This window comes from Nicotiana tabacum, chromosome 19, assembly GCF_000715075.1.
Source record: "Nicotiana tabacum cultivar K326 chromosome 19, ASM71507v2, whole genome shotgun sequence".
NCBI classification, from domain to species: Eukaryota; Viridiplantae; Streptophyta; class Magnoliopsida; order Solanales; family Solanaceae; genus Nicotiana; species Nicotiana tabacum.
The window spans coordinates 1,248,494-1,320,582 of record NC_134098.1 but is presented as its reverse complement, the minus strand read 5'-3'; the positions used below and the strand labels follow the sequence as shown (position 1 = coordinate 1,320,582).

General features: G+C 37.2%; 3 protein-coding genes across 6 annotated transcripts; all 3 read left to right on the top strand.

The window, feature by feature from the left end:
• The first annotated feature begins 42,342 nt into the window (after window positions 1–42,342).
• Window positions 42,343–49,609, top strand: LOC107821113 (vacuolar protein sorting-associated protein 32 homolog 1). Its single transcript, XM_016647518.2, has 8 exons — window positions 42,343–42,512; window positions 42,686–42,890; window positions 44,781–44,880; window positions 46,768–46,853; window positions 46,958–47,049; window positions 47,595–47,709; window positions 47,790–47,985; window positions 49,320–49,609. The coding sequence occupies exons 2-7, from the start codon at window positions 42,819–42,821 to the stop codon at window positions 47,979–47,981; spliced, it is 657 nt and encodes a 218-aa protein (XP_016503004.1). The 5' UTR covers window positions 42,343–42,512; window positions 42,686–42,818; the 3' UTR covers window positions 47,982–47,985; window positions 49,320–49,609.
• Window positions 49,610–50,837: 1,228 nt separating this feature from the next.
• Window positions 50,838–56,094, top strand: LOC107821114 (profilin). 2 transcript variants are annotated; one of them, XM_016647521.2, is made up of 4 exons: window positions 50,838–51,155; window positions 54,557–54,694; window positions 55,437–55,579; window positions 55,913–56,094. In XM_016647521.2, exons 1-3 carry the CDS (start codon window positions 51,033–51,035, stop codon window positions 55,569–55,571), a joined length of 396 nt encoding a protein of 131 aa, XP_016503007.1. In that variant the 5' UTR covers window positions 50,838–51,032; the 3' UTR covers window positions 55,572–55,579; window positions 55,913–56,094. The 2 variants fall into 2 exon arrangements, with proteins under 2 accessions (XP_016503007.1, XP_016503005.1); XM_016647519.2 differs by having other exon boundaries at window positions 50,875–51,155; window positions 55,437–55,583.
• Window positions 56,095–60,190: 4,096 nt separating this feature from the next.
• Window positions 60,191–63,028, top strand: LOC107821115 (leucine-rich repeat receptor-like serine/threonine-protein kinase BAM1). 3 transcript variants are annotated; one of them, XM_075239478.1, is made up of 3 exons: window positions 60,563–60,683; window positions 60,891–62,489; window positions 62,594–63,028. In XM_075239478.1, the coding sequence occupies exons 2-3, from the start codon at window positions 61,010–61,012 to the stop codon at window positions 62,914–62,916; spliced, it is 1,803 nt and encodes a 600-aa protein (XP_075095579.1). In that variant the 5' UTR covers window positions 60,563–60,683; window positions 60,891–61,009; the 3' UTR covers window positions 62,917–63,028. The 3 variants fall into 3 exon arrangements, with proteins under 3 accessions (XP_016503009.1, XP_016503008.1, XP_075095579.1); XM_016647523.2 differs by having other exon boundaries at window positions 60,191–62,489; window positions 62,609–63,028; XM_016647522.2 differs by having other exon boundaries at window positions 60,194–62,489.
• Window positions 63,029–72,089: the final 9,061 nt, after the last annotated feature.

Below are 72,089 nucleotides of genomic sequence, written 5' to 3'. Positions count from 1 at the left end.
GCCCAACAGCAACACCAACCAATCCACAATACAATCCGCTACAAGTGAATAACTCGAACTCACGGCTTCCGATCACCGTCCCGTGAGTTCTTACAAATATAGAACAACTTACCAAGAATCTACAACTATAAAGAATGGATGAAAGAGAGAATTAAACCTATCTTATTTGTAGGATAACTCAGCTCCTATCTTGGTTCTTCAAACTCTAGGCTTTACCTCCAATTAGAACTTGAAAGGAGAGAAAATCAATTGGGGTTTGTGGGCAATTTTTGGGAGGATTTTTGCAGAGATTAAGTCTGGTTATTTTGCCCTATTATCATCCTAATATATGAAGAGGATAGGCCTTTAAAAAGTCCTCTTTGAACGAGCCGAACTGGCCCATTTTGGACGACCCGAATTGGCCCAGTTTTGGATTCTCGTTTAAACAAGTAGGTGACAGTGCGCAGTCTCACAAAAATGCCCATATCTCTCTACTCAGATATCGTATTGACAAACGGTTTAATGATTTGGAAATCAGACTCATAGTGATTTAATTTGATGTGTGGAACACCCTATAACACTAATTATATTGGGAGAAAATTGCAGTTACATTTGACCCAAAGTTTCAGCAAAACGTATAAACGTAACTTGTGATGACTTTCATCGACTTTTGTTTCACCACTCGCTTGACTTCAAAATATAACACACGACTATCATACGAATAACATAACCTCCTTATCATGTTAAACACCCTGGTCTCACCCCAAAAGTACATGCTATAACATTCCCAACTTGTCGGCTTTCGACGAAACATTATTTTCTTCAATTCCTTTAGCTTCTGAACCTTCCAACCCTCTTTGTACTTGTTGATGATCTTCAATATTTTTAACTTCCAAGGTAACATGATTAACTAGATTTATATATTTTCAAAGATGATCTTTTTTTTTTTGGGTCCTACATTAGTTTGCTCACGACGCAGTTTTGTGTACGAAAATATAGGGTGTAACATCATTCCCCCTTTGAGAACATTCGTCCTCGAATGTTTACTTTTAGAGACTTTGGAAAAACTTTGCCAGAGTTTCCTCCATACACTAGACTATAACCAACCTGCATGTAGCCAGAAAACATACTATGCATGCCACACATGGCCAATGTCTATAAATAATAACACTTTGCCTCAAAGAGTCATAAATCATAAATACTGAAAGTCAGAAAATAAGAGCTTACCTGATGACCTACTAGCCTGAATAGAGTTGTGTTGTAGCATTGTTACAACCCAAATTCGCATATCATAGATCACGCCGTAAGGTAGTCGACGTAAATCCAAGAAGAGATTATCTTTGAGATGATAATAAGTTAATCCTATTGGTCTTAAACGATACAGGGGTGTATAAGAGTGGTTAACAAGTATTTGAAGTTAAGCTAATCAAGGATGTTGTAACCCGTATTTTCGGATAACACTAGAGGTGATTAACTGTCCCAAGAGGTCTTGTTTTAATGTATTTGAATCATATAATATCCGCATCATAAGTCTTGAAGTCAAGCGAGTTATGAAATAAAAGTCGATAAAAGTTGTCGCAACTTAGGTTTATAATTTTACTTAAACTTTAGGTCAAATGTTACTGCATTTTACTCCCAATGTGCTTTGAATTATGGGGTGATCTACCTATCAAATTGAAGATCTATGAGTCTAGTTTCCAACGCATTAAACCGTTCATCGATATGATCTCGGAATAGAGAGATATTCGCGTTTTCGCGAGAGTGCACCAAGCTGCTCTCTATGGGGCCCACAAAGGCGATTTAAGACATTTGGACATATATAAGATAACTCAACCCCGTTTTAAGTCATTATTTTTCAGTATATTCAGACCTTATAACCCTAAAAACATTCTCTCAAGGTTCTCTCATGATCCAAGACCCAAACAAAGGGCAAACAACACAAATCAAATGTCGGAAATCCCGTGGTGCTAGTAAGTTTCTTGTTTTTCTTGTTGTTGCTGATTTTTGTGTTGTTCCAGCTCGTGTGGGAGGTTGTTTTAAGTGCTTTATGTTCTGTAAATACACCTTCAAGTTTTTAATATCAACCCTAGGTGATTTCAAGTCTTCTAAAGTAATTCTAGTGCCGAAAAACCCGAATTAATTGCTAGTTTCGCTTCCTTGTTCTTGTGGCAGAATTGAAGGGATATTTCGAGGAAAATTAAGGTCAAATTGGAGTTGTTCTTTCTGTTTAAAGGTAATGAACCTCTTACTCTATATATATTTAAGATTATCCAAGTTGTGGCTAAGTCGTTGATGCTAGAACTTGTGAAATATATATCGAAAGGCTTGGTAGTAATGTTGTTAGTTGGTGGACTGTTTTGGAGGCTCAATATGATTATTAATGATGTTGTTTGGGCTGTTTGGTGATTGTATTGACTTGTGTGAAGTCATATAAATAGGGGAGGTGCTGTCCGTTTCATCGTAAAATAGGTTGCGGTCGATACATAATAGTTACGACGCTTAAACGATAATGATAGTGTCATTTATCTTATTGTAGACTAAGGAGTCGTGATATTTGCATAGCTTGAGGTTGGGCAGTATATACAAGGTATGCGAGGCTATCCCCTTCATTCTTTTGCACGACTCCAATTGTACATAATGTAATGAACGAGCTCCCAAAGATACTCTACTCTTAGAAGCTAGCAGTACTTACATTGCTGCCCTTCTTATGAAACGATTGATATTGATATTACTTCTCTTATTCTTATATTATCAATGTTGTTGGTAGTTCCTGATTCTTATAAGATTCTTGATGAAGAGTTAATCCTAATAACGTGTACGAAGGATACCGACCTTACGTCACTCCGAAAGGTTCAAATTATGATTCCAATGAGTCCATCATGCATCATATATATGTATCTATTTTACTCTACCGAGCCACGCTATAGTCGGCCGGGTATGGCACCTATTGTGCAACCACTGATCAGTTGGGTTTTACCGAGCTCCACGTGGCCGGGTACGATTCTACCGAGCCCTATGATGGCCGGGTACGTTTTACCGAGCCTATTATGGCCGGGTACGATATGATGATAATGATGCCCACAAAGGCATATGTTTTAAACGTTTATGTATATATATATATATGTATGTATCATGTATTTCATGTCAGTAGCCCTCAGAGGTACCCAGATGTCACAGGTTGTATATTCCCTATCACTGTTTACATTATTGTTCTTACTTATGCTATTCTGCCTTACATACTCAGTACTTTATTCGTACTGACGTCCTTTTTATTTGTGGACGCTGCATGTCGTGCTGCAGGTCCTGATAGATGGGTAGACGCAGCTCCCCCATCACAGTAGGCTATCCGGTTCAGCGTTATTGGCAAGATCCTTTCTTCGGACTTGCCGTGGTCTTGGTATGCATTTTTGTTATAGACCTTATGGGTATGTCGGGGCCCTGTTCCGGCAATGTTGTAGCACTTATGTTCTTTTAGAGGCTCATAGACAGGTGTCAACTCATGGTAGCTCGTACCTTATATATAGTTTCTTGACAGTCTTGTCGTCCCATGTTATGTATGTTCATGACATTATCTTTCATTGTTGGATGTTCATGATCCATGTCTACCATTTATATTGATCTTGTCGGCCCTTAAAGATAATAAGGAAGGTTAGATAAAATGTACGTTGGTGCTCGGCAAGTATGGCCCGGGTGCTAGTCATGACCCTCCAGTTGGGTCGTGACAAACTTGGTATCAGAGCAAGTCTGTCCTAGGGGTTGTCTATGAGCCGTGTCTAGTAGAGTTTTGATTATGGATTTGTAGCGTGCCACATTTATAATCAGGAGGCTACGTGACATCTAGGGTTGTTACCTTCTTCCTAAATCTAGATCGTGCGTAGAGTTGAGTCGTAAGTGTTCATATCTAATATTCACATTGTTTTCTTTCAGCGATGCCTTCGACTAGGAAGCAAGCGATTAGTAAACGGCTTGATACAGCTGTGGGCGAGGGTAACATTCAGGTGCCTCCAGCCAGAGCAGGCCAAAGTGAGGCTCAGAGTGAGATGCCGTCTCATACCTCTCTGTCTCCTCCAGAGGATATTAGGAGGCACCCAGTACATCCAGTTCCTCCGTCTGGCACTACAGACCACGATATATGCACAGTGCAGTGCAATTGTTGAGTAGCTTAGTAGCTGCTCAGGCTCAGAGGCAGAATACCGGTGCTGCTGATAAACCGGTTAGTGCAGGAGTTCGTGATTTTATTAATCTAGACCCTCCAGTGTTTACCGGATCAAGCCCCAAGGAGGACCCGCAAACATTTATTGATCAGGTTCATTGTACATTGCGTGTTATGCATGCTAGTGATACGGAGGCAGTAGAGTTGGCTTCTTATCGGTTACGGGATTTAGCGGTTTTCTGGTATGATAGTTGGGAGAGATCTAGGGGTCCGAACGCTCCTCTAGCCGTGTGGAAGGAATTTTCTGAGGCCTTTCTTCGTCACTACTTGCCAGTTGAGATACGACGAGCAAGAGCTGATAAGTTCTTGAACCTTCGATAGGGTAATATGAGTGTACGAGAGTATAGTATACAATTTGATTCTTTAGCAAGGTATGCTCCCCATATGGTGGCCGAAATGAGTGATAGGGTGCATCTGTTCGTGAACGGGTTGGGACCACATCTGATAAATGAGTGCACAACAGCCTCCTTGGTAGAGGGCATGGATATTTCCCGTATTCAGGCTTATGCCCAGACCCTAGAGGATCGTAAGCGCCAGCAAAGGGCAGATAGGGAGCAGGATAGGGGCCAGCATAAGAGGGCAAGATTTGCAGGGTATTCTGATGAGTTCAGAGGCAGTATCAGGCCCCAATCTTCGAGGAGTTCGGCGCCACCTGTAGCTAGTGCTCCTCCACAGTTTCAGAGGCCTCGGTATGATCGATTTACCTATTCTGGTTCAGGTCAGAGTTCGAGGGCATCAGGCTCACAATTTCATAGAGATACTAGTCAGACGAGACCTCCAACACCTCGTTGTGATCAGTGCGGCAAGGCCCACTTTGGACTGTGCCGTCGAGGTTCCGATGCGTGCTATTCTTGCGGACAGCGTGGCCATATGATGCGGGATTGTCCTAACAGAGGAGGTGGTGGTATGGCTCAACCGACTGGATCTGTGTCTGGTTCTTCCTCATCAGTTCGACCTCCAGCATAAGGTTTTCAGCAGTCGACAGGTCGTGGTAGAGGTAGAGGTTCAGTGCCGAGTTCGAGTGGTGCTCAAAATCGAACCTATGCTCTAGTAGGTCGACAAGATCTCGAATCGTCTCCGGATGTTGGTACAGGTATATTGTCTGTGTTTTCTTATGATGTATATGCGCTAATTGATCCAGGATCTACCTTATCATATGTTACGCCCTTTGTGGCTAATAAGTTTGGCATTGAACCTGAATTGATAAGTAAACCACTTGCGGTATCCACTCCGTTAGGAGATTCTGTGATTGCTAGAAGGGTATATAAAGGTTGCACTGTGATGATTTGTAGTCGTCAAACCTCGGCAAATTTATTTGAGTTAGAAATGGTTGATTTCGATGTGATAATGGGAATGGACTGGTTGGCCTGCTATGCAACTGTTGACTGTCGTACGAAGATGGTTAGGTTTCAGTTTCCGGGTGAACCCACCATTGAATGGAAGGGGAACATTGCTATGCCGAAAGGTAGGTTTATTTCCTATCTTAAGGCAAGGAAGATGATCTCAAAAGGTTACATTTATCATCTTGTTCGTGTTAGGGATGTGGAGGCGAAGCCGCCTACTCTACAATTAATCCCCGTGGTCAATGAATTTCCAGATATTTTCCCAGATGAACTCCCAGGCCTTCCTCCTGAAAGGGAGATTGAGTTTAGCATTGATGCATTGCCTGACACTCAACCGATCTCTATCCCTCCATACAGGATGGCCCCGGCAGAGTTGCGAGAGTTGAAGGCACAGTTGAAGGACTTGCTGGATAAGGGTTTCATTAGGCCTAGCACTTCACCTTGGGGTGCGCCAGTCTTGTTCGTGCGGAAGAAAGATGGGTCGTTAAGGATGTGTATCGATTATCGACAGTTGAATAAGTTTACAATAAAGAACAAGTATCCACTTCCAAGAATTGATGACCTGTTTGACCAACTCCAGGGTGCCAAGTATTTCTCCAAGATTGACTTGCGTTCAGGGTATCATCAGGTGAGGGTTAAGGAGAAGGATATTCCAAAGACGGCCTTCCGGACAAGATATGGGCATTTTGAGTTCTTGGTGATGTCGTTCGGGCTAACAAATGCCCCAGCAGCTTTTATGGATCTCATGAATAGTGTATTCAGGCCCTATCTTGATGTGTTCGTGATCGTATTCATTGATGACATTCTGGTGTATTCTCGTTCGGAGGCGGAACATGCGGGCCACTTGCGGATAGTATTACAGACCCTTCAGGATCATAAGTTATATGCTAAGCTCTCTAAATGTGAATTCTGGCTGAACTCAGTAGCATTCCTTGGCCATGTGATATCTGATGAGGGTATTAGTGTCGACACTCAGAAGATCGATGCAGTGAAGAATTGGCCGAGACCTACAACACCATCAGAAGTCCGCAGCTTCCTGGGGCTAGCAGGGTATTATAGGCGGTTTGTAGAAGGGTTTTCCTCTATATCAGCACCATTGACTAAGTTAACACAGAAAGCTACCAAGTTCCAGTGGTCTGATTCTTGTGAACATAGTTTTCAGGAGCTAAAGAATCGATTGACATCTGCGCCAGTGCTCACTCTCCCAGAAGGAACAGAAGGTTATGTGGTATATTGTGATGCCTCAGGTATAGGTTTGGGGTGTGTATTGATGCAACGTGGGAAGGTGATTGCTTATGCATCAAGACAATTGAAGAAGCATGAAAAGAATTACCCGACTCATGATTTGGAATTGGCTGCAGTAATATATGCTTTGAAGATATGGCGGCACTACTTATACGGCGTCCATGTTGACATCTACACAGATCACAAGAGTTTACAATACATCTTCAAGCAGAAGGAGTTGAATTTGAGGCAGCGTAGGTGTCTTGAATTACTGAAAGACTACGACATCGAGATATTGCACCATCCTGGTAAAGCCAATGTTGTGGCAGACGCTCTCAGCCGTAAGTGAATGGGAAGCTTAATACATATTGAGGCAGGTAGACAAGGGTTGACCAAAGAGCTTCACCTGCTGGCCAATATGAGAATCAGATTGTTGGACTCTGATGACGGAGGTGTTACTGTACAGAATACAGCAGAATCATCTTTGGTAGCCGAGGTAAAAGCACGGCAATATGAAGATCCTACCTTAGTAAGATTGAGAGAGGGAATTCAGCAGTGTAAGATTACAGCTTTCAAGATCGGAGGAGATGGGACACTAAGATATCAGGGCCGATTATGTGTACCTAGTGTGGCAGGGTTGCGAGAGAAGATTATGATTGAGATTCACCAGTCCCGATATTCTATCCATCCTGGCTCGACAAAGATGTATCATGACGTTAAGGAGCAGTATTGGTGGGATAACATGAAGAAGTCTATTGCAGAATTTGTAGCCCAATGTCCTAATTATCAACAAGTAAAGATCGAGCATCAGAAACCCAGTGGATTGATTCAGAATATAGAGATTCCGACCTACAAATGGGAGGTGATTAATATGGACTTCATTATTGGATTACCTCGCTCTTATCATAAGTTTGACTCCATTTGGGTGATAGTTGATCGACTTACAAAATCTGCCCATTTTCTACCAGTTAAGACAACTTACACGGCTGAAGATTATGCGAAGTTGTATATCAAGGAGATTGTTAGGCTTCATGGTGTGCCGGTATCTATTATATCAGACCGAGGAGCTCAATTTACGGCTAACTTTTGGAGGTCTTTTCAGAAGGGTTTAGGCACACAAGTAAATCTCAGCACTGCATTCCATCCGCAGACTGACGGACAGGCTGAACATACCATCCAGACGCTTAAAGATATGCTACGAGCATGTGTACTAGATTTTAAGGGGAATTGGGATGACCATCTGGCACTTATAGAATTTGCCTACAATAATAGCTACCATTCCAGTATTAAAATGGCCCCGTATGAGGCACTGTACGAGAGGAGATGTAGATCACCAGTTGGATGGTTCGAAGTCGGTGAGACAGAATTATATGGGCCAGATTTGATTTACCAAGCCATTGAGAAGGTGAAACTGATAGAAGAGCGGCTGAGGACGGCACAAAGCAGGCAAAAATCTTATTCCGATGTCCGGCGTCGTGATCTGGAATTTGAGGTTGGTGATTGGGTTTTCCTGAAGATCTCACCGATGAAGGGTGTTATGCGTTTTGGGAAGAAGGGTAAGTTGAGTCCACGGTATATTGGGCCGTACAAAATTCTTCGACGAATTGGACAGGTTGCTTACGAGTTAGAATTGCCATCTGAATTGGAATTTGTCCACCTGGTATTCCATGTATCTATGTTGAGGAAATGTATTGGAGACCCTTCTCAGGTCGTCCCTATCAAAGATGTACAAGTTACAAAGGATCTATCATATGATGAACTGCCAGTGGCTATATTAGATCGACAAGTCCGCAAGCTGAGAACAAAGGATGTAGCTTCCGTGAAAGTATTATGGAGGAACAAGAATATAGAAGAAATGACATGGGAAGCAGAAGAGGAGATGAAGTCTAAATACCCTTACCTATTCCAGAGTGAAGATAACGAGGATGCCGGGGGAAAGAAGGACACATTATAAGGTGAAACGGCTCTATGAGGTAAGCAATAGCTTGTGAATACTCTTTTTTTAATACAAAATGGTGATATGCAGATAATGTACATATCCATAATGCTTTGTATAGTCTTGTATGGCCATAGGTTGGGTTTAACTGCTTGCAAGTTTGGCTAGTGTCCATTTTATAAGGGAAACTCAGCCGGAAATCTCCGTCGGAATCCACGATGAGTTAGACACCCCATAAACCCTTACATTCGAGGACGAATGTTCCTAAGGGGGAGAGGATGTTACAACCCAAATTCGCATATCATAGATCACGCCGTAAGGTAGTCGACGTAAATCCAAGAAGAGATTATCTTTGAGATGATAATAAGTTAATCCTATTGGTCTTAAACGATACAAGGGTGTATAAGAGTGGTTAACAAGTATTTGAAGTTAAGCTAATCAAGGATGTTGTAACCCGTATTTTCGGATAACACTAGAGGTGATTAACTGTCCCAAGAGGTCTTGTTTTAATGTATTTGAATCATATAATATCCGCATCATAAGTCTTGAAGTCAAGCGAGTTATGAAATAAAAGTCGATAAAAGTTGTCGCAACTTAGGTTTATAATTTTACTTAAACTTTAGGTCAAATGTTACTGCATTTTACTCCCAATGTGCTTTGAATTATGGGGTGATCTACCTATCAAATTGAAGATCTATGAGTCTAGTTTCCAACGCATTAAACCGTTCGTCGATACGATCTCGGAATAGAGAGATATTCGCGTTTTCGCGAGAGTGCGCCAAGCTGCTCTCTATGGGGCCCACAAAGGCGGTTTAAGACATTTGGACATATATAAGATAACTCAACCCCGTTTTAAGTCATTATTTTTCAGTATATTCAGACCTTATAACCCTAAAAATATTCTCTCAAGGTTCTCTCATGATCCAAGACCCAAACAAAGGGCAAACAACACAAATCAAATGTCGGGAATCCCGTGGTGCTAGTAAGTTTCTTGTTTTTCTTGTTGTTGCTGATTTTTGTGTTGTTCCAGCTCGTGTGGGAGGTTGTTTTAAGTGCTTTATGTTCTGTAAATATACCTTCAAGTTTTTAATATCAACCCTAGGTGATTTCAAGTCTTCTAAAGTAATTCTAGTGCCGAAAAACCCGAATTAATTGCTAGTTTCGCTTCCTTGTTCTTGTGGCAGAATTGAAGGGATATTTCGAGGAAAATTAAGGTCAAATTGGAGTTGTTCTTTCTTTTTAAAGGTAATGAACCTCTTACTCTATATATATTTAAGATTATCCAAGTTGTGGCTAAGTCGTTGATGCTAGAACTTGTGAAATATATATATCGAAAGGCTTGGTAGTAATGTTGTTAGTTGGTGGACTGTTTTGGAGGCTCAATATGATTATTAATGATGTTGTTTGGTCTGTTTGGTGATTGTATTGACTTGTGTGAAGTCATATAAATAGGGGAGGTGCTGTCCGTTTCATCGTAAAATAGGTTGTGGTCGATACATAATAGTTACGACGCTTAAACGATAATGATAGTGTCATTTATCTTATTGTAGACTAAGGAGTCGTGATATTTGCATAGCTTGAGGTTGGGCAGTATATACAAGGTATGTGAGGCTATCCCCTTCATTCTTTTGCACGACTCCAATTGTACATAATGTAATGAACGAGCTCCCAAAGATACTTTACTCTTAGAAGCTAGCAGTACTTACATTGCTGCCCTTCTTATGAAACGATTGATATTGATGTTACTTCTCTTATTCTTATATTATCAATGTTGTTGGTAGTTCCTGATTCTTATAAGATTCTTGATGAAGAGTTAATCCTAATAACGTGTACGAAGGATACCGACCTTACGTCACTCCGAAAGGTTCAAATTATGATTCCAACGAGTCCAGCATGCATCATATATATGTATCTATTTTACTCTACCGAGCCACGCTATAGTCGGCCGGGTATGGCACCTATTGTGCAACCACTGATCAGTTGGGTTTTACCGAGCTCCACGTGGCCGGGTACGATTCTACCGAGCCCTATGATGGCCGGGTACGTTTTACCGAGCCTATTATGGCCGGGTACGATATGATGATGATGATGCCCACAAAGGCATATGTTTTAAACGTTTATGTATATATATATGTATGTATCATGTATTTCATGTCAGTAGCCCTCAGAGGTACCCAGATGTCACAGGTTGTATATTCCCTATCACTGTTTACATTATTGTTCTTACTTATGCTATTCTGCCTTACATACTCAGTACTTTATTCGTACTGACGTCCTTTTTATTTGTGGATGCTGCATGTCGTGCTGCAGGTCCTGATAGACGGGTAGACGCAGCTCCCCCATCACAGTAGGCTATCCGGTTCAGCGTTATTGGCAAGATCCTTTCTCCGGACTTGCCGTGGTCTTGGTATGCATTTTTGTTATAGACCTTATGGGTATGTCGGGGCCCTGTTCCGGCAATGTTGTAGCACTTATGTTCTTTTAGAGGCTCATAGACAGGTGTCGACTCATGGTAGCTCGTACCTTATATATAGTTTCTTGACAGTCTTGTCGTCCCATGTTATGTATGTTCATGACATTATCTTTCATTGTTGGATGTTCATGATCCATGTCTACCATTTATATTGATCTTGTCGGCCCTTAAAGATAATAAGGAAGGTTAGATAAAATGTACGTTGATGCTCGGCAAGTATGGCCCGGGTGCTAGTCATGACCCTCCAGTTGGGTCGTGACAAGTTGTGCTGTAGCATCCCATCTCGAGCCATATCTTCAGTTTGAAATAGGTGGGGGTATTTATACTTTATTTCTTCCTCCGCTTCCCATGTCATCTCTTCCACATTATTGCTTCTCCATAAACCCTTCACAGAGGCTACCTCCTTATTTCGTAGCTTGCGAATTTGTCGGTCTAAAATGGCAACTGAAATTTCCTTGTATGACAAGTCCTCCATAATCTGTACATCATCCGTGGACACCACTCTGGTAGGATTGCCAATGCACTTCCGTAGCATAGATACGTGAAAAACCGGATGACCTGACTCCAATTATGAGGGCAATTCTAACTCATAAGCTATTTGGCCCACTCTCCGAATAATCCTGTAAGGCCCAATATACCGTGGGCTAAGCTTGCCTTTCTTGCCAAACCTTATCACGCCCTTCATAGGGGATACCTTTAAGAATACCCAGTCATTAACCTCGAACTCTAAGTCTCGTCGCCGCACGTCAGAATATGACTTCTGGCGACTCTAAGCTGTCAACAATCGCTCCCGGATAAGCTTTACTTTCTCTACTGCCTGCTGAACTAGGTCTGGCCCATGTAACCCCAGATTCTCCAACATCAAACCACCCTATAGGAGATTTGCACGTATGCCCGTACAAAGCCTCGTACAGAGCCATCTGGATACTGGAGTGGTAACTGTTATTATATGCAAACTCAACAAGAGGTAGATGTTCATCCCAACTTCTTTTAAAATCCAACACACATACTGGTAACATATCCTCAAGCGTCTGAATTGTGTGCTCGGCTTGTCTATCAGTCTGTGGATGAAAAGTTGTGCTGAGATTCACCTGAGTCCCTAGACCTCTCTGAAATGACCTCCAAAAATGTGCTGTAAACTGAGCCCCACTGTCAGATATAATAGATACTGGTACTCCGTGTAGCCGCACTATCTCCTTAATATATAACTTTGCATAATCTTCTGCTGTATATACAGATCTGACCGGTAGAAAATGAGCTGATTTAGTGAGCCTATCAACTATCACCCATATAGAATCGAACTTACGATGAGAACGAGTTAAACCCGTAACAAAGTCCATGTTTATCGCCTCTCATTTCCATGTCGGGATCTCTATAGTCTGCATTAGCCCTCCGGGCTTCTGATGCTCTATTTTCACCTGCTGGCAACTAGGACACTAGGCGACAAACTCAGCAATGTTCTTCTTCATATCGTTCCACCAGTACACATCCTTAATGTCATGATACATCTTCGTCGACCCAGGATGAATGGAGTACCACGAATAATGTGCCTCTGACATAATCCTGTCTCGTAACCCTGCTATATCTGGAACACATAAATGACCCCTGTATATGAGAACCCCATCTCTCTTGAGCTCTAACAATGGATTCTTCTACTGTGGAACTCGCTCTCTCAACTCGACCAACTCTGGGTCCTCGTACTGCCTTTCCTTGACTTCAGCTATGAGAGATGATTTTGCAGTGTTTTGGAGTACAACTCCACCATCGTCAGAATCTACTTACCGAACCCCCAAAGAAGCCAATTGATGAATCTCTCTAGTTAATTGTCTTTTCTCGGCCTTTACATATGCTAAGCTACCCATAGATCGGCGGCTTAAGGCGTCTGCTACAATATTAGCTTTCCCTGGATGGTAGAGAATGTTAACATCATAATCTTTCAATAACTCAAGCCATCGCCTCTGTCGCAAATTCAACTATGTTTGCTTGAATATATATTGTAGATTTTTATGATCTGTAAATACATCAACATGAACACCATATAAATAATGCCGTCATATCTTAAGTGCATGGACAACCGCAGCTAACTCGAGATCGTGGGTTGGATAATTCTTATCGTGCTTCCTTAACTGCCTTGAAGCATACGCAATTACGTTCCCATGTTTCATCAGGACACATCCTAACCCGACACCTGAGGCATCACAATACACGGCATAACCCTCTAGACCCTCTGGAAGTGTTAGAACTGGCCTTGAGGTCAACCTGTTCTTAAGCTCTTAGAAACTCCGCTCGCAAGCCTCCGTCCACTGAAACTTAGTTGATTTCTGCGTCAACTTCGTCAATGGTGCTGAAAGGGAAGAAAAACCCTCTACGAACCTCCGATAGTATCCTGCTAAGCCTAGAAAGTTATGAACCTCTGTCAGAGTGGTAGGTCTAGGCCAAGATTTCACGGCCTCAATCTTTTGAGTGTCTACCTTTATACCTTTATCGGATACAATATGCCCCAATAATGCTATAGACTTCAACCAGAACTCACATTTAGAAAACTTAGCATACAACTTACGATCACGGAGGGTTTGGAGTACCGCTCTCAATTGGTCCACATGCTCATCCTCTGAACTTGAATAGACCAGAATATCATCAATAAATACTATCACGAACATATCTAAAAATGGACAAAATAGGCTATTCATCAAGTCCATAAATACGGTGGGTGCATTCGTCAACCCAAAGTACATGACAAGGAACTCAAAGTGGCCATATCCGGTCCTGAAGGCTGTCTTCAGAATATCTTTTTCCCGAACTCTGACCTGGTGGTACCCCGACCTCAAATCTATCTTTGAAAAGAATCTAGCCCTCTGCAACTGATCAAACAAGTCATCGATCCTTGGAAGTGGATACTTATTCTTAATAGTTACCTTGTTCAGCTGCCTATAATCGATACACATCCTCAACGAGCCGTCTTTCTTTCGCACAAAGAGTACCGGTGCACCCCAAGGTGAGGTACTGGGCCTGATGAAACCTTTCTCCAGCAAATCTTTTAACTGCTCCTTCAACTCCTTTAATTCGGAAGGTGCCATTATATACGGAGGGATGGATATTGGTTGAGTTCCTGGAAGCAAATCAATGCTAAAATCAATCTCTCGCTCTGGAGGAATACTTGGAAGCTCATCTGGAAACACATATGCATACTCTTTGACTATGAGAATAGACTGAAGTGTAGGTATCTCAGTATCTGCATCTCTAACTCGCACAATATGATAAATGCACCCTTTTTGCAATCATTTTCCTTGCCTTCAGATAGGAAATAAACCTACCTCTGGGTGTCACTATATTACCTACCCACAAGGACTGCCTCACCCGAAAAATGAAATCTGGCTGCCTTTGCTCGGCAATCAACTGTGGCATAGCAAGTTGCCAACCAATCCATGCCTATGATAGCATCAAAATCCATCATCTCTAGCTCAACTAGGTCGGCTGAGGTCTGACGACTACAAACTGTCACCGTACAACCTCGGTAAACTCGTCTAGCAATAATCGATTCTCCAACCGGTGTAGATACCGCACAAGGATCACTTAGTATTTCAAATACTATACCAAACTTCCCCGCGACAAATGGGGTAATATATGATAAAGTAGATCCTGGGTCTATCAAGGCATAAGCATCGTGAGAGCATATGGTCAATATACATGTCACAATGTCTGGTGAAGACTCTTGGTCCTGTCGACCCGCTAAAGCATAGATACGGTTCTGATTAACACCTGAACTGGAACCTCTACCTCTGTCTCGACCTCTACCAGCCGAAGATTGAGACTCGCGCCCAGAAGGATGCACAGACATAGATGATCCTGTCGCTGAACTTGTTGGTTGTGCCATACCCCCAGAATCTCTATTTGGGCAATCTCACATCATATGCCCCAGACGCCCACATGTATAACAAACATCAGATCCTGCTCAGCATTGGCCCAAGTGTCCTCTACCACAGATGTCACACCACGACGGAAATGACCATGTCCGCCTTGAACCTTGTTGTCATTGCAAAACCGACGTATGTGAGCTCTCACCTGGTCCTGACTGAGTATAGCGGTCATACCTGTAACTGAGGTGGCAGAGGCCTAAGTGGCCGTATGAAGTACTGGGGCCTATAACTACCCTGAGACTGCTCCTGAGACCTAGGAAATCTCATCCTCTTATGTTGCCCTTGCTCATTCCTCTCTGTACCCTACTGTTGACACCTACCCCTTTCTATATTCTAAGCGAATGCCTGAATCCAGGAGATATCCATATTATCATGCAATGCAGCGGTGGCACATGCCTCGGTCAACTCTGGGGCTAACCCTGCTATAAGCTTGTGGATCCTATCACGCATAGTAGCAACTATGGATGGTGCATATCTAGCTAATGAGTCAAAATGGAGACTATACTCTCGAACACTCATATTGCCCTGCTTAAGGGCTAGAAACTGATCGACTTGAGCCTGTTGGATCTCTCGCGGTAAGTACTGTTCAAGGAAAGCATCTGAAAAATTCTCCCAACTAGCTGGAGGTGCATCACGTGCCCTGGAACTCTCTCATCCCTTGTACCAAAGGGTGGCTATATATCAAAGTCAAAAAGTTGCTAGCTCAACTGCTTCTTTCTCTGTGACATGTATAACCCGAGGGATCCTGTGAAGTTGATCTATGAAATCCTGCGGGTCCTCCCTCTGATTTGACCACGTAAACTCTGGGGACTCAAAGCAATAAACTCTCGGACCCTTGAACTCCCAGACCCCTCAGAAGATCCTCCACTAGCTGATGCCCTAGCTTGTTGCCGGGTAGCTACCAATCGTGTCAACAAATACATCACACTCCTCAAGTCCTGATATGGTGGAAGTGGAGGGGGAACTGGATGTGCGGTATCCCTAGGAATCTCCTCAGGTGGTGGAGGAGCCGGTAATGGCTGAGTAGGGGTCTCGGCATGGGCCTCAGACTGGGACCCATCTACTGGAGGTACCCTGTTGGTCCCCTCACATGTTGTTGTATCTCCCCTATGGCTAGTCCTAGTCTTCCTAGTCACCGTCATCTGTGTATGAAAATACCAACACGTAAGTTTAGCTCAAATTTCCTATAACTCAGTTCTACAGCACGATTTATATTTGAAAGAAGGGTAACCAACTCCTAAATGCCCTGTAGCTCCCTGCTTGTATAATGTGGTGCACAACACATCTATAAACAAGATCCTACTAGACACGACTTATAGACTCCCTAGGATAGAACTGCTCTGATACCAAGTTTGTCACACCCCGAACTTGGAGCGAGACTAGCACCCGGTGCTTCACCTAACCTGGCGTACCAAATTGCGACTAAGGGACTCTGAACATATAATGTCATAATTTGTCCATGGGGCCACCTTGCAAGATAATTTATGAAGCAAACTATAAAACTGAATGGAAACTAGCGTTAACTAAATATCAATATAAAGCTAGGCCGACAAGACCGTCATAACTACTACAGCTGACAAACCACCAAAATATACATACCAGGCCTACAAACCCAACATACTGCACTAACCAACATGAGCCTCTACTGATAGATATATTGTGATCGGAACAGGGCCCCGACCTACCCATAATATATATACATACATACAGAAGATGTACACAAAAACCTAGACCCGATAACTCCGAAGGATGTGGAGCTTACCGATCAGGCTGAACTCTGGAAACACCTACTGAGGAGGTCTACCCATCTGTCTATCTGAACCTGCATGCATGAAATGCAGCGTCCCCAGAAAAAGGGACGTCGGTATGAAATAATGTACCGAGTATGTAAGGCAATAACATAACTGAAACTGAACTGATAATATAATAACTGGAAGTAACTGGGAGTCAAAGATGATATGGAGATATACTTACCTGCTGATAATGACTCAACTCCTTCAATATATTAAGTAAGATAAATGTCCGGCCCTATAAGGCTCGGTACATGTAACTGCTCGGCCGTAGTAGGCTCGCTCATAGGCGCTCGGCCATACTAGGCTCTGTATCTTGACCATCCTGGGCTCACTCATAAGCGCTCGGCCACAGTAGGCTCGGTATATAACTTACCATCTGATCAGAGGTTGCCCAATAGGGGTCTGCCTACTGATTATAGCTCGATGGTGGTGAAAATACTGTAATACTGTATATGTATAGGCCCTCTACTCTCTTGACTAGAAGAAGACAATACTAAATTGAATATAGAGTCTCGATAAGGGAGAATACTGTAACTTATGAGACTAGGATAATGTATATAAATTCATGAATACGAACTTCCCTTTATGTCTCGTTGTCAAACATATGTAGTTACAGGATCATGCCAAAATGAAGGAAAGGTTTAGCCTTAACATATCTTATCACAATCTTTCCAATCACCAAGTTGAACTCGCCTCTTCTCACCTTAATCTACAACAACGATAATAATACTATCATTAAGTTACAAAACGTATAACTATCGCACAACGAACGACATGCTTATTTTGGATTAAAATGGACAACATTTCCCCTATAATCCTTACTTCCTCCAAATTTAAGATAACACCAACAACACCAAAAATAACAATAACAACATATATATATTATTTTCCAACCATATGTACACCACACAATACTACAAAGTAGCCCAGCACACCCCAATCTTTTCATACACAAAACGACCATCGTAGTAGTGTCAACAATCCGAAAATATTACGACAAACGACCAGCCCAACATCCTGCATTTATGTGGTGTTTCTCCACATCCTTCATCCTCTAAAACTCCACAAAACAATAGTAAATCACACAGCCCAACAACAACACCAAACAATCCACAAAATAGTCCGCTACAAATGAATAACTCAAACTCACGGCTGTCGATCACTGTCCCGTGAGTTCTTACAAATATAGAACAACTTACCATGCATCTACAACTGTAAAAAATGGGTGAAAGAGAGCAGTAAAATTACCTTATTTGTGGGATAACTCAGCTCCTATCTTGGTTCTTCAAACTCTAGGCTTTACCTCCAATTAGAACTTGAAAGGGAGAGAAAATCAATTGGGGTTTGTGGGGAATATTTGAGAGGATTTTTGCAGAGATTAAGTCTAGTTATTTTGACCTATTATCATCCTAATATATGAAGGGGATAGGCCTTTAAAAAGGCCTCTTTGAACGACCCTAATTGGCCCAATTTTGGACGACCCGAATTGGCCCAGTTTTGGATTCTCGTTTAAGCAAGTAGGTGACAGTCTGCGCAGTCTCGCACAAATGCCCATATCTCTCTACTCCGATATCGTATTGATAAACGGTTTAATGCGTTGGAAAATAGACTCATAGATCTTTAGTTTTATGTGTGGAACACCCCATAACGCTAAGTATATTGGGATAAAATCACAGTTACATTTGACCTAAAGTTTTAGTAAAACGTATGCACGTAACTTGTGATGACTTTCATCGACTTTTGTTCCACCACTCGCTTGACTTCAAAATATAACACACGACTATCATACGAATAACATAACTCATAACATAACCTCCTTATAATATTAAACACCCTGGTCTCATCCCAAAAGTACATGCTATAACATTTCCAACTTGTCGGCTTTCGACGAAACATTATTTTCTTCAATTCCTTTAGCTTCTGAACCTTCCAACCCTCTTTGTACTTGTTGTTCATGATCTTCAATATTTGTAACTTCCAAGGTAACATGATTAAATTGCTTTATATATTTTCAAAGATGATCTCATTTTTTTGGGTCCTACATTAGTTTGCTGACGACGCAGTTTTATATACGAAAATATAGGGTGTAACATCATTCCCGTCTGACCTCCCCTTCTAGGGCATCCTCTACTTGTCTGACCTCTACCTCTAGCTGGCTATGCAGGTGGGGTGGTAGCTGGTGTTGTAATCATAGCCTGAGGACCCGATGGAACACGCGGTTCCTGAGAGTCTGTGGAGGTGCACCCCTCCTAAGTCTGGGGCAATCCCTCACCAAATGACGAGTGTCACCACACTCAAAACAAGCTCTCAGAGGACGTGGTTGTTGTGACTGGATCGGGCCTGATCGACTGGACTGGTCGCTAGAAGCACCACGTACAAGAGGTACACTAGACACTTGCGGTGCATAATAGGGATCTTGGGGCCTAGGAGTCGCCGGAGTACCGCTGGCAGCTGGAAGTGTTGAATGAACATGGCGACCCTCATAGCCCCTACCCTGACGAGCTGCAACTGGGGCACGAGTACCACTATATGATCCTGACTCTCGAGACCTCTTGGCCTCTCTCTTCTCTCTACCTCAAGTCAGCATACCCTCCAATCTCCTAGCAATCCCTACTACCTGCTGGTATGCGATGTCCATCTCCAACTCTCGGGCCATGCTAAGTTTGATACTAGGGTTGAGTCCCTCAATAAATCGACGAACCCGATCTCGAACAGTAGCAACCAAGGCCAGGGCATGCCTAGCCAAATCACTAAACTGGACCGCATACTCCGACACGATCATAGAACCTTGGTGCAACTGCTCAAACTCGGCGCGCCATGCATCTCTGAAACTCTGAGGAACATATTCCCTAAAGAACATATCTAAAAACTGAGTCCAAGTGAGTGAAGATGCCTAGGCTGGACTACCTAACTCGTATGCTCTCCATCACTGGTAGGTCGCTCCTCTAAGCTGGAACGCGGTGAAAAAAACCCACTAGTCTCTGCAATAACCATAGTACGGAGGATACGGTGGCACTCCTCAAGAAAACCCTAGACATCCTCTAACTCCAAGCCACTGAAAGTAGGAGAGTGGTACTTCTTGTACCTCTCGAGCCTGAGCTGCTCCCCATCTGAAATTGCTGCCCTAACCTCAGGTCGAACTGGAGCTACTGGCTGCATGGGTAGGACCTGTGGAACCTGGTCGACCTGGACCGGCTGCTCTTGGGTATCGACGACGGAAGTCTATGCTCATCCCCCGACCTGAGATGTGGCAAGAGCAAGTGGATTCAACCTTGCTTGAGCTAGAGTGCCAAACATGCTCAAAAACTGGGCAAGAGTCTCCTGAAGTGCAGAGGCAGTAACATGCGTATCATGTGCATGCCCTCCAACTGGAGCTACTGGTGGCTCCTTGGCAGCAGCTCGTGCAAGTGCTTTGGTTGTACCACGTGATCTTCCTCGACCTCTGCCCTGACCCCGGCCTCTTGCGGATCCAACATAGGGCGCGGGTGTCTGTTCATCAGATCCAGTTGTGCGTGTCCTCACCGTATGTAAAAGAATGGAAAGACAATGGTTTAGAATTTCGAAGTCAACAAATGCGCACGATAAGGAATCAAAGAAGTGAACCTTTTTCCTAACAGTTCCATAGCCTCTTGAAGTTAAGTAGAGACGTCTCCGTACCGATCAGCGAGACTCTACTAAACCTGCTTGTGACTCATAACACCTATAAACCTAGAGCTCTTATACTAACTTGTAACGATCCCAATTCACCCTCCGTAGGATGTCATGATGGTACATAGTCTCTAAGACTAGGTAAACCTAACAATTTGCGGAATAACATAATAAAAGTCTGAAACTCAAACCTCAATAGCTAAAATAAATGAAAACTGCAAGTCAAATAACTAAAACTCCCAAAAACAGGTAGAAATAAGTCACAAGCTTCTAAGAGAAATACTAAGTGTGTATATACATCAGAGTCTACTAAAAATAAGGAAAATAGCATGATAAGGATAGAAGGGAACTCCGAGGTCTGCGGACGCTGACAGATGTACCTTGAAGTCTCCACATACGATTATCTCACTGTATCTGGCCTGATAGGAAGAACCTGGATCTGCACAAAAAGATGAGCACAAGAGTAGCATGAGTACACCACAATGGTACCTAGTAAATGCCAAGCCTAACCTCAGTAGAGTAGTGACGAGGTCAAGTCAGGCCCTACTGGAAATAATAGGAAAATAGGGCAGAAGATTTAATAATATAATGAATGACTGAGAAGTGAACAATAAGAATTTACAGGAAGACAACAACACAACAAATAGAGATAAACAACAAGGGCGCTCCCGAGTAACCGCCTCGTAGTCTCAAAAGTAAATATGTGACGGGGGTACTCCCGAAATATCGCCTCGTAGTACCAAAAATAAATATGCAAACAGGGAGATCTCCTAAGTAAACGCCTTGTAGTCCCAAAAGTAAATATGTGACAGAGGGATCTTCCGAGGAACCGCCTCGTAGTCCCAAAAGTAAATATACAGCACATAACCGAAGGAACAACCAATTTACAGCAAGAAATCTTATAATTAAAGATTTAATTCAAAATCAAGGAAACAGGTAATTCAGCTAAGCATGTTGCACAGATTGCAAGTAAGAGTTAAGGCACGTAGGCATGCGATATTAGACTAAACCTGATAGCTACACATACTAAGGCAACTCAGTTAAGGAATAAAAAGGAGACTACTCAGCAAGAATCAAAATTTCCACATTTAGCCCATGTACGTACTCGTCACCTCGCATATACGATAGTCACATATCACAAAATGTTAAAACAGTATCAAATCCTAAGAGAATTTTCCCCACACAGTGTTAGACAAGCCACTTGCCTCAAATCTCGCTCAGTTAGTCAAGTAGTATGCCTTTCCCTCGATTTTTCAACTCCGATTGGCTTGAATCTAGCCAAACCATTTCATACTATAAATATAACTACAAAAAACTAATTTAAATAATAAAATTACGACTTTAGCAAAGAATTGAAAATTCAGCCCAAAAAGTCGACTCGGACCCATGTCTCGGAACCCGACAAAAGTTACGAAATATGAACTCCATTCAACCACGAGTCTAACCATACTAATTTTACCAAATTCCTACAACAACTCGTCCTTCAAATCCTCAAATCTTATTTTCAAATTCCCTAAGCCCAAATCCTCGATTTTCATCTCAAAAATGCATAATCTAGTCGAAATAATCGAAGATAATTCAATATTATTAACTAACAATGATCACAAGTGACTTACCTCAAGTTTTCTTATGAATTCTCTCTGTAAAATCGCCCAAATTCGTGTTAGAAATGGCCAAAAATGGCAAAAGCTCGGAACTCTTCTGTTTTTTGTGCACTGCCAGAGGTTCCGCTTATGCGGAAACTTAACCGCTTCTACGGTCTCGCATAAGCGAAGTCCTGCCCGCTTTTGCGGCTTTTTTCGCTTCTGCGGCCAAGAGGTCCGCTTCTGCGGTCTCTAGTTGCCCCTTTCACTCCTCATCTGCTGAGCATGGCTTGCACCCGCGGGCTCGCAGTTGTTGGGACCTTAACGCACTTGCGACCTAGCCCCAGGTCAAGCCCCTTTCCACTTTTGCACCTTGCCAGCCGCTCCTGTGGCAGCGCACCTGCGTGAATAGTTCCGCATGTGCGATTGCAACAGAAGGCAGAAAACTCCAGCTTTGTTGTAAGTCCAAATTTGATTCGTTAACCATCCGAAACTCACCCAAGGCCCCCCGGGACCTCAACCAAATGTACCAACAAGCCCTAAACATTATATGAACTTAGTAGAAGCCTCAAATCATATCAACAACGCTAAAAACACGAATCATACCCCAATTCTAGCTTAATGAAACAAAAAAAATTTAACTTTTACATTCGATGCCGAAACCTATCAAATCAAGTCCGATTGATCTCAAATTTTGTACACAAGTCATAAATGATATAACGGATATTTGAAAATTTTTAGAATCAGATTGCGACCCTGATATCAAAAAGTCAACTCCCCGGTCAAACTTCCAAACTTAAACTTCATATTTTCGCCATTTCAAGCCTAATTCGGGCTTCCAAATAATTTTTCGGACACGCTCCTAAGTCCAAAATCATCATACGGAGCTATTGGAATTATCAAAATTCTATTCCGCGGTCGTATCATCCGACTAACTATTTCAACTTAAGCTTTACACCTTGGAACTAAGTATTCCAATTCATTCCAATACCTCACCCGACCCGAACCAATTACCCCGGCAAGTCACATAACAATTGTAAAGCACAAATTGAGCAGTAATGGGGGAACGAGACTGTAATACTCAAAACGACCGATCGGGTCGTTACAATCATCATTTAAACAGTAAAAATGTCTAGAGAGTTTTGCTAAGTTCTATAAAAGTATATATGTTATTGCATTCTACTTTTACTAGTGACTTTTACATGACATTTTTTAAAAAATAAAAATTAACCGAACCGTACCGATACCGAAGGGAAACCAACATGATTGGGACGGTTTCAAAAAGTTTAATTTTGGTTATACATAATAGAATAACCGAAAAATTGGTATGATATAAATTTTATAAATTAATCGGCCGAACTGAACCATTGACGCCCTGCAACAACCTGGTTTATAATATTTCCTAGTAATTCGTTGATTTCTTTTTAGTGTTTTATGTCTAGTAATGTTTTAGGTCTAGTAATACTAAAAAGTTGGTATCACTTCTCATTTTAGCACATCAACCGATGTTATATCTGCTAGGTACTTTTATATTCATCAAAATGTAACTATTGAACACACGAATCACAATACTCTTTAAAAAATAAGGATAGTTTGGTTCCAAGAAGTTATATATAAGTTGTACAAGTTATGTAGGATTAATTATGCGGCTATTACAAAAGAGTAGACAAATATTAAGCAAACAAGCAATCTCTAGCGATAACAGAGAACAAAAAACACTAGAAAAAGGGTCCAGTAGCAGCATTAGTATAAAAGTATATTTGTGTTATTTGTTAGTTTAATCGAGGTATTTTTTTAATACACGTATTCTATTTCACATTTAATCCAATACATAATACAAAGATATTTTATACGAATATAAGAAAAAATAAAAAACCTAAGCAAACGTTATATAAGCAATGTTGGATTCTATACCAACAATAGTTTTCTTAAAATACTAACCAAATAATATAATAAATTATACATAGTTTTTTTCATCTCCTCCCCTCCATCACAAACAACGAAGAGGTTTTTTAATTCGTCTTCACATCAAAATAGAATACTATCCTTAATTAGATGTCAAAAAAACTAGCAAGTTTAGGGGCTGTTTATGTATCCAAATCAAAAAATTATCGAAAAAGGTCTAAAACTATCCTTAAAGTATTGAATTTCGTAAAATAATGCTCTCCTTCTGCCTTTTCTTATAAAAATGCACCTACATTTATATTTTTGCACACTCATGCCCTTATCTCTAACTGTCCTTTATTAGAAAAAAACTTATGTATAATCTATGTATCAGCTCTTTATTGACTGAACTTAAAAACTAATCCTAATACACTAACCCGCACCATTACTGATCCGTCCCCGATTTTTAATCATTTTAACCCAAATCTTTTATTATTTAAAGAAGCAACAACTTCTTCTTCTTCTTCCGCCTCTTTTCGCTAGGGTTCTACAAATTCTCCATCTCACATCTCCTACCTCCCCACTTTCTATCTTCTTCTGAAATTTATATGTAGTAATAATTATTTTTCATTTAGCTTCAAATGACTGAATCTTCTTCTGTTTCTTCTCTTGACCAAGGTGAGTCTTGTTGGATTGATTGTCAATCATTTTACTGCTACGATACCTATGAATGGTGGTCGTAGATTTTACAAATATTATCGTTTTGAGAAGATTGGTTGTCGTTATTGGAAATGGCACGATGAACAATTTTCACCTCATGTGTCAATGTTTATCCATAATAAAAAAAATTATTGGATGCCCTTCGTCAAGGAAGGAACAAGTTGAAGTAGATAGAGATTGATATGGCTCGTAGCAAAGTTGCGGATTTGAAAAAAGTATCTACCTTGGAGGAGAAAGGTTCCAATTTGAAATTAAAAGTGAATCGATTGAGAAAATTACTGCTATGATCATATGCTACTTTCGTATTTTTTGTCACGGTCAAGATGATGAATTGAGAAGTTGGTGGCAACTATTGATGAAATATTACAAGATTTTGCATGTTGCTACTTTTTTATGTCAATTAGTTGTTGTTTTGGTCATTTGTGCCGATGTTGGATAGGTTGTTAAGTGAAGGGAATGGGCATATTAATATTTTGATAGTAGAGGTAGTAGTATTTGTTTTGGTTATTAGTGTTGGTTGATCTAGTGTTAGTAATATTTAGGTAATTTGCATATTAGTGTTCTAGTGTTTCAGGTAATATTCTGTGTATTTCGAATATTTTTGCCATGATCCAAAATCCAATTAGTCGTGATGGCACCTAACCCAACCTGTTAGGTAAGCCAATTACCAACTATCCAATTTCAATAATAATTATTAAAGTAATTTAAGTAATTAAAGGTCTTAATCTTATACAATTCCCAAGAACTAATAGTACAAATCATGAGCTTCTAAAAATAAAGTTTACAAAGCGGAAATAAAATAAATACATAATCTGCTTGAATAGTACATAAACAGAGCTTTTATAAATTTAAGGCTACCATGAACTAGAGGCAGCTACAACATGAACGCATGTATATCTTCAAATCCGACAACCATCGAGCACATCAACAACAATAGTCAATATCTGTACACAATGTGCAGAAGTGTAGTATTAGTACAACCAACTCCATGTAATGAGTAAGTAACAAACTTAGCCTTAGGTTGAAAGTAGTGACGAGCTTCTACCAGGGTCGGGTCCAAACCAATAGTCCACAACAGTCCATAACAACGTAAAATAAATAATACCAGAAGTAACTAAGAGATAAAATGCTCAGCTAAATCATGATTTCAAAAATAGTTCTTCCTTTCAAGTACATCAGTGAAAACTCAAATCGTTTGCCGAAGTTGCCGAAAATATGAATAAGTTTGAAAATAATAATTTTTCCCAAAAATTCCATTCAATAATAAATGAGATGTTTCATTTTCCTTCCAGATAACACGTGTAAAAACAAATGCATCACTATGCCCATCTGTCAAAATGTGTGAGAAATCATGAATGATGTGATGCTGTACAGCATGAGGAAAATACATCTTTATGCATGTATATCATGTGTGCATGCCAATGCGATGCAACTCAGTGATAAAATCATAAACAGCCCCTCGAGCTTACCTCACAATCACTCGTAAATAGCCCCTCGAACACACCTCACAATCACTTGTAAACAGCCCCTCGGGCATACCTCACAATCACTCGTAAACAGCTTCTCGGGCATATGTACAAACTCCGTAGGGGCTCCTTCAGCCCAAGCGCTATAATCTGTACGAACAACACGTGTTGCACGGATAACTCACGTGCTATAGTATCAATATCTGTATCTGCACGGACAACTCACGTGCTTTAATAAGCCTATATATATAAAGCCAACATGGACTGCTGCGGCGTGCAACCCGATCTCCAGTCTCTCTCTCATGGGCGAATAGCCCAAAATGATGATATGATGTATCAATAAATAACAATAGAGACTGAAATATGATATGTAATGGCTGAGTATGAATTTTCAATTTAAAACAAATAATTCACAGCAATATGACCTTTGTGGGTCACAAAATACTGGCACATAGCCTCAACATAATTTTTAATATGCTTTTCAGCTCAATTTCTTTAACACATAAAATCGCATGGAAAATGCCAAGGTTATTTAACTACAAAATTTCACAAAAATAATTATATCACAATTTCTATAGTGCATTCCCACATGCCCGTCACCTAGCATGTGCATCACCTCCCAACAATTCACAAAATATATATATTCAGGGTTCATACCCTCAACTCCAAGATTAGAAGAGTTACTTACCTCGAACAAGTCAAATCCAATATCGAACAAGCTAAACAATGCTCTAGAGATTTCATTCTGCGTGTATCAACTTTCGAACGGCTCGAATCTAGTCACAATTAATTTGATTCAATCCACACAATTTATAGGAATTAATTCCATATCAAAATACTAATATTTTTCACAAAATTCAAAATTATGCCCCAAAAATCACTCGGGGGGCCCACATCTCGGAATCCGACAAAACTCACAAAATCCGATAACCCATCCAATTATAAGTTCAGCCATACTAATTTCACTCAATTCCGACTTCAAACCAATGTTCAAAACTCAAGAATTCGTATTATGAACTTTAGGCCAACACCCCCAATTTCCTCTTTAAATTCATCAATCAATTGCTAAAAATGAATATAGATTCATGAAATATAATCACAAGGGAGTCAAGAACACTTACCTCAAGTTGTGTAGAAAAATTCCTCTCCAATATCGCCCAAACCCTCCTCCAAAATCCAAAAATTCGTGAAAATTACGAAACCCCGAATTTAAGCTTCTGCCCCAGCGATTTTCGCATCTGCGGACAAGGGGTCGCACCTGCGCCCCTCGCTTCTGCGGATAATTATGTGCACCTGCGGACACAGTCAGCCTTCCAAAGCCTCGCATCTGCGGCGCATCTCTCGCATTTGCGAGCTCGCAGATGCGCATTCCCCTTCGCACTTGCGTTCGCCCCACGCCAGCCCAAGTCCGCATCTGCGCCAACACCTTCGCACCTGCGAGCACTGCCCAGTTCTATACTTGGTCTCTTCTGTAACTAATTTTGCACACATACGGCTTCACACCTGCGATCTAAAGTTTCGCAGGTGCGATCACACTAGTGGGCAGCAGTTCCAGAAATGTTTCAAGTTGGATTTGATCCGTTAACCATCCGCAACTTACCCGAGCCACTCGGAACCCTGTCCAAATATACCAACAAGTCCAATAACATAACACGGACCTAGTAGAGGCCTCAAATCACACATAACAACATCGAAACGATGAATCACAACTCAATTCGATAGCATTGAACTTTGAAACTTCAAATTCTATATCTTGTGCCGAAACACGTCAAATCAATCTAGAATGACTTTAAATTTTGCACACAAGTCACATTTCATATTACAAACCTATTTTAAATTTTTAGAATCGGATTCTGACCCCGATATCAAAAAGTCAACCCCTGGTCAAACTTCCTAAACATTTAACTTTCGGCATTTCAAGCCAAATTCCACTACGTACCGCCAAATAATTTTTCGGACATGCTCCTAAGTCCAAAATCACCATACTGAACTATTGAAATCATCAAAACTCTATTCCGGAGTCGTTTACACATAAGTCGATATCCGACCACTATTTTAACTTAACCTTTAAACCTTGGAACTAAGTGTTCCAATTCATTCCAAAACCTCACCGGACCCGAACCATTTACCCCTTCAATTCACACAACAACTGCAAAGTATTATTTGAGTAGTAAATGGGGAAGCAGGGTTATAATACTTAAAACGACCGACCGAATCGTTACAATTTTGATGCATAGTTTTTGTGTAATGTAGTTCTAAGAATCTGCATAATCTGCAACTTTTATGTATACTCTATATTAGTTGTAGTTTAATTGTTAATGAACAAAATATGTAATTTTTTTGAATGCTTGTAAAATTCTTCAATTCAAATATGAATTATTTTTGTTGAATGCTTGTAAAGTTCTACAATTCAAATATACTTATCATACACATTATAATTGATAATTAAGTTAGACATTGTCATATATAGAAAATCATAAACATATGTAAGCTATCAACATAGTGTTTCACCTTACATTAAGCACAACAAAAGATCTAACTGCATAATTATTTACTCTAGGATTTCTGGTCTTAAGTGTTGTTCCCTAAAAAGGGATTCACGTAAAATCGAAAAAAATTTATTGTCCGGTCCATTGAAAAAGAGATTTAAAAGTTGATCATTTTTTGGATCAATACAACAATTTTCACAACTGATTCACCATAAAACAGGAAAAAACCAGTCTTAAATCGGTCATTACAAAAAATAGTCCTTTTCCTAAGTCATTATCATCTTCCCTAACACTTGGCCCTCTCAGCCTTCAGTTTACCAACTTTTTTTCTTTTTCTGCCACCAGCTGGTTGAAGGTCATTGTTGATTTGCCTTTCCAAGTGACTTTCTTTGGTGAATAGGGCAAGTTGGTAGGCACATTAACACCAATCTCATCTCATTTGAAGTTAATATTCCTAGTTCCAGTTGATTTTTGCAACAACTTTTTTTTGAAGCCTAGTCTTAGCTTTAGATATCACTTCAAGCCTTATAATTGACTCTTCATTAGCTTCATCTCCATGTTCAAATTCACTTTTATCATTAGCAATGTTTGAACATGGAGCAGATTGTTGAAATTTATTTTGAGGTGCAGCTGATTTTTTTTGGTTGCTGCTTTCATGGTAAAATAGACGAGCTTCCTTGAGTTGCTTCATGTGCATTATTTTATTAACTGGTAAACACCCTCATTCCAGGAGTAGACATAAATATGTACTCTAATATGATTGTTTTGAGGTGTTATCAGAGGCATATCATATACTTCTTGAGAAGATCCTCCAACCTACAATAACAGTAGTGATCTTTTTTCAATTCAGAAGAATTTTATGCATGGCTGATTTTAGTTAAGAAACATAGAGAGAATTAGACTTACCAAAAGATATTTTTTTTAATGTTGTGACCTCTGTTGTCACTAGTGGTGTCAATGATTCGTTAGACCGGTTATTTTATAAAATTTATACCATATTAATTTTTTGATTATTCTATTATGTATAACCAAAATTAGACTTTTCGAAACCGTCCCAATCATGTCGGTTTCTCTTTAGTATCGGTACGGTTCAGTTAATTTACTGTATTTTTTTAAATATCATGTAAAATTCACCAGTAGAAGTATAATGCAATAACGTATGTTCTTTTATAGGACTTAGCAAAACTCTCTAGACATTTTTACTGTTTAAAGGGTGATGAATTAAAAAAAATAAAAGATTGCTAGAGTATAGATCCACCAACTATTCTACAACAACGTAAAAGAAACCAAGCAAAGGCAAAAAAATATAAATCATACGAGTGGAAAGATATTAACCAAGTTGGGACTCAAGAATAAAGTCTATAGAAGATTAAATATTCAAAAAGATAAATTTAAATTATATGAAAGGAAACATATTCAATACATTGTAGTTTGCTACTCATAATCGCTAGAATACTTTGTGTCTTGCTAATGAAGATACTTGAAATAACTTAGTTTAAGTAGAAGTAGCATAATAGATTTTAGGAATTAGTATTTTGAGTTTAATTACTTGTTGGCTTGTAACAATTTTCATAATTCTAAGGTCCAAAAAAAAAAATTAATGCATTATTATTTTTAAACTTACTATATAAATATATTTTTCACATGTAAAATTTATTCGGTACAGTTCGGTATTTTTTTGGTTTATTTTCATAAAATAAAAAACATACCCTAATTATCGGTGCGGTTATAGATTTATATAAAACTTACGGTTTTTGTAATAGAAACCTAAAAATTGGTTCGGTGCGGTACAGTTCAATCGGTTTAATCGATTTTCGAATATCCATTGACAACCCTAGTTGCCATAGTACCCATATGTCATCACAAGCCCCCTTTTTGAAGCTGACTAAACTCCTTGCATCATTTTTTTCTCTCTTTTCCTATACTCTTGGCCTACCAACCCTTCTATGTACTTCTGGTGAATCTATTTCATTGGCTTGCTTGACTAATTTCTCACCTTTTACTAGTTGTATTTTATGCATGCACACCAACATGTAAGCTTTTTTTAATACCATCAATGTACTTCGCTCAATGGATCTTTTATCTTGTGAGTTAAAGCTTTGATGGCATTAGGGCATGGTATTCCTGACAAGTTCCATATCCTACACATACACTTCTTTAGCAAAATATTGACTATATACTTGTCTGCACCTTCAACCACTTTATATCCATGGTCGACATTCAAAATAACTTCATGCCTTTGTGCATTCTTTGTGAAATCATTAATCAAATCCATGGCATATGAACTGAATTTTTCTCTCCAAGTCCTACATTCTTCTTCACGATCTTTCGACATAGTCATTACCTTCCAAATAAAGAAACAATCATAGTCAAACAATACATAAAAAAGGTAAAAACAATGATAAAACAAATAAACAACTATAGAAATTTATCTTGACTCTAATATCTTCCAACATCTTGATAGGCTTTTGTCTAGCCTCTAGAATCTATTTATTAAATGATTCTGTAAAGTTGTTATCGACCATGTAGTTCTTGCATGTGTGTCAAATTAAGCCCTACACTAGTTTTCGGTGAGTACCATATGATATCTTTAGCATAACTTACAAAAATATCCTTTATTGTCTCCAAATAATCCTTTAATTCTTTTTCATAAGTGCTCCAAGCACACTGCCATATTTCTTTTTATCTCTATACCCTCCAATTCTTACTCCAGTTAGCTTCAATATGCCTAACACACCATCTATGATTTGATTTAGGCACCACATCAGATACATCATCCAACAAACCCTGCAATATTAAAGCAACTTTATTAGTATATAGTATAAACTAGTAGTTTAAAAATAGTCAATCTGGTACTTTTTGCATATCTAACATAAATGACACTCATTCACGATCTCCCAGTTCTAAAGAAAATCTCAATAACTCCATAAACTACTTTCAAATTCTACCTGTTTCTTTATCCACTACTGACCAAGCAAGTGGGTAAAAGTGTTTAACTGAGTCTTGAGCCATAGCAACCAGTAAAATTCTTCTGCACTTCCCTTTCAAAAATGTGCCATCTACACCTATTAGGGGTCTCAAACTAGCTTTTCACCCACTCTTCAATGCTTGGAAGCACACATATATTCTAAGAAATCTCATTTTTTTCCTTCTGCCAAAGCATCTTTAGAAATATTTATAACCACATTAGAGCCTGAGTTACTGTTACTCAATTCTTGATCATAAGCCTCTAGCCAATTGTAATTATCAATGTAGTTACCCTCCAATTTCTCTAAGACTAGTCTCTTAACCCTTTTCATCTTGAAATATTGTGCTAATGTTTGTGGAGTAGCTGTTCTATTCTTATATGCAAGAGCATATTATGATCAGTTTACAGAGTCTTGATTTTAAAACCTCATTCTTTATTATCCTTTGGTATCAAACACACAAAAGGACATCCAACATCACATCTATATTTAACTCTACCAGTGTCACTCTTCTCAACTCTAAGCCCCTTATTGTTAACAACAACATAGAACCCCACCACTTTTTTCTACCACTAGCTAAATCTGTAAAGCTCATACCATTCCCCAACTCCTTATACTTGTCCAATTTGCCATTAACTTTCCTAGTCATTTCCTTTCTAAATAGATCTAACCCATTACTATCATAATTACTAGAGTTAAGCTCATAAGCTTCGTCATCTTCAGATGACTTAGAATCAGTACCAACATCTACCGAGACATTATATGGTTAATTCTAGTGAATGATGCTAGGAGTTGTGACATGTACCTATAATTACTAGAGTTAAGCTCATAAGCTTCGTCATTTTCAGATGACTTACAATCAGCACCAACATCTACCGAGACATTATATGGTTAATTCTAGTGAATGATGCTAGGAGTTGTGACATGTACCTCACCCTCATCTATAACAAATAACTGAAGTACACATAAGTTGTTTGATAGTAAAGACTGTACTATCCTAATTCCTGAATCACCCTCAGCTATAAAGTACCTACTAAAAGGCCCAGTTACTAACAGTTATTACAACTTCTTAAACCTACATTTGTTCAGTGAATTTTGAATAAATGTCTATATAAGACAAAAAATCCACATCATTAGCTTGCAGTACATGATTCAAAATTTTAAAGTACAAAACTTGAGGTCTCAAGCCCCACTTGCACTCATAGTTAAATACCAAGTCCACCTCTCAGTCATTCTTCAAAAAGTCACAAACATGCCATAAAATCAAGGGGAAAGGACCCATTAGACATTTAAAATAGAAAATTAAATAATATACCAACATTTATTGACCTAAAGTTTCGACAATAATAAAAAGGACCCCATGCCAATAAAGTACAGATAAATACAAAAGGAAAACTTGAATAAAAGAACTGAAATCGACAAAAAATAGGACCCCATACAGATAATTAAACAAGCCACCAACTACAATACATACCATAACTTCAAACAAGAACAAATGAAAGGGATCACATGCAACCATAAGAAAGTCCCGGTGTAAACTCCCCTACTGATCTGGCTCCAATGGATTCTCGAGAAGCTAATTCTCTCTCTCGATCTAGATCTATTTTACCGACAAAAGCTCTTAATGGATGAACATTGAGTTTGATTGTAACTATTCAAAACAAAGAAAATAGAATATTATATAGTCTATAGCTATAGGTCTAGGCTCCGCTCCTCGCTCGAGCTACCAACTTTCTTAGATTTCATTTATGTTGACTAATTCGAGTCCTTGAAAGCTTAGACGTCAGCGGGGAAGAACTACAAAAAGACTTTACAAGCATGAAAGAAAATAAAGAATCTAAAAATACTTGAAAACACATGGGAAGCAACACAAACATAACATATTCCATATGTCGTATAAAATACAGACAAATACAAAGGCAAACTTGAGTTAAATAATTGGAGTCGACAAAAAATAAGACCACATACCAATAACTAAACCAGCCAACAATCACAATACAAACCCTATCTTCAGAGAAGAATAAACGAAAAGGGACCACATGTAACTAAAATCTGACTACAAAAAGATATTACAATCATGTAAAAAAATTAAGAATTTAAAATACGTATGGAAACACATGGGAAGCAACACAAAAATTGTAACGATCCGACTTGTTATTTTAAGAATTAATACCTCGTTCAGCGACTTAAGGTCTCGAGCAATTTCGTAATAAGTATTATGACCCGCGGGTGTGGTCGAGTTTGATTTTTCGGAAGATTCGGAATTAATTAAAAGAAACAATCCTTAATTAGAAACTTAAATGGAAAGAGTTGACCGGAGAGTTGACTTTTGAGCAAACGACTCCGAAATAGAATTTTGATAATGTCAATAGCTATGTATGGTAATTTTGGACTTAGGAGCGTGTCCGAAAAATTATTTGGAGGTCCGTAGTGGAATTAGGCTTGAAATGTTGAAAGTTAAATTTTTAGAAAGTTTGACCGGGAGTTGACTTTTGATATAGAGATCGGAATCCGATTCTGGAAATTGAAATAGGTCCTTTATGTCATTTATGACTCATGTGCAAAATTTAAAGTCATTCCGAATTGATTTGATGTGTTTCGGCACGAGATATAAAATTTAAAAGTTCAAAGTTCATAGATTTTGATTTGAGGTGCGATTCGTCGTTTTGATGTTGTTTGATGTGGTTTGAAGCCTCGACTAAGTTCATATTGTATTTTGGGACATGTTGATATAATTGGTTAAGGTCCCGAGAGTCTCGGGTGGATTTCGGAAGGTAAACAGAATAGGTTTCGGACAAAGAGGGTAGTTGGAAATTTCTGTTGCAGAGCTGTTCGCCAGAAATTTTTGGTGCGTGGAGCCAATTTTGGAAGCTTATATCTCGCAATCTATAAGGAATCTGAAAATTTTTAAAACTTTAAATTTGTAAACCTTTGATTCTAGTTTCTAGAAAGTTAAACCATTCATTATTTAGACATTTATACAGAAAGTTATGATGGATTAAATGAAGGCTGGTAGAGCAGTTTTGCGTTCAACCATACCAGAATTTCTGGCGAGTTGGAGGTCGAGTTGTTATCGGAATTTGATAAATTAATACCCATTCTGATAACAACTCATTATTTGGACATTTGTACATAAAGTTATGATGGATTGAATGAAGGCTAGTAGAAATTTCTGATGCATGGAGCCGACTTTGGAAGCTTATATCTCACAATTCATAAGGAATAGAAAAATTATCAAAATATGAAAGTTGTAGTCTTTTGATTCTAGTTTCCAGAAAATTAAACCATTTATCATTTGGACATTTATACATAAAGTTATGATTAATTTAATGAAGGCTGGTGCAAGCAAGTTCTGATGTGGACTTTTTGTGACGGAAAATGGACTTTTTGTGACGGATGGGCAGAAACTTAAGGACAAAAAATGGTCATTTCTTTCATTTCGTTTTGGATTTTTTGGAGCACGGTTCTTGGGCAATTTTGGGCGATTTGCACGGAAAAATATTGGGGTAAGTGTTCCTTATCTTATATTGATTATATTTCATGATTACATACTCATTTACATCATGAATCCGTGAATTTATGGAAGAAAAATCAAGAATTTTGTAAAATCTTCCAAAAATGAAAATTTAAGATTTGGAGGTTGAGTTGTTATCGGGATTTGATAAAATCGGTTTGGTTGAACTCATATTGGAATGGGTATTCAGATTTCGTAAAAATTATGTCGGGTTTCGAGAGGCGGGGCCCAGACTTTTTTTGATTTTTTAGAATAAATTTTTAAGTCGACGTTTTATTGTCCGGAATTGTTTCCGATAAATTTTAATGAAGTTATACAATTAATTTGGATAGATTTGAGTTGTCCGGAGGTCAATTAAAGCAAGAAGGATATTTTGGAATATCGACCTAACTTCAAAAAGGTAAGTGTCTTGCTTAACCTCAAGTGGGGGAATTACCCTTTAGGTATCGAGTCTTATGTGCCATTTGTGAAATGTGAAAAGCCGTGTACGCAAGGTGACGAGTGCGTACTCGGGCTTATATGTGCAAAATTTATTGAGTTAAAGTCTTGGGCATATTGTGTAGTAAATTGGATAATTATTGGTATATATTTAATCATCTAATTGCCATGCCTTAAATCATAATTATTGAACTTGTTTTTATATGACAATTCGATGTAATTATTACTTGTATAGTTATGTGATTTCCGTGAGTTTGATGGTTTGATATTTCTTGGAATTTGATTTCATTATGAATTTTTCATATGCGAATAATTAATTAAGCAAGCTTAAGAAGAAGTGTTAATATAATTATCTAAATTTGGATTAATGAAGGTGTGCCATATGTTGATTATTTTTCTATCTTTGTTGATTATTTTTGAAGTTTTATATATATTGTGTGGAGCCTTGGGCTATTTGTTGTGAAATTAATTAATTTTGTTATATCCTTGGAATTGGTTGTGGCCATTGTGCAAATTGTGATATGAATTGATTTTTGTTACGTTGCCGTGATAATATTTCGTGTAAATTATTGTGTTAATTGAGTTATCATTTTGAGGATATAAGGGTGGCATCTCACTGTTGATATTATTTGGGCATAAGGGAGGCATTTTACTGTTGTTATGTGTATTTGGGTATTGTATGGGTGGAGCGATAAGGGTGGCTATAAGAGCGATAAAGGTGGATATATGAGCGATAATGGTGGCTATTGATATTGTTAGGGTAGAGGAATAAGAGAGGCTATTATAGGAGTGATAAGGGTGGCTATAGGAGCGATAGGGGTGGCTATTGTCATGGATGATATGTGATGATGTGGGATTGTTGCGTTGGAAATTTTTATGTGATGTTGTGATTTTCATTGTGTTTATTTTTATATCTTGTGCAATTGGTCTTGTTGTTGGTAAATATGTAATAGTCTGATTTATGTTGAAATTGGGGTCTGTGGCCATTGCCAGGCGGATTATGATATGAAATATGGGCACAAGGTGTCGTGAGTAAATAATGATGATATTGACACGTAAATTGTCCGTGCAGTTGTGATATGAAATGAGGGCACGAGATTCCGAGAAAATATGGTGATTTAATTATAGGCACGAAGTGCCATGGAAATATGAAAGTGGGTTGAGACCCGTATTTATAAAAAATATAAAAATGGGCTGAGACCCGTAGTTGTATGATTATGAAATGAAGTGTCACATGATGAGTTTTTAATTGAAAGAATTATATTCAAAATATTTATTTGGAAGGATTTTTATTCAAAAAGATTTATTTGAAAGAATTACATTCGAAAGGTATTTATTTGAGAGAGATTTATTTAAAGGAAGTATACTTGAAAGACATTTATTTGAAGGAATTATATTTGAAAGAGATTTATTCGAAAAAATTATATGTGAAAGATATTTATTTGAAATACTTGATTTAATTGTGTGTACTTATATTTATAAATTATTGAGCGTTATTAATGGTGTTCTTGTTGCACTTATTGTTATTTGTTTTCTATTATTTTGTATATCTTATTGCACAAGCTATTAGACTAGTGAGTGTCTTGACTGTACCTCGTCTCTACTCTACTGAGGTTAGTCTTGATACTTACTGGGTACCGACCGTGGTGTACTCATACTACACTTCTGTACATTTTTGTGCAGAGCCAGGTATTGGAGCTATCAGACACGGACAAAGTTAAAGTGTGATCGCAAAGATTCAAGGTAGAGCTGCTTGGTCTTCGCAGTCCCTTGAAGTCTTTTTATTTTATCGTACTGTTAATTATTAATCAAACAATATTGAGTATTCGGTCCTTGAGATCATTTCATGTATTCAGTTAGAGTTCGTGACTCAGTACTACCAGTCTTAGGAGGTTGTTATATTCATATTTGCTCCACTGTTGGTTTTGATTACCTATTAAAAAAAAATGGCTTCAAAATGTAATAAAAATCGGCTTACCTAATCTTAGAAACTAGGTGCCATCTGGGATTTTGGGCCGTGATAAAAATGGAGATTCTAGAAAAAACCTAAAGCCTATATTTCACCAAAAAACGATATAAACTTACTTGAAAGAAGAGAAGAGTAGAAATCTCGAACTTTAAACGATTAATGTAGCAGAGAATCCCAAGATTTGAGAAGAATTTTTATCCTCTAAAATTGACGACTGGCATGAAGTAGTAGGTTAGATATTGTTTTGTGAAATGAAATGTGGTCGAGTGTTTTGTTAGGTTAAAACGATTAAAAGTGGAGGGGGGAGTTGTTACGGGTAGGTTAATGTATTAGGACTGGTCTTTAAGTTCAGCCAATAAGAGTACATATAAATTATACATTATTTTTATTATTATAAATAAAAATGTTTGTTAGAGATAAGGGCATGGCTATGCCAAAATATTAAACGACATATGCACTTTTATTCAAAAAATTGAATACAAAAAGATATTAGAAGCATGAAAGAAAACAAAAAATTTAAAATACATCTGGCAACACATCGAAAGCAACACAAAAATAACATATTCCACAGACAGTATAAAATATAGATAAATACAAAGGCAAACTTGAATAAATAACTAGAATCGTCAAAAAATGGGACTCCATACCAATAATTACACCAGCCACCAACCACAATACAAACCCTAACTTTAGATAAGAACAAACGAAAAGGACCACATACAACCAAAAATTTACTACAAAAAGACGTTCAAGCATGAAAAAAATAAAGAATCTAAAATACACATGAAAACACATGGAAAGAAACACAAAAATACATATTCCAAAAACTCTAAACCATATATTATTGACAAAAATAACAGAATAAACTTACTTGAAGGAAGAGAAGAGTAGAAATCTTGAACTTTACACGACTAAAGTAGGAGAGAATCTCAAGATTTGAGTCGAACTTTTACCCTCTCAAATTGGCCACCATTTTGGCATGAAGTAGTAGGTTAGAGATTTTATGTGAAATGAAATGTGGTCGGGTGTTTTGTTAGGTTAAAATAAGCCTGTCAAAAAGGTCGGGTTGACCCGTTTCCGGACCGGTTCAGACCGGTTGAAACCCGGACCGGTAATTAGGGGGCCTGGTAGGCTGGGTTAGGGGGGTTGCTCCGTTTATAAAATAAAATTCGGTTAACCAGACTGGTCAAACCCGATCAACGAAAATTACTGTTGAACCGGTTAACCGGCCCGGACTGGACCGGTTCAATGGCTATAAATTTGATTTTTTTAAAAGTGAAATGACCGTTGGCAACGGTTAGCGGGCAACAGTCAACTTCAATTTGGTCGTTGCCCAACGAGTGGATTGCAAAAATAGGCCTTTTTGGGGCAATTATTTTTAAAAAATAACACTTTTAGTAATTACTAATTTAGCCTTTTAAAAAATTATAAATACACCCCCCTCTTCTTCATTTCTTCACTCATCTCTCATTTCTCAAACTCATATTCTCAATTATCATTCTCTCATTTTTCACCTAGAGTGCAATCAACTATTTGGCTCTCATTTTTTTTTAGAATTTAATTGATCGTATTATTTATTATTTGAAGTTTGAACAATTGAACTTCAAACTTTGAACAATTGACGTTTCTTCGTGGTAACATTGAAGTTACAAAATCATCAAGTGTTCAATTTATTGCCGAATTTGGTGCACTCCCTCCAACTCTTTCTCTTATTTACTATTTTATTTGCTTATTTAATTTTTGCTAGTCGTTAAATTTTCACAATATATTTAATACTGCTAAAAAAGTTTGTAATAAGGTTGCTAATCGGGATAATCGAAAAAATAGAAAAAGAGGTACTACTTCAACATCTGGTAGTAATTTAAATAACTCTACACGTATTTCTGAAACATTACCTGATAATAATATAGATTATGAACAATTACAGAAAGATTTCGGTATAGAAGATAATGAATTAGAAATTGAAGATGAGACACCACTTACACCTAGTAGTGTTGGAGTTGATAGCATGGGTGGTGGTCGTGGTGCTAGTAGTAGACCACCTGTGGCCCCGACAACTAATCGGAGAAAAATAAGTAAGGTTTGGAAATTTAATGACAAAATAGAGAATACTGATAGAGTTAGATGCAGACTTTGTAAAGATGATTTTAAACATAAGACTGGAGGACAATTAGGGGGGGGTGGGACACTTAGTAGACATATGGGAATTGAGCATCCTATAGAATGAGGCTCTGATTTAGATCAAAATTAAGGAACTCTAAACCCTAGTATTGGAGGACTTATGAAATATGATAAAATGAAGGATTGTGTGGAGTTAGCAAAAATAATTGCTTTGGGTTGTCTACCTTTTTCTTTTGCTTCTTCATCATATCTTATTATGTATATTCAAAGGATTTATAATCCTTTATTTAAAGGTATCCCTAGAAGTACTTGTAGATCTGATATCTTTAGACTTCATGGACAATATCGAACATACATACGTTATTTGTTTGACCACCTTTCTTCTAGAGTTTTTCTAACTTCTGACATTGGCCATGTTGTTAATGGAAATGATTATTTGACAATTACATGTCATTGGATAGATGATAATTATTGTATGCAAAAACGTATTATCGCTTTTAAATATGATAAGATCGAGTCATACTGCTATGTTTATAAGTACTACTATTTGCGAAGTTGTTGAATTTTATAATCTTAAGAAAAAAGTATTGTGTATGTCTTTTGATAATACTTCTAACAATAATGCCGCAATTTCAATATTAAGACTGCATTCGCAACCACCACTTGACAAAAATTTTCATGTTAGGTGTGCATGTCATATTTATAATTTAATTGTTAAAAGTGGCCTTGATTTATTTTCAACTGAGATTACTCATGTTAGAAGAGCAGTTGGTGTTATTCAAGGAAATAATAGACAATATAGAGTTAGGGAATTTAAGAATAAGTGTATTGAGCATAACCTTAACCCCAGATTCATGTCAGACGAAATTGTTACTAGAAGGAATTATATATACTTATTTTTAAAATGTTGCTACAAATATAGATTGCCAATAACTGAAATTTCTAATGCGCATTGTACTGATCCAAACCGTATGTTAACAACAACTACTTGGGAGGCCATTAATGATGTTGTTAAATTTTTGCATAAATTTTATGCAGCTACTGTTGAGTTTTCTGGAGCATATTACCTTACTGTTACTATGGCTTTAGTACATATAACTGAAATTTCTTTTCTACTCTCTGAATTTAAGAAGAAAGAAAAATATAAGGATGCTGTTGAAAAAATGCAAGCAAAATTCAAAAAATATTTCTTTTCAATTCCTCCGATTTACTTAATTGGTGCTATTTTAAATCCTTATATTAAGATGTCTGATTGTCACCAATTAATCAATGCTTTATATACTTATATGGAGATTGGACCAACTGACACCCCAGATATATATTGTTGTATGAACAAGCTAAATGATTATCTACAACAATTATATAATTATTATGCAAATATAGTTGATGATGCTGCTCTTAATGTAGGCGATGTTAATCCCACTATGCATTGTACCACTTCTACTACTATGGATGATGATGAAGACCTTAATGGTTTTAATATTTGGTCTACATTTTCTACCACTCAAACCAGCAGCATGAACATTGATGAACTTCAATTCTACTTGCAAAAGTAAAAAGAGCCTCGCATAAAGGAATTTTCACCGTTGGGATGGTGGCATGAGAATGAAAAGCAATTTCCTGTTCTTTCCGTTATGGCTCGGGACATGCTGAATGTGCCAATTTCAACTGTTGCATCAGAGAGTACATTTAGTCAAGCAAGACAACAACTTGGAGACACCCGTCATTCATTGGGAAACAATGCTTTGGAAGTTTTAGTATGTTTCAGAGATTAGATTAGATCGGAACGAAGAAATCAGGGACGTGAAGATGTTGATAGACTAGAAGACGAGGAACTTGGAGATATATTAACACATGAATTTAACACTCCAGAAGATGACCAAGAAGTTCATATTGATTATGAAGAACTTACTAAGGCAATGCAAAACCTTTGAATTTACTCTTTTTTCGTTAATTTATTTGTTAAATGTAAACTTCAATTTGTAAGTTTGAAATAAAAAAAATACTTGCAAATTATAAGTGCAATTTTTTTTTCATATTCATTGTATTCTATTATCTTAAATTCTTAATGAAATATTCAAAATTTCAAATATAAAATTTTTAAAGCTTTTGCATCCTTTTATTCAAACACTCTTTTTATAAGATTTTTTTTATTTATTTATATTTTTACTTTATATTAATATAAATTACGATAGTTATACAAAATACAAAAAAAAAAAAAAACACTAACTTAGCCCGGCCCGGCCCCTTGGACCCATAATCCTTCCGATTCATTTTTTACCCGGATGGACCTGGACTTGTTAAGCCCGATTTGAAAAAAATGATAACTAGCCCGGATTGGAAATCGACCGATCACTTTTTTCCTCAATCCGGCCCGGCCCACCCGTTAAACACCTATAGGTTAAAACACTTAAGCAGGGAGTGAGTTAGTAATGGGACGGGTTAGTGTATTAAGATTGGTCTTTAAGTTCAGCCAATAAAAAGCTTACAAGTGGATTATTCATAAGTTTTTTTTAATAAAAGGTTAGAGATAGAGGTATGACTGTGTGCAGGTGCATTTTTATTGGAAAAGGTGGAATGATGGCATTATTGTACCAAATCCGGTAGGTTTTAGACCTTTTTCCGAAAAAATAATTCTATTTGTCTGTCATAGAAGTTTAATCAACGGGCTGTGACTGATAACACTCCCATTTCCTCCACACAAGCAATCTTTCCAAAGGTCGCACCCTTTTTCAACCCCCATAGAAAATCAAATTACTCAGATCATTATTACAAACTTCAAAGTCAATATTCATCAATCAATTCACTCCTCAACACAACTTCAAAATTTTCGCAGGTCAGTCAATAAGTTCTACTCTCAAAGAACCCCAAAAAAGAAGAAGATAATAATGTTGAATTGAAAAAGAAATGTAGTTTTTTTCATAAGAATTCAAGATTCGTAATACCCTTTTTGTAAATTGATTGTTTCAGCTAATGGGTGTGAATTTTTCGTTTTTTTCGTTGTTGCAGGAATTGTAGAATTTTGATTATTTTTGAAGTTTTTTTGGACCCCAATTGATTTGGATTGAGGGGTAGTTAATTGATTTATTGATTAATTGATCTTTGGAGATTTACTGCTAACAATTCCTGTGGATAAGCGAAAATGTTTACGAAAATCTTTGGAAAACCAAAACAAGAAACAAATGCTCTAGCAACTTTAGACAAGTTAAATGAGGTATGATCCTGAATCCTTATTGGCTGCTTTCTTTGGAATTTGCTTCTGTTTTTCTTTTTTCTACTTGTTGGGACACAAAAGATATTTACTGGTATTTGGAAAAAGTAGACCTGAATAGAATGCAATGAATATAATTGAATGAATATAGAGGATTTATATAGCCGACCCAACTAGTTTGGAATTGAGGTCAGTTTGATAGTTGACTTCTTTTCGTTTTGAGACAATTAATTCATTGTTGGGAAGTATCATAGAGGATCAATGTAAACATCCGTCTATCCGAGTTTGGGATCGAAGCATGGTTTATAAACATATATTTGTTTGGGTAAACTAATTCATGGTTGGGAAGCATCATATGGACTTTAGGGGAACAAAATTATGTTTTCTTTGTCCATTTCTAAGTCTAAAGTGTGCTCTCTCGAACGGCATACGTTTTTAGTTGAAATAGTCATACACTTCAACATGGTATCAGAGCAACTGGTTTCAAATCTCACCATCGCCGAAAAAACAAAAAATAATTCCACTTGTTTGGCTAATGGGAAAAAGAATGAGGCCAACACATGAGAGGGAACATTGAGACATAATATAATTAAGTAATTAAAAGTGTGCTCTTTTTAACAATTTAAGCTTTTAGATGAGTTGGTCACACAATTCAACAAATTACGCATTTATGTTATGTTGCAAACAAAAAGCTGTGGCTTTGTGGAATACTTTCATCCATTAGTTGTACCTGCTAATGAATCAAATAGCACTCTACTGAGTAAAACCCAAAAGAATTGAGTGAATTAAGTTCGCACTGATGTCTTGGTCCCTTAGTGTAATCCACAGATGAGAAATGCTATGTTTGTGCTTTATAAAAGAGAGTGTGAGCCCTCCATTCGTCCAATGGCTACGGAGAGATAGCTACATATAAAGTAAAATACCCTTTATGCTTAGATTCAAGCTTATGCAAATTGAGTTTTCCCTTTTCATTGGGGAGGAAGTGAAGAGGGCGTGGTATACATTCTTTCTCAGGAAATGTTATCTTGGACTATGAAACTGGAAATACACGTTCCTTCTAATGTTTATGCACAGCGCTTAATCTTCAGTATTTAAAGCAAATATGAAGGAAATTTGCCTATAAGGTTTTGCAAGTGGCTACTGTTTTGCCACACGAATAACTAATAGATATAATTTGTCCAAGGGGCTTCTCTTTATTTAAAGGTTGTCCATTCTTTGTTTAAAGTTCTCTGAGCAACAGCTGCTTTGTGTTTAATGATTTTCACATTTTTAGTTCATATTCAATTCAAATAGAAAGTGCTGAAGCAATCACATGGTTGTTTCACTTCCCAAAACTGTAGATCATGAAGTTTCCAGTCTTCTTTCCCCCTGGAAAATCAAACATGGAACACATCACAAAAAGGATGACAAAACAGACATTGAGTTGGCAGCTGACCGAATTCTCTTAAAGCAAAGTGAATTTATCATTTGTGTTGTCCATATGCAATAACATATTGTTATTCGTGTTATTCATTCTGCACACAAAGTGAGGCCCATTTTAGTGAGTCTCAACTAGGACACAGCTGGCTTATTGCTAAATGATTTTATCTAGCATAAGGTAGAGCTATAGCACAAGGCAGTTGCGATCTCCTTGTTTACCTTGCTTTAAGAGAAGAAATTTAACACACTCATACATCCCCAAGTTTGCCAAATAAACACATTCTGTGCCAGCCACATTAAGTCATACCTGTGCTAAGACTTTCTGAAGACCTTCACTTATTTGCTTTTTTGTGTTCTTTTATGAAGTAAAAGAATTTCATTCAACTTATTCGTATTTTGTGTCTGCTGAAGTAATTAGTTGTGTTTTAGTTTTTCAAGTTAATGTCAAGATTTTTCTTCGGTTATGCTGTACAGACGCTTGAGATGCTTGAGAAAAAGGAGAAAGTTTTATTGAAAAAGGCTGCTGCCGAAGTTGAAAAGGCAAAGGAGTTTACTAGAGCAAAAAATAAAAGGGGTATGATGTCTTGAAAATCATTTGTCAGAAGGGGCTTCTTATTCATATGTAGTTCCCTTGGTCTGGATAAGTTTACATTTATATTTCTCCTTTTCTATTAAGATTCTTGGTTTTTCTCCGTTTACTTTATTATCATGCACTTAAGAATGGGACTTTATATTAGAAGAGTCTTTCCTTACTTGTATGGTGAACTGTTGGATTGCGATATATTTGTATGGTCTTTGAAATCATGTAATATTCGACTGGTTTGTTTAACTTCATGCTTGTGTTAGATGAGGTAGGTTTTCTTTTTGTCAACTCACTAGTTTAACTGTTGAGACTTCAATATTAATACTGAAGAATCATAGGATAGTTTTTATATGTTACTTCCGTTATAGGAGTATATATACCGCAAAAAAGGAAAAAAATGAAATATATCGAAAGACGGCAAATGCTGTTATATGTAGTAAAACCCAAAAGTCACGTTTGTGAGTTATTTTCACACATTTAAATTTTTAGTTGAGGTTTTTCTTTTCATGTTATTTCGCATATTCTGTAGAGAAGGTTTTGCTTTTACATTTATTTTCTGTTTCTTACGATGCTGATATTATTTTATTTTTCTGGCTTCTGTTGCTGTCACTGATCTATTGTTTATTGTCTATTGTTTATTTTCTTCTTCTTGAGCCGAGGTGCTTTCGGAAACAGCCTCTCTACCCCTCCGGGGTAGGGGTAAGGTCTGCGTACACTCTATACTCCTATCCTCCCCAGACCCAACTTGTGGGATTTTACTTGGTTGTTGTTGCTGTTGTTGTTGCAGAGAAGAGTGAAGATTCAAAGAAAAATATAGTACTTTGTCGCATATTTAAATATCTCATTGAGCTTTTTCTTTTAGTACTTTGACTCAGTACCTTCTTAGTACTGAGTTTATATTAATCTTTTACTTGTAAAAAAGAGATTCAAAAGAATTTTTTTTGTTCAAAACTTCGGGAACATTTTCTTCGGCTTTTAATGGTCAATATAAGATGGAAACTAATTTAGGCATTTTTCCCCTGTAAATTAGGATGATCGTCTTTGCATGCTGTTTCTAATTAGCATGCTTAGGGAACTATGCCAGTAAATACTTGAAAATACATGTTTAACTTTTTTTAATGTGTTAATGCAACAACTAGTTTTTAGATATGTTTCTACTATTTTCTTGAAATGACTGGAAAAGCTAATTAGATATTTCAATACCAGCTTAAGCATTGGGTTTTAATTCCAACTGGACGCTTTATTATCTACTAGCTCTTCCTGTCTTACCTTTTTAATAATTATCGTAACATTGTTTTCATTATAAATTTCATACAAGAAATCTATAGAAGTTAAATTTTCCCTTCTTAACAAATTCCCCAAGGATGAATATCCTATGCAGACTACATTTCCAATATTATATGGAAATTGAGTTTCAGCTGAAAAACGTAAGTGAATTTAATATCATTGTTTGTCTGTTGTTTGGCATTTTGGTCCTAGATGCCATAGAAGCTCGGGTATTCTTGTAAAGTCTTTAAGTCTTGGGCTGATCTGATTAAAGTCCGGAAACCTGTCATATGTAAAGCAGCTTTACATATGATTTACCCACATAAAGACAAAAAACAAATGTGTTTTGGCTTCTCCTGAGAAGTCTGTTGCAGTTGGATTCGAGCTTCTAAGAAAGATAGAGGAAATTAATTTGAATAGTGTATGCTGTTATCTTTGTGGATCACACACATATATTCCCCAATACTTATAGAACTTTGAGAACATATTAAGTGAATATAATGATGATGTCTTTGTGTTTCCATTTATATATTCTTTTGACTCATTATGCCTTTATGCCGTCTTTTCTTCTTTTCAGCAACATTATTGATGAAATTTTTGTTCTATTTTCAGCTGCAATACAATGTTTGAAAAGGAAAAGGCTCTATGAGCAGCAAGTCGAACAGCTTGGAAATTTCCAATTACGTATCCACGATCAGGTGCTCTTGATGTTTCCCTAGATCTCACAATCTTTGCATGCATTTTGCGCCATAACATCATAATAAGCATAGGCTGAATTTATTTCATTGGTTTTCGGTTTCAGATGATACTGTTAGAAGGTGCAAAAGCCACAACAGAAACTGTTGACGCTTTGAGAACTGGAGCGGCTGCAATGAAAGCCATGCAGAAGGCAACGTAAGTTGTATCAGCGCTATGTTGCTGCAGTATTTTTAACTCTGTTTTGCATAGTTACACAGCTTTTGCACAGAAAGACTTTTGTCCTACAACACAAAATGTTCAAACGATATATAAGAGGTCTCGGTACAGACCTTTGTCGGATATTAGATAGCATGTTAAAGCACCAAATTTCCTTGTAGTCTTCTTTGTGCATTAAATTTGAAAAAATGTATTCTGTCACAATCGAGTCAGTAGAGAGGCTTGAACCATAATCTTAGCGGACATATGCCATTTTAATAGATGGCTTAAATTCTTTAATACTTCTATGGTCCAGTTATTAGTAGCAGAGTTACAGAGAAGCAGTCTACACAAAAGCATGATTACAGTTTCGTGATATCTCTCACATCTATGCAGTGTTGTTCTTTGTGGTGTCCAGAGTTTTTCGTCGCATCAATGTCAAACTTAAATATATGCTAGAAATTAATTTCTTATTTTTGTTATGTTTGGGTATCTTTTGTTAAATGAGGTTTTCTTGCCTGATACTGTCTAATTTTTCTGTTCAGGAATATTGACGATGTTGACAAAACAATGGATGAAATCAACGAGCAGACTGAGAATATGAAAATGATTCAGGAAGCATTATCTACACCAATTGGTGCAGCAGCTGATTTTGATGAAGTATCTACTTGGGCAATTCTTTGTTCTTTTATAATATCTCCTTTCTGTTTCTGGAAAATAATTTGTATTACTTTTTGCAGGATGAGTTGGAGGCAGAACTTGAAGAACTAGAAGGAGCTGAGTTGGAAGAACAACTCCTTCAGCCTGCTGCAACTGCCCCTTCTGCACCTATTCATCTGCCCGCTGGTAGGCAACAAGTGCGTCCTGCTGCCCAGCAGAACAAAGCAGAAGAAGATGAACTTGCTGCTTTGCAGGCTGAAATGGCTCTTTGAAGAGGTCATTTTCTTGTTCTCTCTTTCTTATGATTACAGCTAAGCTATGTTGCTCCGACTCTCTGAAAATGTCGTGGGGCGCGTGTCGGATCCTCCAAAAGTTGTGTATTTTTGGAGGATCCGACACGGGTGCGGCATCGTTTTGGAGAGTCCATGCAACATAGCAGCTAAGTATTTGAGACTAGGAAATCATCATCTCGCTGTTTAACATATATCCTGATTTAGAAGCTACAATTGATCTACTTGCAGGAAAAATTATTGGGTACTGTTTTAATCGGCCAGTTATAAATTAATAATGCTATACCTCAGTGCTTCTCCAAAGAACTTCTAGTTTTTGGCTCAATTGTTTGTCTTGGTTGTCTTTTGTGGGTTTTGCAGAAACAGCGTTCTTGACCCGGAGGGGCATAAGTGGGTGGTATAATATGCTTTATTAACTACTCCCTCCATCCCAATTTATGTAGCGGTGTTTGATTAGGCATAAAATTTAAGAAAGAAAGGAGGACTTTTGAAACTTTTGGTCTAAAATAAGCCATAGAAATTTGTGCGGTTGTAAATCATCTCATTAACTTTAAAATGGGAGGTTTAAAGTTAAATTGTTTCTAAATAATGAAGTATGACATTCTTTTTAGGACTGACTAAAAGGAAAGAGTGCTCTCACAAATTGTGACGGAGGGAGTTCAACTCCTGCACTTCCATTAGTTATCAGCTCAATTTAATGTTGCTCATAGATTTTGCGATTGTTTGAAGGAAAGAACGTTCCACATAAAACTTAGCATTATATGAAGCTGTTGTTATACAAACATATTTACAAGTTGTAGGTTAAGCAAGATTAAAATGGAAGTGTCCATTTCACATTCCTCATTTTCACCTGTTTTCTCGTGGAAGTTAATCAATTTCTGCCTATATATGGAATGAGTGTAGTGGAAGCCATCATATACCTCCATGTTTGCTTGTTTTCTTTGCTAACCTGCTTCCTTTTCCTAACTCATTGTTTCCTCAATCGTTATGCTTCCTTTCCAACTCTTGAAACCCAATTCAAGACTTACCTTACCTCACTTCTTTCTCAACCCCTGGAACCCCACTAAAGGAATGTAAACAAGAACTCCCCGTAAATGGTCGTATTGCATTCATCCGACTTCTTTCTCACTACTCTTTCAAGATGCCAACTGAATATAGAACTCTTCTTCTTTTCAAGGACATGTATTGAGTATTAACAACTTTATGTAATTGACACCAAATTCATAGTTATTTTGCCAATGGGATTGAATATCATGATGTAGCGGAAATCTTGTATTTTTCACTGACACATACTTCAATCTGTCATTTGATGTTTTGCAGTTATAATCGCCAAATAAAGAAGCGAATGCTGTAAAGATTGAATGTACTCTTGTGGTGGATGATTGCTTGAATTCTTGATGACCATGCTGCCTTACAAGTAACTGTATAGATTACAGGAGTTGAAATGGGAAGAGTGTGCTACTTTTATGTGAAATTTTTATTCTTGAAATTATACAAAAATTGTCTCTTCTAGCAACATTAAAGTGCACTTTTGTTCTCCAACTTGATGTTGTGAGTACCTGGCATTCTTCAGCAATCTGGTCAATCATATCTATCAATTTACTTATCAACCAAACCCCATAAGTTTGTTCTGATATGAATTGCAATCAGCTTATCTGAGTATATCATTGCTTCAAAATTGCGTGGTGTCAATGTATAAACCGAGATCAACGCCTATAACATTCTCGCTGGTGTACAAATCAGTTGGCTCGTAGTGACGAATTCACTTAGCGGATTTCTGTCTATGCTAGGATCTGGACTCTGAGTTTTCATTTCACTGTTGATCACTATGTCACACGCTAATGTCCGAATCAGTTGGCTCGCACCTCGGCTATTTTACTTAGCGGATTTCTATTTATGCTAGGATTTGGACCCTGGTCCCTCATGGGGTTCTCATTTCAATTCATCGACCACTGAGTCACACCCTTTAATGCTCATGTGTTAACTTGTTCTTTGGTGGAGTAAAATCTTTTTTACTTATGGGTAATCTATTGCATATAACAAATAATACTACTTGTTATGACATTGCACATGTTGTGGTTGATTGAGTAGATAATCCTAATCAAAACCATTGTGGTGCACTAATGAGAATAATAGGATACTTGAGAGGCATCATCTGTTATGGACTAACTTTTGTTGGGGGTTTGAGGCATTAGTTGTTCTATAGTATAACTTGGGATGGTCAAATCAAAGGAAATGAGGAGGAAGTTGGCAAACATAGCTTTTTAAAATTTGAATAGAAAAGAATGATTCCTTATAAATTAATGATTGAATCATTGAAGTTTAATTTTGTATTCCATTGTATTTGTAATTTTACTCCTATAATTTGTTTTCCACAGGAGATCAATAAAAAAAATAATACAGAAGATTTGGTAAACATAGCTTTTTAAAATTTGAATAGAAAAAAATGATTCTTTGGAAAATAGTGATTGAAGTTTAAATTTTATAGTCCATCATATTTGTAATTTTACTCATATAACTTTTTCCAGGAGATCAATAAAAAAATAATTTATAAAAATTACGTAGGAGTATTATAGCGCATGTGGAGTGGTAAATACCCCTCAATTCATAATTCGTGGGAATAATTTTTTTTTTAATAGAGAATGCTTTACACCTTAAATGTTCAACGTAAAACTTTTCGACATGAATTTAGATTATAAAAACACAAATGAAAATATAAAAAAAATTCCATGATTAATGGTGAATAGAATTTGACTCGAGTCAGATTTTATCAGGAAGGATGTTATTAGCTGTCCGAATCTATACTATTTATTCTGCACCAAACACTGAAAAACAGACAGCTAAAAAATAAAAGGACCATACCCATACCCATACCCATTGTACATTAAAGAAAACAAGAGTCACAGTATCCAAGCTTAATATCAACGCCACTTCTACAAAAACACATCAATTTATCAACCCCATTTCCATTTCACATATCTTGAACAAAGTTTTTGTGTGAAATAGTAGCAATTAGCAGTAGGAAATTTAAAGATGTCATGGCAAACGTATGTTGATGATCATTTGATGTGTGAGATTGAAGGTAATTACCTCACTTCTGCTGCTATTATCGGCCAAGACGGTACCGTTTGGGCACAATCCAACAATTTCCCTCAGGTTTTTTTCTATACCAACATCTAATTTTGGCTTAATTTTACTTGGGTTCACTTCTTTTTAGAATTTTAAGTCAATAGTTAGTAGTCCCAAAAATTGATACATCTCTATATTTAAAAATAATTTAACTTTAACATAAGATATTTATAGCCACAGAGATAAATTTTTGTTCATAACCGTGGTGTCCGGTCACCTCGGCTAGTTTTACGGGCTGCATACTACCTCCCACAAATATAGGTATGGGTAACTTTATCCCAAAGCTTGGACAGATGGAAAAAAATACCTTAGTCTTTTTGCTTCCTTGGAATTTGAGCATGTGATCTCATGGTTCTCGGTCCACCTCATGTGCCACCACGCCACGCCCTCAGGTGCATAGCTACACTAATCAGAGGCGAATCTAGGATTTGATGGCTACGGTGCCACTATTTTAATGCAAATCGACCACTAGCGAAGGAGATTGAATTAGGGTGTATATTCAGTCGATTTGATTCGTTTTGGATTTATTCGGTTCGATTCGATCCATTTTGAATTAATTCAGTTCAATTTGAGAGATTTTTTTATGCATAAACGAATATGTGATACGTCACTTCAATCTATATGTGGCTGATTAACATTATCTCTTTAATGCGTCACTCTAAAATTTTTCTGAAATTAATAAAATAACATGAGATGGGTAAAAAGAGAAATAATTAAAATTACATCCAAATAAAATTTGAAGATCAAGAAAAAGAAAAAGATAAAGGAAGCAGATATACAATTTATATAAATACTCCCTCCGTTTCAATTTATGTGAACTTATTTCCTTTTTAGTCCATGCCAAAAAGAATGACCTCTTTCCTTATTTGGAAACAATTTACCTTTATGCAATGATTTATAGCCACACAAAATATATGTACCTCATTTTACACCACAAGTTTAAAAGTCTTCTCTCTTTTCTTAAACTTCGTGTCCAGTCAAATAGGTTCACATAAATTGAAACGGAGGGAGTAATAAAAATGGAATTGATCAAAAAAGTGAATAACAAAGACGAAGAAAATAAAAGAAATTTAGAAAAGGAGCATAAAGAAAAGAAAGGAAAGGTAACAAGGAAGAACTAGGACCATTATCCAGGGAGTCTCGATCTTTGGTCGAGCATGTGGGATTTCAACGCTTCAACCATGGCACCTGCAATCATTTTATGACTTAGGGTGCCACTCCTTGTTTCACTAGGTGGGGACAGAGGCGGACCTACGTTATGGGTTGAGGGGTCACGGGACCCCGTTAGCCTCGGCAAAAATTACTGTATATATATGTTATATATATATCTGTCTATATATATGGGACCCCTTAAATATTTAAGATGTGCCCCCAAACACAAAAAAGGCGGATGGAGAAGTGGTTGCGTTGGGAATTTAAGCTCGCTTCTTGTCTAGATGACGTGAGTTCGAAACCCCTTTTCAGCCTTTTCTCCTTTTTGTTTTAGTTCTTGGAATACAACAGTTTTTAGACTTAATAGCAAATTGCTTTAATTTAACTTTTATCTTCTTTTTGAATTCAACTATAGCCTAGTACTAATACATAATAGTCAACTTAATTAGTTTTATTCTCTTTCAAATCCCTACCTTAAAATTAAAAGCCTCAAATTTCAACTTATTGCTCCACAAATGAAAAACATACAAATCCTTCTTCAACAATCACTTTGACTCTGACCCGGCAATGGCAACTAAGAGTTTGAAATTCTTCTTCAGTTCTTTGACTATTAACATACCCATAATCTTGATTTCTTTAGTAAATTTTGATAATTTAAACATACTTTTTTTTATTAAAATACTAGAAATTTAAAGTGTGAAACATGCTTAATCAAACACTTTTCCTTTCCATAGCATCCATCTTGAAAAGGAATCTCTCTTTGTTTAGTGCTTTCTGTTTCTTTAGAACTTCTTTTTATTTATACTCGAACGATAAGTCATCATAATATTAAGTTTTCAAAGAGTTGCACGCTGAATTTAATTTATCGCTAGTGATTAGCATACAGTGGTGCCCCCGTTGTGCTCAAATCCTGGGTCCGCCTCTGGGTAGGGGTAAGGTCTGCGTGCGCACTGCCCTTCCCAGACCCCACATGTGGGAATATACTGGGTCTGTTGTTCTTATTGTTGTATCCGAGACCGGGTGGCGCGCCACCCCCAACCCCATGCATAGATCCGCCCCTGACACCAATAGTTACGACTTGTTTTACGCCACATGTTTCAAAAATTATTTTTTCTTTCTTAAACTTTGTGTTCAGTGAAACAAGATCACATAGATAAACGCCCATGCTCAATCAAACAATGTTTCATAAATTAGGACAGAGGGAGTACTTCTATTTAGATAATTGGGAATTTAATGCTAATATGAATATCTTAGAATTTATGTCGTTTAGTATGGAACTCAAGCAGAAGGTAGTGGGTGACTGGGTGTATCAGCATCCAGTATTACGATTCTCGAATCTGTTTATGTAATTGGTGAAGCTTTAACTGTTTCTAAAGCAAGTATGGATTTTATTATGAATAGTCTTTAAGCTTTAACATTTGTTATCTTACTTTTTTTAGCTAGTTGATATGTGGTGCAACTCGTGTTGAGCAATTTTGTACTGTTAGTAATTTTTTGTGAGTGTTAGGTTCTAATTTTAGAGACTTGTATGTCCACGTGTAAGTGTGTGATTTAGAGACCCTCTAAGACAGCCTTATGCCTATGGTGAAGCCCACCTCATCTTGGTCTTGCCCCAATGACTTGGAGGCTTAGCTTCAATTGTGCAGCTCGTTTCATGTCAAGGCTTCAACCTTGGCTAGTTAGCATATTCTTGGCGCGCATCTCGTAAGCTAGTCACACTTACGTGTGCACGCTGAGATGACTAGGATCATTTTCGTCCAACGCGTGGCACTGAGCGTCGCTCATGCGTACAGAGTCCAATTTTTAAGCTTGACACTAGCCTTGTGTCTGTCATGGCCTACGCGACTGATGCTTTGCAGGATTAGAGAAATTGTTTTAAATCTTGGCTGGTGTATAGTTGTGTCCATCATATAATGCCTTCAAGTATCTCGTAGCATTGGCAAACGTTGTCCTCGTAACAAAGATATTATCCAGCATAGCGCAGCGTGCACATTTAGGCCAATGGACTCTTGCTTGTAAAACCAAATGGCCCAAATCTAAGCCATGGTCACAAGTCAACACTCGAGACTCTTGGAGTGGTGTCTCGAGTGCTCAATCGCCACAGAGGTATTTACTGTTTGACATTCCCAAAAAATAGCTCGCAGGGCAAAGCCGTTTTTTCATTTTCTAAACTTCCCAACACCATTCCTGTGGGCAACGGCTTGTTGGGCGCGAGATAGAGTTGCACTGACAAGCATTGGTGAGCTTGTCATTAATTGTGTTCTTTTTTGTGGCAGTTTAAACCAGAAGAAATAACAGCCATAATGAATGACTTTGCGGAACCTGGAACACTTGCTCCAACTGGTTTACATCTCGGGGGAACAAAGTATATGGTGATTCAAGGAGAGGCAGGAGCTGTTATACGAGGCAAAAAGGTACATGACCCTGGGTTCCTACTATTGCATTTCATGTAGTCTCCTTCTGCCATATATTTGAATATCCTTATCTAAAGCAGGCAGGAAAGTTTAATAAACTCTCACTTGCACCTCTTGATGTGCTCAAACAAATTTTTGAATCTTCTTTCTCTTTAGCCATATGCAAGTGTCTTGGATACAACACCTTTTTTTTCTTTTTGCTTTTTTATCACTGCCTCTCGCCATAAGATGAGAGATTTGTTTCAACTTAGATCTATAAGACCAATTTGAATAAAAACTATTGAAGTGTGGCCATCTCATCGAAAAGATTAAGCTGCTAGAGAGAATACACTTTTATTTATTTAATTATGTCTCAACATGCCTCTTCACATGTGGGTCTGATTCTTTTTCATAGCCCAAGCACGTGAAAATTTTTCTTGATAATGCTTGACGGTGAGATTTGAACTTAGGATCTCTACCCGCTTGGATGCCATGCTGGAATTGTGTGACCATCTCATCTAAAAGTTTGAACCATCGGGGAAAGCACATTGTATTTACTTAATTATCTAACAAAGATCATTGTAGTGGTGTCGATCTTCTGTGCTGGCATTTTCCCTGCTGTAGTACATGAAAGTAGATTGCACAATGCTTCACACGAGATACCCCGAAATTTAGATCAGATTATGTGGTAGAGAAGTCCTCTCATTGCAACTTTTGGCCTTCTGTGATTTTGTCATCCTGTCTTCATCCTCGATATTTTCAGGGTCCCGGTGGTATCACGGTTAAGAAGACCAACCAGGCTTTGATCATTGGAATATATGGCGAGCCGATGACTCCTGGGCAGTGCAATATGATTGTCGAAAGGCTGGGTGACTATCTCATTGAGCAAGGTCTCTAGACATACTAGTAGGTTGATCTCTAACTTCCTTTCCCCCCTCGGTATCTTTTTCCTTTTCTTTTTTCCTGTTTTAGTACGACTACTTCTTTCTTTATACAGTCAAACCTCTCTATAGTAGATTCGTTAATTCCGGTATTTTCTGGCTGCTAGAAGTTAGAGAACACAGATTATAACATAACATGAAAAATGGTTCTAAAGAAAACTTGACTGTTATAATGAAGTGTTGTTATAAAGGATGGACGTTATAGAGATGTCTGACTATACCTCTTTCTCAAGTCCACCCATTTGCTCTATTTCTTTCGGCTTTTTATCAACTTATACTTTGTTAAATCCTTTTGCAGTGTATTAATATCCTACGTAATTGAGGCCGTGAAGAAGTCTTGTGTGCTGTACGGGGGAGAGTTTCGATCTTTCTGTGTATCAACTATATGCAGTCATTGTAACATTTTTCTTTGTTTTTCCTCGTGAGCTTTTGTCATTGACCTATTGGTTGATTATTATAATGGAATGGCTTATACTTGAATATTTAGCTTTGGTTAGATTGAAATCTTTTCTTTTGGCTTTAAAAAGATTGACATTTTTGGTCTGTGTAATCTACAGAAAATGAAGTACAGGTTCCAGCAAAGATTTTGTTGGTGTTTGGTTTTGACAACAGGATATTAACTCTACAATGTTATGTTTGTCTGGAGCAGATGCGGATCCATAACTTAAACTATATGGGTTCAGCCTTTATACCAGGTTTTGGGGTCACAATTGAACCTATACCCACTTTGCAAAAATGTTTGCAAGCGTACCCACTTTACGATGTCTGAAGTTAAAAAAAATTAGTCTGAAGTGAAAAAATTGCACTTCAGATGCACTTACGTCCAAATAGGTCTGAAGTGCAACCAATGATTTCATGCACTTAAGGCCAAAAAGTCTGAAGTGCAACAAACGTTTTGCTACACTTAGGCCAATAAGTCTGAAGTGAAAAATTGCATTTCAGATGCACTTAAGGCCAAAATGTCTTAAGTGCAACCAATATTTTCATGCACTTAAAGCCAAATAGACCTGAAGTGCAAATTGTCCAGAAACAGAAATTTATTCTTCGAATTATAACAATCAAATATATGATTTAATACATAAACTACTCCAAATGAGCTTAAATTTGAAATATAGCCTCCAAATACCAACAAGAACAAACCCCAATTATCAATTTGTCAAAACAACAATAAATCTAACGAACTTATTTTGCAATTAAGAAAAAGAAGAAGAAGAAACCCTAAGCAATAGTAAAAATAAAGCGTCATAACAACTCACAATTGTAAAACATCATAAACTATCTTAAAATATGTTCACAAACACCATATAAAATCAGTGTCATCCGAAGAAGAGGCCTAAAGTTGTTTAAAAAGTAGGTACAAGTTAAAACTTTTTTAAAAAGTGGGTATAGATTAAATGGGGGCGATCAAATAGGGCGCCCGTGTAATTTTTTGAGATTTTTAGCATTGAACTCATTATATTTATAAGGCTGTGGGTTTAAATCTGCTATTTGTTGCAATTTTAGTATATTTTATACTTAAATTTATGCTCCACATCGAAAGTCATGAGTTCAGTTGAACCCGTACTTGATCGATTATACTTCCAGAGGGGTAAAAAAGAAGCTTTTGGCAAAAGAACAACTCATCTCAAGTTGAATTATTGCGTACAAGAACTTATTAAGTTGAACAAAAACAAAACAAAACAAAAAAAAAAAAAAGAGGAAGATCTGTATGATAAAAGAGATAGGTGATTTCTTCTCTATCTGTCCAACCACCTCTCGGTGGATAGAGTTATTCAGTACTTTTGTTGATGGAAGGTAACATGTACCTCGTGAAATTAGTCAAGGTGCGCGCATGTTGACCCTGCCACCCAGAGTTATAATAAAAAAAATGAGAAAGTAATTTTGGAGTCTTTTAAAATATAAGTCGAAATTTATAAACGACCCATTTAAGTTGTCCTCAACGATCAGATGGACACTTCAATTATGCTAATGACCAGACACCTCTTCTCAATTAAAGTGTGACTCATGAACCCCTCACGGTGACATGACAAAGTGCGCCTTCAAAATTAAGTGGGCGTTTGGACATAAGAAATGTAAAACTCAAAAAAAAAATGTGAATTTTTTTCAAGTGAAAATAGTATTTGAAAATTATAGTTGTATTTGAACATGAATATAATTTTGGGTTATTTTTGAAATTTTGTGAATGATATGAGTCAAAATTTTGAAAAACAACTTTTTAGAGATTTTCAAATTTTCAAAAAATTTCAAAATTCATTTTCGAATGAAAATTGAAAATTTTATGGCCAAACATTTCAGGAAAAAATAAAATTTTAGAAGAAAAGTAAAAAAATTCTTATGTCCAAACGGGCTCTTAAGTTTTTCTCTTTAAATTAACCCTACATTATAATGACCCCACTTGCCTTCAACTTCATACCTCTTCTTCTTCAAGTTTTCACCATTGATAAAAAACAAGAACAATTAAAAAGTTTCTTTCAAATTACAGCCAATGGGAAAAACATAAAATATGCACACAATTTCTTCCAATATATACTGTCACAATTACTTATACAATCAATCACAAGCATTGTCGTTATAATTAATTGAATAAATCAAATTTCATACCATTACGGTAGAAGAATCATGTCTGAGATGAAATTTACAGCAGTACTCAATAGAGTAAATTGAACCCTCTAAAATTGATGCTTTAACCAAAATATTCTCCCAAAACCAATCACAAAAGAGAGCACAATTTCTTGCTAAATGCTGCTGCTAAACTTTATGGCTGAACTCAATTTGATTATTTTCTCTCAAATTCCCACTAATCTTATTTGTTTGTTAATTAGTCAAATATTATAATTATAAATTACAAGTGTCATTCTTTAATTGGTTTATTTGACACATCAGTATGCTCCAATCGGGTATTTACTTATTACACTTAATAATCATTTGAAGTGTCTAAATAGTAAATAGGTCAATTGAGGTGTCATTGTTGCGGACAACTTAAAAAAGCCTTTTATGTATTTTGCCAAATATAAATCATAGAAACACACGATACTTTAAGCTTTTTTTTTGTTTTGCTGGTGATACAATTTACCACATGAATTTTAATTGCTTAACCTATTTATAAGACATATTTGATGATAAATTAGTAGAAAGAGGTTTCTTAAATTATTTTTATGCGTAATTCTTGATAAATTTAATATTTAAACAATTGAGAGTATTTTAGTAAACTTACCAGTTACAATACAATACAATACAGTCAAACAAGGGCGGCCCGACGATTTTTGTAGCCTAAAGCCAAACTTTATGAGGGGCCTTAAATTTCTTTTCTTTTTTAAAAAAAATATTTATTTATTTGAATTGATAATATAATATAGCTAATCCATTTAACCTTTCTTGAGACATTGTTGATCTTAGGTAAGATTTTATCAATTTTAATTTTGAAAACTTCTTTCCGCTGAAGCGACAGTAACATGAGTTATTAATATCATTCCATAAGTAATAAGTAATATATGCTTTGAAAAAAGAATCAAATCTTTTTATTTGACCGAGTGTATCAATTAAAATATTATCTTCTAATTGTACTATTTTCCTTAATACTTTTAATTCCGAAAATAAATCTCCATCAATATCAAATTGGTTATTATAATTTACGGAACATTCAAGATTAAGATAATATTTTTTAAAATTTTCATCATCTAGTAATCTTAATTTTTACTGCTAAATACAACAACAACAACCCAGTATAATTTCACTAGTGGGGTCTGGGAGGGTAGTGTGTACGCAGACCTTACCTCTACCCTGGGGTAGAGAGACTGTTTCCGATAGGCCCCCGACTCCCTCCCTCCAAGAACTCCCCACCTTGCTCTTGGGGTGACTCGAACTCACAATCTCTTAGTTGGAAGTGGAGAGTGTTCACCACTAGAGCAACCCACTCACTTTACCGCTAAATAGAATACCAAAAATATTTTGTTATGCTTCGAATTGTTCAAATCTATTTTGAAGTAATAAAAATAGCCTTGTCTACTAATAAACTCCAAAGGACTCTTCGAAAGATTTTGAGATTTTATTATCAATATTCTCATCAAATTGTTACTTCCTATATATTATACGTTTCTTACGAAATATATCACACGTTTCTTACGAAATTCGGGTTCGATATTCATTTCAAGTGCAATTTTCTTGGCAGAAATCATAGCAGTTGCAAATCCTTCTTCTCTATACTTGTTAAAGAAAGAAATCAAACATTTGCACTTCAAAGAACCCTTTTTAAACTTATACATAACCTATTAGATGTAGCAAAAAATGAGGCCTCCACAAATGTGAGGCCTAAATAAGTTGCTTTACTTGATTTATGGAAGGGCTTTTACTGCAGTCAAACCAAACTGCAAAATTTTATTTAACAACAACAAACAATACAATATATCCAAACTTTGTATTCATAAAACGATACAATACAATACATTATAAAACAATGGATAACAACTATCCAATAATGGCAGAGTCAGAATTTTTAATAAGGAGAGTCAAAATATAAATAAGTAAGCATACGAAAAAATTAAGTGGAGTGAATGCATAAAAATCCCTTGCCAATTAGTGGCTCCGCCATTGCCATCGCCATTGCCAACAGTGGCTCCGCCCGAACTTCCCTTTCATTACTTGTCTCTCGACCACATCTTAATCAGAGCAAAGCATTCAATTCATTTGCAACTTGTGACCAGTAACTTTCTATCACCGTAAGCTTTTGAAGCATTCTTTTCCCTTTCCCGTAGAAATTAATCAAGATTTGGCAAAACTTTTGAAAAGAAAAGGATCCATGAAAATGAACAAATACCATTATCTCATGATCATTTTCTTTGTTACTTTCTCAGTACTTGTTTATGCAAATTCTCAAACCACTGTTGTAAAAGAAGATGAGAAGACCATCTTATTGAAGCTCAAGAGCTATTTGGGAAATACATCTGATATCCAACAGCGGTGGAATCTCAGTTCATCTCCTTGCACTTGGCCAGAGATTTCTTGTTCTCGTGGTTTTATCACAGGCATAAATCTCGAATACCAGTACCTTGCTGCAATCCCACCAATCATTTGTAAACTCAAAAATCTCACACATCTTATACTTGCATCAACCTTTTTATCAGGAGCATTTCCAACAGTTGTATACAACTGCTCAAAGCTGAAAGTTCTTGATATTTCTTTTAACAAATTCCAGGGACCATTGCCTACGGACATTCATCGAATGTCTAGGCTAACCGGCTTAAATCTCCGTTCTAATTTTTTCAATGGTGCCATTCCAGGAGCTGTTGGTCTGCTCTCAGAGTTGAAACATCTGCATCTTACTGGCAACGATTTTGAAGGTTCAATACCCCGGGAAATCAGAAATCTCTCAAACCTTGAGATCTTAGATGCATCAAGCATGGAGAAATTTGAGCTTGCTACCATTCCAAATGAGCTAGGTAAGTTGAAGAATTTGAGACAACTTGTGTTTATGAGGTCAAATTTGATCGGAAATATCCCAGAAGCTATTTCAAATATTTCCAGTCTTGAGTACATGGATATGTCAGAAAACTATCTGAATGGATCAATTCCAGGAGTTGTTGGTCAGCTTTCAAAGTTGAGACGTCTGTTTCTTACAGGCAACAATTTTGAAGGTTCAATACCCCCAGAAATCGGAAATCTCTCAAACCTTGAGACTTTAGATATATCATTCATGGGGAAATTTGAGCTTGCTACCATTCCAGATGAGCTAGGAGAGTTGAAGAATTTGAGAAACATTAGGATTGTAAATTCAAATTTGATCGGAAACATCCCAGAAGCATTTTCAACTTTTTTCAGTCTTGTATACATGGATCTGTCAAGAAACTATCTGAATGGATCAATTCCAGATTGGCTTTTTCGTTTTGAAAATTTGAGCGATTTAAATCTTGAACGCAATCAACTTCATGGCACCTTACCAATTCCAATTGGAGAGGCAAAGTTTTCTGCTCTAAAACTTTCTTGGAATCAATTATCTGGAAAGATCCCATTAGAATATGATAAGTATTCTAACTATGACTTCTCTGGTAATTTTGATCTATGTACTTGTAACTCAAGCCACGCTACTAAATACCTACCTTTATGTACTAATCAAAAGCACCACAAAGCAAAAATCAAAGCCCCTGTATTCGTCGTAGTTTTAGTAATTATTGTTCTAGTTTGTCTTTCGTGCTACATTTTGAAGCATTCAAAACTCTCTCTGTCCAAATGTTCTTGGAAGAAGACACAGGAGATCGATGAATGGGAGTTCATTCCTTTTCGAAGTACTAACTTCACAAGATCAGAAATTCTACTGAATCTAACAGAAGAGAACTTGATTGGGAGTGGAGGATCTGGAAACATCTATCGAATTGGTGTTGATGAAAATAGAAGTCATGTTGCTGTTAAAAGAATATGCAACCAAAGAAAATTGGACAACAGTCGGAAGAAACAGTTTCTTGCAGAACTTCAAACATTAAGTGGAGTTCGACATGTCAACATTGTTACGCTAATTTGCTGCATTTCAAATGAAAACTCAAAAATTCTACTGTATGAGTACATGGAAAATCAAAGCTTAGACAAATGGTTGCATCCTAAGCAAGGACGTGAATCATTAGTCATGATCAGTCCAGCACAAAATGTAGTCTTGAAATGGGATACAAGGCTGCGTATTGCAATTGGAGCAGCCCGTGGTCTTTGCTATATGCACAATCATTGCTCTCCTCCCATTATTCACCGAGACATTAAATCAAGTAACATCCTACTGGATAACGACTTGAACGCAAAGGTTGCAGACTTTGGACTGGCGAAAGTCCTCGCCAAGTGTGGAGATACTGAGACTGCTTCTGCGGTTGCTGGCACTTTTGGTTACATGGCTCCAGGTACACTTTAGATTGAAAATGAAATTATTCCCTTTGTATTTCTCTAGTTACTATATCTTAAACTTGTCATGGCATGACCTTAGCTTTCATTTGTTGATTCTTAGAGTATGCTTATACAGCTAAAGTAAGTATGAAGAGCGACGTTTATAGCTTTGGTGTTGTGCTGTTGGAGCTAGTTACCGGAAGAGAACCTGTTCATAGAGATGAGGCGATCAACCTTGCACAGCGGGCGTGGAAACACGTTGAAGAAGAAGAACTTATTGAAGATGCTCTGGATGAAGAAATCAAGGGACCAGCAAATTTGAAAGCAATGAGTGAAGTGTTTAAATTAGGGCTCATGTGTACTAACAAGGTCGCTTCCACTAGACCTTCAATGAAGGAGGTAGTGCAAGTTCTTCTACTCATAGCTACTAATCGTCCTTCATAAAATTCTACTAGTCGTATCATTGTTGGAATATATACTATTAACCATGAATTTTGGTTTGGATGTAGTATTTATTATGGAACAATTGGTTATTTAATCTTGATATAATTATTATTAGTTGTGTATAATATTTATTATTTTGTTTTATTAAAAGACAGATTCTAATGAAGGATGTAGTGCAAGTTCTTCTACTCTTAGCTACTAATCGTCCTTCATAAAATTCTACTAGTCTACTAGTTGCATAGTGTCAAATATGAAAACTAGTCGTTTCATTTCATTAAATCAATTTATTTGTTATTGATTTATCCAAGCTGTGCTTTGTAGCAAGCAGTAGAAAAGTTAACAACAAAAACTGCTGTAGTTTTGCTCTACGGCCGCATTTGCGCTCTCTCGATCTCTCGATCTCTCGACGCAGACAAAGGAAACTATCTGGAAAAAATCTTTAGTATTTTGCAAGCTCCAACAACTCTCTTCCCCCCCCCCCCCCCACATTTCCTGCTTTTACCATGAATTCTACCCGCTTCATGTATGTATGTGTGTGTGTGATTTCTTCTGAAACACGTCTATGATTTCTACTCATTTATAGGAAGTTTAGGTTGGGAATAAGTTGCCTTTGGATGTTAACTTTTGTACGCTTATAGAGTTATCGTATTTTCTCAATTTGTTGACTCTTCTGTTATTTGAATATTGGTTTGGTCAAGAGCTGATAGTGTGTTGATTAATTTGGAGATTGCCAAAACACAACAGCACACGGTGGCCAACGGTGGCCAAGTGTGAAATAGAAAGACTTGCCTACTATTGATTAACAAGAATATGTATACAAGTTCAATAGTAAACCTTAGTTTTAACAAATATGAAAAACTATTCCAAACAAATATGGAAAAAAAAAACTCTTCTAGTCATAAACATACACAAATATATACACACGCTTCATTACTACCCCTCAAGTTGGCGCATGCGGATTACAAATGCCCAACTTGCACAAGAGAAAACATATTGAGATCTTCCTAATGACTTCGTAAAGATATCTGTCAATTACTCATGTGAAGGCACAAAACTAGTATGAATATTCCCACTATCAATCTCGTCACGAATAAAATGACAATTCACTTAAATGTGTTTAGTTCATTCATGAAAGACTGATTCTTTGTTATATGCAATGTTTCTTGACTGTCACAATAATGATGAATAGGGGAAGTGCAAGTCACTCCCAAACTAGATAAAATTTCCTTCAACCATTTCAACTCACAAATTGTCATTGCCTTAGAATGATATTCAGCCTCTACAGATGATCGAGGGACGGTATTGTCACGACCCAAAATCTCACATGTCGTGATGGCGCCTATCTCAATACTAGGCAAGCCGACAATCTCAATAAACCACCATACCTTTTAAGTTTGAAATATAATATTTATATTCAATGAAAGAAATCTTATAAATACAGATATAAACACTCTCAAAACCCGGTGTCACTGAGTACATAAGCATCTAATATGAGTACAAAGTCTGACTGATAAAACACTGTCTGAAAGTATAAAACAGTACAATAACTGAAGAAAAGAGAGACAAGGCTAGTGGATGCCAAGAAACTACCTTGATAGTCTCCCACTAGTAACACACTGAGGTCTAACATTCGCCGTGTCCCGGAAGCACCTAGATCTACACACGAGGTGCAAAGTATAGTATGAGTACAACCAACTCAATAAGTAACAAGACTAACCTCTGGGCTGAAAGTAGTGATGAGCTCCACAGGTACAGTCCAGTACATAAATAATGGTGCAGAAATGTAGGCATGCTTTCAAGTTCAATAGTTAAACTTAGTACAAGCAAAAATATATCAATACTGCATGATATGAGGAATATGACATCTCAGTGGAAAGACCTCATGTACTACTAGTCACAATTCATTGGATCATTCAGTATTGTATATGGCCAATCCAGCCTAGTGATATTCCATCCCGTATATATACACATATCGACTGATAGTCAGTCACTCAGTACCGTATAAGGCCAATCCAGCCCTGAGAAATTTATCCCCAAATGTAAATTATACGGACAAGATCCATGTCCAGGGAAAAATCATCACAATATAAATAAGTAAGGCAAATCCATGCCCTAGGAAGTCCATCCCGAATATATAATCATTTACGCTCACTGGGGGTGTGTACAGACTCCGGAGGGGCTCCTTCAGCCCAAGTATAATATAAATCCGATATGGCCTACTGCAGGCGGACAATCCCGATCTGTATAATAAATAAGCCTATAAGGCCTGCTGCAGGCAGGCATCCCCGATCCATATAATAATAAAGCCTATAAGGCCTACTACAGGCGGGCAACCCCGATCCATATAATAATAAAGTATATAAAGCCAATATGGTCTGATGCGACGTGCAACTCGATCTCATAAATATCCTCACAATGAATGAATATGACTGAGTGTGAAATGTACATTTTTAAAATAATTAATTCAACAACAACACAACCTCATGGCCCCCAAAATATCGGCACGTAGCCTAAACATAATCTTTAATAAGAGCCTCATCTTAATTTCTCTAATACGTGGAGGATACACGGATAATTACACGGTTCTTTAATTTTTCAACTCTACAGAATTTATTTAAGTCACAATTTATATGGTGCACACCCACACGCTCGTCACCTATCGTGTGCGTCACCTCCAAACAATTTATATAACACCAAATTCGGGGATTCATACCCTCAGAACCAAGTTTAGAAATGTTACTTACCTCAAATCCGTGTAATTTCTTACTCCGCTATGCCCTTCCCTCACGAATTTATCTCCGAAAGCCTCAAATCTAGTCATAATTAATTTGATTGAGTCAATGCAATTTATTGGAATTAATTCCATATGAAAATACTAGTTTTCCAACAAAATTTAAAATTTAACTCAAAAATCGCCCATGGGGCCCACATCTCGGAATCCGACGAAACTCATAAAATCTGACAACCCATTCAATTATGAGTCCAACCATACAATTTTTACCAGATTCCGACATCAACTCGGCCCTCAAATCTTCTATTAAAGTCTTTGAATTTTTTTACCATTTTCAACCCAATATTTACCCATTTGAACTCAACAATCTTTCCACAAACCTTATTGGTATTTATATGTATAAATAGTTCTCTCACATCCAAGAATCATACTCCCAATCACCCATCTTTACCCAAACTCGAAATTGAATAATTGGGGAAAGAAATTCTTACCTTTTTGAAGCCATAGCAAAATCCTTGTGAAATCTTCAAGCATTGAACAAGAATTGATGAACAAATGGCTTGGACTTCACTTTCTCTCTCTAAGTTGCTCTCACCTCTCTCTAAAATATCATATGAAACCCTTCAAAATAACCCCCAATAGTGTTTTATAAGAATGGGGTCGGGTTTATAAAACCAGAAAAATGAAACTCTGAAACACACTCTGCGGTCGCATATGTGACCGTATAATGCTTCTACGGCCCGCATAATGGGTCGCAAAAAGGCCCTCCGGAATTGTGTAACACTGCTTCAGTCTACGGTCATTATGCAGCCCGCATACGTGTTCTGTAGTTGCATAATGCACCACAGAACTAGTATGCGGTCGCATAATGCGCCGCAAACCTGATCTCCAAACTTACCCCACTTCTGATTCACTCTACGTCCATTATGCGGTTCGAGCATTGTTCAACCCAAAAGATCCGAAATTATTTTTCCTTTACTCTCCGGCGCATTATTCAACCCAAAATATCCAAGCCACGGCGAGCTTGCTCGCCGTGAGAAATTTCTTCAACCTCAAACACGTAAGCCTAGTTCGGCACCACAAAACTTTAATTTTCTTAGAACAAATTTTCCGGGGTCGCTACACATACGTCAACATCCGGTTAAACTTTTCAACTTAAGTTCTAAACCTTGGAACTAAGTATTCCAAATCATTTCAAAATCTCGCCGGACCCAAACCAATTACCCCGGCAAGTCAAATAACAATCGTAAGCACAATTTGAGCAGTAAATGGGGAAATGAGATTGTAATACTCAAAACGACAAGTCGGGTCATTACAAGTATGTTACTTCTTAGTCTTTAAATATGTGAGTCACCCAATGAGATAAACTAACTTGTGAGCGAGTGTTGAGTCAAAGAATAAACAACCCAATTGGAGTTACATCATCTGTAGAAACGTAGATCACATTTGCTTTGCAATAGAATACCTTGTCACATATTCTCTTTCAAGTAGCAAACAACTCGTAAAGATGCATCCCAATGCTCCTCTTTTGGTTGATGCATGAACCAAGATCAAATATGAACTCTGTATGACAGTTCCGGCCAAGTGAAGCACAAATAATTAAGTCAACCAATCAAACGACAATTGCGCTCGGGGTCATTAAGTGCCCGTCCACTCGCTAATGTTAGTCGATGATTCTGTTCTAAAGGCATTCCCATGGGCTTAACACCTAATAACCCAATCTCTAAGATAATATTCAAGGCATATTTTCATTGGTTCAAGAAGATGCCTTCCGATCTTTTGGAGATTTCCACTCCCAGAAAACTTTTCAATCTACCTAAATCCTTCATGTGAAAGCATTTGCAAAGATATGTTTTTAACTCCCGGATAGCCTCGGGCTCATTGACAGAGATAATGAGATCATCAACATATACTTAGACATTTACTCGAACTTTATCCTTTTTCAGAGTAAAAAGAGAGCAGTCAGAGTATGAATACTTGGACCCATAGTCCTCCAAGGCACCTGATAACTTAGCAAACCAACTCCTCAGCGCTTGCTTTACCTCATAAAGGGACTTCCAAAGTACGCACACTTTTCCAGGACTTGCAACTCGAAACCCAGGAAGTAATTTCATGTACACCTCCTCCTGAAGATCCCCATGCAGGAAGGCATTATATACATTTATTTGTTGTAACTCCAAATTATTTGTCGCTAGTACAACAAAAAATGTGTGCACAGTCACCATTTTTGCCACTAGGCAAATGTTTCATCATAGTCGATCCCTTCAACTTGATGATTCCCGAGAATAACTAGTCGGGCCTTGTGTCTAATTGTTCCATCAGAGTTGTAATTTATCTTGTAAACCCACCGCAATCGAGATCCGTTTTGTTAGGAAGCAGATCCTCTATTATCTATGTTTCGTTATTCTCTAGCGCTTGTATTTCATATTTCATTGTTTCTCTCCACTTGCCATCTTTTACTGCCTAAGAGAAATGAGTTAGTTCATGAGCTGCAGTGATTGCTGCCGGAAAAGCCCTTTTTTGTATAGAGAATTTATCGCAATTCACATATTATGTTAATGAATTAGGCGTGCCTTAGTGATGCTGTGAAGTAGATGGTGGACGAGATGGACTCAATTTCTGGACAACATTAATAATATAATCACGCAATCGAACTAGGACATGTGAACCCATGTTCTTCCCTAGATCATGTATAATAATGTTATATTATATTAAAAATATATTTAAATATATATATGTGCGTACCCAAGCTCAAAGTATCATATGATTCAATGGTCATTTTGTGCACCTTTCTGAGTGGGGCTGGAGTTCAAATCTTATGTTCAATCTTGTTGGTTTTTCCTTTCTTTTTCTAGAATTGGGCACACCCATGATAGATGGGCGTGTCTGGTGTCACTTCTTGCATGTTAATTAAGTTCCTTTTATTTTCTTTATTTTTTTTTGTTTGGTTTATTCTTCAAATTCTCCGGATCAACACATTGAAATTCATATTCTTGTTTTGTCATCGTAAATATATATATAAACCAAATCCATCTCTTCATAATAGTGCACCAATCTTTCCAAAATCATGGATCCGCCTCTGGGGACGGTGAGTTTTTCATAATGTTCCCTTTGTATTTCTTTATTTTATATTTTCAAGTTGGTGTGACCTTTCATTCCTTGAAATTTTTAGAGTATGCTTATGCAACTAAAGTAAGTAGAAAGAGCGACGTTTATAGCTTTGGAGTAGTATTACTGGAGTTAGGGGTGTACATGGACCGGGTTGGTTCGGGTTTTTATCAAAATCAAACCAAACCAATTATATCGGTTTGGATTGGTTCGGTTTTGTCTATTTTTCGGGGTTTTTTGTTACATGAATATTATTCTAATCTTGCTTTATTAAAGTTATAGATAAAGTTTTAGTAAGTGAATATATGTTTCCTAAAAATAAAAAAAATTAACAAACACATGATCTTTTAAAGTATTCTTATGGGAGAATTACTTTTAGTAATACGTAATAATTTATTTTCTTAGTCGTCTAACAATGATTCTTGGTTAATGTACCCTTTCAAGTTTAACCGAATTTAATAATTAAACATAAAAATCAATATGACACCTAAATAATGATATGTTCTATGTAATTTTAGATTATTGAAATACCACTTCAAATTCAAAAATGATATAAGAAGTTTTGACATATGAATATGAAAGAACAAAGAGATGATTGAAGTATTTCAATAACACTTAATAAGAAAGTTATACAATCCATTGTTTAAAGTAAATAAAAATGAATGGACTTTATAGTTTTATTAAATATTACATCCAATGAGAGGATGTAACGACCCGACTTATCATTTTGAGAACCAGCATTCTGTTCGGTGGTTAAGGTCTTGAGCACCTTGAAATGTGTATTATGACTTACGAAGGTGATCAAGTTTGGTTTTCGGATGATTCATGATTTAATTAAAAGAACAATTCTTGTTTTGGAGGCTTAAGTTGAAATAATTGACCGGATGGTGAATTATATGTAAACGACCCCGGAATAGAATTTTGATAGTTCCAACAGCTCCGTATGGTGATTTTGGACTTAGGAGTATATCCGAATATTTATTTTGAGGTCGGTAGCTAAATTAGGCTTGAAATGGCAAAAATAGGAAATTTAAGTTTGGAAGTTTGACCGAGAAGTTGACTTTTTTATATCGGGATCGAAATTCAATTCTGGAAATTGGAACAGCTCTGTTATGTCATTTATGACTTATGTGCAAAATTTGAGGTCAATAGAGTTGATTTGGTAGGTTTCAGCATTGAATGTAGAATTTGGAATTTGTTAGTTTTGAATAGGCTTGAATTGGGATGTGATTCGTGTTTTAGTATTGTTTGATGTGATTTGAGGCCTCGGCTAAGTTTGAAATATGTTTTGAGACTTGTTGGTATGTTCGGACGGGGTCCCGATGGGCTCGGGTGAGTTTCAGAGTGGGTTCGTACCATTTCTAGGCCATTTTTAGCTAGTGTTTTTTTTTTGCTACATCAGTGTGCATAGCAGAAAGTTTTGCTGCACATGACTGACTTTGAAGCTTATATCTCGTAATCTATAAAGAATTTGGCAATGATCCAAAAATAAAAGTTGCAGCCCTTTGTATCTAGTTTTCAAAAATTTAAACCGTTTGGAAGTTGGAGTTGGATACAAGAAATTATGGTTGATACACTACAAGTTATCGAGAAAGAGTTTGATGTTTTTAGCATAAGCATGTAATGATCCAAAGTGCCATTTTTAGTTCTAGAGATCGAAATTCGATTTCGAGAGTATTGGAATTTTGATAATAAATTATAGGAGTGATCTAGAAAATTTGGTCTAATTTCATCAAGTCGCGATTGAGTTTTTAGCGCGAAACATGAGTTAATTATTTAACGAGCAAAATTGGTATCGCATTGAGCAAATGAGCTTCGAATTGAGTTTTGATTAAACGATTAGGTTCGTATTATTATTTGTGACTCATAGGAACAAGAATCGTCGAATTCCGAGTTCGTATGATGGAGTTAGAGTATTTTTAGTGAAAAATATAACTGTTAGTGCAAGAAAGTCCTGGTGTGGACTTTTAGTGATGGAAAATAGACTTTTAGTGACGGATGGACAGAAACTTAAGGACCAAAATGGTCATTTCCTTCATTTCGTTTTGGATTTTTGGAGCACGGTTCTTGGGCGATTTTGAGGATTTCTTCACGACTTCGACTTGGGTAAGTGTCCTATATCCAAAAATGATTATATTTTATAAATCCATGGTTATATTCATCATTTATTTCGGATATAAAAGGAAGAAATCAAGATTTTTGCAAAGCTTTTCAAGAACGAAAATTTTAGATTTGGAGGTCGATTGTTATCGGAATTTGATAAAAGTGGTATGGTTGGACTCGTAATTGAATGTGTTGTTGGATTTTACGAGTTTTGTCGGATTTCGAGACGTGGGCCCCACAGGCAGTTTTTGAGTTAAATTTTGGATTTTATTGGAAAATTAGTATTTTTATATGAAATTAATTCCTATAATTAGTATTGACTTAATTGAATTAACTGTGGCTAGATTTGAGGCGTTCGGAGGCCGATTCGCGAGGCAAAGGCATAGCAGAATAAAGAATTACACAGTTTGAGGTAAGTAACACTTCAAAACTTGGTTCTAAGGGCATGAATCCCCGAATTGGTTTATATAAATTGTTTTGAGGTGACACACACGATAGTTGACGAGCGTGTGGACGTGCACCATTGAAATTGTGACTTGAATAAATTCTGTGAAGTTGTAAAAATTAAAGGATCAGGTTATTATCTGAACATTTCCCACGTGTTAGAGGAATCGATTTGAGGCCCCTATTAAAGATCATGTTTAGGCTACGTGCCGATATAGTTTGAGACCATGGGGTCATGTTGCTGTTAAATTAATTGTTTTAAAAAAAAGTACATTTCATACTCACTGATATTCATCCATTGTGAGGATATTTATGGGATCGGGGCTACCCACCTGCAGCATGCCATATCATCCATTATGAGGATATTTATGGGATAGGGACTGCCCGCCTGCAGTAGGGCCCTACTGGTTATATATATATATATATATATATATATATATATATATATATATATATATATATTATCATGGGATTGGGCTGCACGCCGCAACAGGCCTTATAGGCTTTATTATTATGGGATCGGGTTGCACGTCGCAGCATGCCTTATAGGCTTTATTGTCCTGGATCGGGATTGCCCGCCTGCAGCAGGCCTTATAGGCTTTACTATTATACGGATCGGATCTGCCCGTCTGCAGTAGGCCATAATAGTTTTATATTACGCTTGGGTTGAAGGGTCCACTCCGGAGTCTGTACACACCCCTAGTGAGCGTAGTTGGTATATATATATATATATATATATATATATATATATATATATATATATATATATATATATATATATATATAT

What these genes read in the sequence shown, in the direction of transcription:
- LOC107821113 (XM_016647518.2), top strand. Translation starts at nt 42,819, where the DNA reads ATGTTTACGAAAATCTTTGGAAAACCAAAACAAGAAACAAATGCTCTA. An exon ending in AATTACGTATCCACGATCAG is followed by an intron (nt 46,854 to 46,957) that starts GTGCTCTTGATG and finishes TTTCGGTTTCAG; the next exon opens with ATGATACTGTTAGAAGGTGC. An exon ending in CAGCAGCTGATTTTGATGAA is followed by an intron (nt 47,710 to 47,789) that starts GTATCTACTTGG and finishes TACTTTTTGCAG; the next exon opens with GATGAGTTGGAGGCAGAACT.
- LOC107821114 (XM_016647521.2), top strand. Translation starts at nt 51,033, where the DNA reads ATGTCATGGCAAACGTATGTTGATGATCATTTGATGTGTGAGATTGAA. An exon ending in AATCCAACAATTTCCCTCAG is followed by an intron (nt 51,156 to 54,556) that starts GTTTTTTTCTAT and finishes TTTTTGTGGCAG; the next exon opens with TTTAAACCAGAAGAAATAAC. An exon ending in CTGTTATACGAGGCAAAAAG is followed by an intron (nt 54,695 to 55,436) that starts GTACATGACCCT and finishes CGATATTTTCAG; the next exon opens with GGTCCCGGTGGTATCACGGT.
- LOC107821115 (XM_016647522.2), top strand. Translation starts at nt 60,410, where the DNA reads ATGAAAATGAACAAATACCATTATCTCATGATCATTTTCTTTGTTACT. An exon ending in TTTTGGTTACATGGCTCCAG is followed by an intron (nt 62,490 to 62,593) that starts GTACACTTTAGA and finishes GTTGATTCTTAG; the next exon opens with AGTATGCTTATACAGCTAAA.